Source organism: Capricornis sumatraensis, chromosome 3, assembly GCF_032405125.1.
Source record: "Capricornis sumatraensis isolate serow.1 chromosome 3, serow.2, whole genome shotgun sequence".
Classification (NCBI taxonomy): Eukaryota; Metazoa; Chordata; class Mammalia; order Artiodactyla; family Bovidae; genus Capricornis; species Capricornis sumatraensis.
The window spans coordinates 152,812,843-152,884,931 of NC_091071.1; the positions used below are offsets into that span (position 1 = coordinate 152,812,843).

At 38.9% G+C, this 72,089-nt stretch overlaps 1 pseudogene; it reads left to right on the top strand.

Moving 5' to 3' along the window:
* The first annotated feature begins 2,530 nt into the window (after positions 1–2,530).
* On the top strand, positions 2,531–48,102 carry LOC138076335 (large ribosomal subunit protein uL1-like; annotated as a pseudogene).
* The last annotated feature ends 23,987 nt before the right edge of the window (positions 48,103–72,089 follow it).

The window sequence follows — 72,089 nt, forward strand, 5'->3', positions numbered from 1 at the left end:
ATATTTTGCGTGGCCATGCCAGTTGGGAGAGCCAAACTCTCTCTCCTGACCAAAGATCATAAAAAGGCAAAGACAAGTGCTCAAGGCACTTTTCTGAGATGATGATTTAAATTATCATGCTCTCCTGGGGTCCTTGAGAAATAGGCCACTCTCTGATCATTTTTGAGCACTTGCCAGCATGCCTGAAATATGAGGAGAGGGAGAAGATGTGTCTGCTTTTCTAATTAGTTTTTTCCTTCACTAAGTCATATCCCCTTCCTTTTAAGTGACGGAAAACATTAGAGTTCTTAAGAGATGTCTATTTTCCACTGGGGTTTACATCATCGTTTTATCTAATTATTCCCCAATTATGAATAATAATTAAACCAAATGGTGATGCAAACTGGCATGGTAACAATCTATCTTTTTAGAAGAGCTTCCCAAAGGAGTTATAGAACACCAGGGTTGATCATTCTTTGTTCAGTCTCAAAAGTCAGCCTTGAAGAAAGCAAAAGTTACAAATCTTGATTTTTAAACCATGTTGGATGCCCCTTGTCCCTAATCTGAGAGAGAAGACTGATGAATTCGGTCTTCAACTCTTTTTGACACCTCAAGAGTAATAGTTGCAGTAAACATAGGCATGCTACAGAAGGAGAATTTGTTGGCTGAGTAACTATTAATTAACCTGGAGTCAGGAGACCTGGATCTAGAGTGACTGTGTGTCTGAGTCTGCCAGAAAGAACCTTGGTGAATGCCTCTTGTTTTGGTATTATTGTGTCTGGTGGCTCCTTCCACCATCAGAAGTGTCCTACTTCAAATTCTTCTATAACTTGCTAGATGGACAAGCAAAATGTCGACTTAGATATTGATATCTGATTGCAAGAATCTAAGACTTAAATCAAATTGTCTAAGTGGTATTTCTCAACCTCAAACATCCTACTTAATTAAGATCAAATAAGAAACTAATAGATGAAAATATACACTTTTCATGACAGCCCTACATATACAAGCTAAATTTACAAAATTTCTAGAAGAAAGAAGAAAATATCTTTAAGATCTTGTATAGACAAAGATTTTTTAAATGAGACTTCATAAAAATGCAAAACTTTCTGCTCTTCGGACACACAAAAAACTGAAAAGCCACAGACAGGGAGAAAATATTCACAATATAGCTAAGATAGCACTCTTATTTGAAATATATAAAACTAATGAAACAAAGACAAATCATCATTTTTTTAAAAAAAGTGAGCAAAAACTTGAACAAATACCCAAAAATATATTAGAATGGCAATTATGTACATGAAAAGATGTTTAACATCAAAGAAATGCAAATTAAAACCACAAGATATTTTAAGCCCATTAAAATTGTTAAAATTTAAAACTGACAGCACTAAATGCTAGTGAATGGCTGAAAGTTTCATACTTAACTAGTGGGAGTATAAAAGGGTAAATTGGTTGACAGTATATTGTAAAGTTAGACATGCACTTACACTCTAACCTATCTATTCTGCTCAAAGTATTTACCCAGGAGAAAAGAAAACAGATGACCACAAAGGGACTTGAACAGAAATATTGATAGCAGGTTTATTCACAGTAGCTTCAAAATGGAAATAGCTCCTTAGATTGTCAACATGTAAACTGACAAATTGTGACCTGTTTATAATGGAAACCTATGCAACAATGAAAAAAATAACTTCAGTTACATCTAGCAACATGAGTGAATCTCATAGATAATATGTTGTGAGGAAGAATGTGGGCACAAAAGAGTATATGCTAGGTGATTCCACTCATACAAAGCTCTAGAATAGGTGAAAGTGATCAATGGCGATAGAAATCCAATCAGCAGTTATCAGAGTGTCTCTGTGTGTATGAAAGGGGGAATGTTGAGTGGAAAGTAGATTGAAGAAACTTTCTGGATGAAGGAAATGCTAATTCTCTTTATCTAATTGATATACACATGGGTGTTTACACATATTAAAATCATCACTGAATGAACACGAGGTGTGTTCATTATAATACTGTAAAATAAGTCACACTATTTCTCAGTTTATCAAGTGCATTCTCACACAATAATGTTTTCCAAATATTTCTAAGCATCACAATTCTTTCTTTAGACAAAATGTTACATGGAATTTCAATATATAAAATAGCAAAAGCCAAATTTCTGGAGTTGAGATGAGGAAGGGGTTCTGATCAATGGAAAGCATTAATAAGTACAGATGAGAAACCACTACACATTAGCACACAAGTGACTTTCTGGTCATTTTAATGACTCAGGCAACCAGGTGGGTTGATTGCCCTTCTGATGGTTGATTTTCGTGGAGTTTTAGTAGTGGATGGAAATAGAGAACTGATCAAGGTTATCCTACATTTCTATTCACTGTCAGGTTTTAGGGAATCATCTACATGAAATTTTAAGTTTTCATTTTTATATGACCATCACTCTCACTGTTGCTTAAAAAATTCCTCTTTTCCCCAGAGGGGAAAGATGAAGGCCACATAAAAAACTTGGATGTTTTTGGCTTTTCCAGTTATCACAGCGTAAGGAACCATGAGCAGCAAAGTCTCCTGCAACACATGCTATGAAGCAGTGGGGAAAGTCCTGCCTGGGAACCAGCATAAGTGCCTGCAGTGTCTGGAGATGGTGGCGCTTCAGGTCAGCTTGTAGGCCTATGACTCTCAGAAGGACAAACACTTCTTGGGCACCATCAGGCTTAAGTCCACTCCCCGCCCCAAATACTCCATGTGTGTCCTGCGGGACCAGCAGCACTGTGAAGAAGCCAAGGTTGTGGATATCCCCCACATGGCGCTCAGGAAACTCAACAAGAATAAGGAACTGGTCAAGAAGCTGGCCAAGAAGTATGATGCCTTTTTGGCTTCCGAGTCTCTGATCAAGCAGATCCCATGAATCCTAGGCCCAGGCCTGAACAAGCCTGGCAAGTTCCCTTCCTTGCTGACCCACAGTGAGAACATGGTGGCCAAAGTTGATGAAGTGAAGTCCACCATCCAGTTCCAGATGAAGAAGGTGCTGTGTCTGGCAGTGACTGTTGGCCACCTGACGATGACAGATGATGAGGTTGTGTACAATATCGTCTCAGCTCTCAACTTCCTGGTGTCCTCGCTCAAGAAAAATTGCCAGAATGTCAGGGCCTTGTGCCTGAAGAGCACCTGTACTAAAGCACAGCTTAATAAACCATACTCCACTATCAAAAAAAAAAAAAAAAGGAAAAACTTGGATGTTTTTGGATCAGTTGATGCTGAGGTTTTCATTCTCAACAATGTCCTACTCACACATTTTTGGGTTTCCCATCCTATAGCAGCTGGTTTGATTCATTTATTTATTTTAAAATTCAATTTGTGATACAGTTAGAAGAGACTGTCAGCAAGGGAGAGTCAAATGGAAAGTTTATTTTTTTTTCTCCAAAGGGTAAATGGTGGACAAGTAGGGGACTGCTGGCATGGGGCTTATTGGATTTATTTGGTTTATTTTTTCCTAAAATCCTTCCCTCTAAGAGGACAAAGTTCTTCTTTTCTCTTTTAAGTGCAAAGCCCAAAGTGAGAAAAATTTGAAATTTGATTTAAATTTTTTTGATTCGGAACAGACTAAAGAAAACACTGAGGCTGACTGAATTTTCTTTAATTTAAATGAGAGAGATTGGAATTCCCACGAGAGGACTGATTGTTGAAATTCATATTTATTTTTTTAAATCTGTCATTGGGGATATGCTGATTTTGAAGGATAAAACAGAGAGTAAGGAGCTCCAGAAATATGTGTGAGACTGGGCCATGAAAGGATGAGAAAGAGCTGAAGCCAGTGATAGCCGATAGCCCCACCAACACACTGAGACTGGCTCGTGAAGCCACCTGCAAATCCCGTCTCAACTATTGCCCTGTTAGGCTTTATATTTCCTCCGTTAGAAATATTTCATGATTTGAGTATGAGTTATACAAAAACAAAAAAGAAACAGTAAGACCCCTAAACCAAAAAAACAATTAAGGAAAATTCTTGCAGTTGAAAATGCTTAGCAAACTGGAATAAACAAAGGAAAATGATGTCTTTGTTGTAGGATTTCCCTGGACCTGTAATATTCTCATGTGCATTTTGAATCTCCAAGAAGAGCTATAGGATTAGCCATGTAAGAAGTCTTAACTTCAAATGAGAGGAAAATTTTACCCATTTACCTCCCATTAACATCTTAGGAGGCTGACCTCAAAATAAAAAAAAAAATGCTTTGATGAAAGCATTGAAAAATTACTGTTAAAATGCAAATCATAACAGGGACATGATAATATTTGAAAGCATTATTAACCAACTTCACTCCTCAGTTTAGTTTGTCAAATTAACTGCAAGTGCCTTGTAAAACTCTTGTGGGAAGGACATTGGACTGAATTAAAGCGTGACAGGGGACAGATGATATCAATAATCTATCCAGAAGGCCAGGAAGACATAGTAGATAGACCAAAGTGACAACATTTCTGAATTTTAAATAATTATCAGCTTCAATCTCTGTAGCATACATCAGTAGAGAACCATATAAGAGAAAAGAGACATTCAATTTATTTAAACACAAGAACCACACACATCAGATTCTAGCATTTCTATATTAACTTAAAACATAAAACAAATAAATGATTGCCAGCAACAAATGGAATGTTTAAAGTTTTCTCTGGATGCAAATTTGTTTTTTGTTGTATGGAGAACTGACATTGAAACTCAACGTTTAGCTGGTTTATGTTGACACTACCAGTGGCACCAAACCTATTTCCTTTCATTTCCTTTTCATTTTTTTAAAAGGCTTTTTTTGTTTTTTGGCTGCATCATGAGGCATATCAGATCTTAGTCTCATGCCTCTTGAAGTGGAAGCATGGAGTCCTAACCACTAGACCATCACTGAATTCTCTCCTTTCCTTTCTTTATGTTCATTTAAGTGAGATTTCCGTCTCTCCTCCAAGTGAATCTACCTGATTGGATTCTGGCCAGTGCAATGTGGGCAGAAGTGATAAACTCTGCCTCTAGTCTTGGCATACACAGAAAGTCTTGCATGATCCTCATTTTCTGAACCCTCCTATCTGCTAGGTATGTGCTACCAAGGCAACAAGAAGGCAGAGTCATGTGATTATAGCAACCTGGGTTCCTGAATCACCATCTGGAGGACAGTCACACAAGCATTCATACTGGATTTTGTATAGGTTAGAATTAAAGTTTTATTTTGTTAGGTCACACAGATTGCTAGAGTCGGACATGATTGAGCATGCATGTACCCACTGAGATTTTGATTTTGTTTTGGTAGCACGTTTCACCTTAATTGCCCTGGCCAACACAAATTCAGGGAATAAGGGCATGTTTACTTGTGAAAGCTGAATCTAGAGTAAGTTACTGGTCATAGCTCATTCTTTTCATAGTGACTGTACCAACATGTACTTTGTGCTACTCCTGCCTCATTCCATGGAAATTGCTTTAAAATCAGATTATTATGTAAGATTAGCTTTAAAGTGTTCCAGTTTTTTAATATCCCCCACTGGTATCCTGCTCTTGTCTCCCATCTGCTGCATTAACAGTGACCACTCTGGACTAAAGTGCTCCAATTCCACCGTGGTGTGTTTTGGGTCATATACAGCATATGTGGCTGTAGAAGTCACTTTCCCCAGCCATGAAGTGTGAAACCACACCTCAGAGGATGCAGACCAACCCAGGCAGAGGACCCAACGAGGATCTGCTGACCTGGTAACCTTTCTCGTATTTACACACATTGGCCCTAACCCCAGCACAGCACAGCTGGCTGAAACAGTCCTCAAGACTTTAGGAACTCCTCCCAAGAGAATTTCATGAAAGTATGAACCAGTCAGAAAACGAAGATGAAATTAATGTAAACCTTGCTTAGGAATTAAATAAATTTTCTGGAACAGGAACTTCAACAAGTGTGATAGGAATCACTCTCTAAATAGTCAGAGTGAAGAGGTTAAGGAATATTTGTAATGCAGATTTACATCTGGTGAAAGTCTCATTTGATAAGAATATATGTATTTGCTCGAGTCTAAGTGTGAATGGCTCCTTTTGGAGAGTAGATACTATGGCTCTTACCCAGAGGAACTCATAAATCCATGTCCCTTTTTATAGCCAAAGACGAATTTCAATTGACAAGTCAGCTATTTTGAAGTCTGTAAGATGTCATCCTATAAACAGGGATAGATCTAGGTTTTGTGAGTCTGGAAGGTTATACAGATTTTAAGACCTTCTTTCAAAAGTGAACACAATTTAGATATGGAGGTAAATATTTATTTTGAGTGGGAAATGAAGTCTCAGTGAGTTACAGATTTTAAAGCTGACTGCCATAAAAGTCATGGTGTGATGCATGTGTACTTTGTCGTGTCTGACTCTTTGTGACCCCGTGGGCTCCTCTGTCCTTGGAATTTTCCTAGCAAGAATACTGGAGCAGGTTGCTGTTTCCTTCTCCAGGGGATCTTCCTTACTCAGGTATCAAACTCATATCTGGTGTCTCCTGCAGTGGTAGGCAGGTTCTTATCTGGTGAGCCACCAGATAAGCCCAGAGAAGTCACAAAATCCAGCAACATTATAGGTCTATTAGTAGACTTGCTAACTTACTTCTATAGCACTTTTTCTTACATTTTTAGTTGCATACTCTGGTCATCTTGTTTTGTGATAATGTATGTAATATTTTCTGTATAGAAAATAAAAAGATAACTCAGTCTTTTTTTTTAGCAAATTTAGTATGAATGGTTTAGAAGCTCCTTTGGCCTCACACTTTTTTTAATTAGCAATTTTATGTGAATTATTAAGATTATTAAATTTAGGAAAAATTCTCTATCAATATTCCTTTTATACATGATCTGTTATGATTGAAAAAACTTTTTCATAGACTAAGTTCTAGCCCCCTGATTTTGAAACTTGCTTCTTGCCACTGCACACTGTCCACATTTTTCTGGTACCAATGTCATATCATGACATGACCTCTGGTTCTACACCTTTGTATCATGTGCTGGGTAAGTTAACACAACAGATATTAGGAATATTCCTGAAAGCTGTTTCTGCATTGGGATGACTGGAATAATTTGATTACACATGGAAGTAATGGCAAACCAAATAAATATATTTCAACAAACCCTAACTACATGTATCTTGTAAGTCAACATTCTTTGAGCTACATATTAAAAATACCAAGAGTAGTATTGCCTTTTGACTTTAGTGAGCCAGGCTGCCACACACGATGCTGTGCCTCAGGGGACCCTGTGCTTTTCAGTGCCTTCCTCCAAATTGCCCAATTTCTCTGAGGACTAGCTGGGACCGGCAGTGTCAAATGGATGGTCTCTATGGGTCATATGGGTCATCTGTATGGACCTTGGCCCTCCTTTCAACTATTGGGATGCTCTCTGACCTTCTGCCTCATGAATGGGGTTGACCAGATGCCCTAATGATCTATGCACCTTAGATTTAGAGTGTCTTTGTGGATGAATTACACACATTAGTAAGGGCAGCATTTCCTTCATGAAAACTTGTGATACTGGGCCACCAAAATAGTGCTAAGAGACTGATTTGAAGTGACTTTCACTCACGTCTGAAGAGTTTGGCGCTCTGAGCTAATGACAGTCCACTCTCAACCCTTAAACCTCAGCTATGGAGGAAGATCTATATATTGGCTCTCAGCAGACCTTGTTATAACTTTCCTAAATATATCTGACATAGGACCTTGACTTTTCTATACATTTTAATAAATTGTTTATATAAATAGAGGCCCAACAGAAATATTTTGTCTGGGTCCCTGCATATCCAGTAAGAAGGCATGCTGCAGTCACTTCTGCACAACCTAACAAAAGAAAAGCAAAATGTGAAAGAGGGGACATTTGATGGAAAGAGATGACAGTCTAAACTGATTGAGGAAATAGTTTTTTTTTGTTTATTTTATAAAAACATATGGCCATTGAATATCATGTGATGTGTGGAGCCCATGCGAGTGAGGGGCTTGCAGTAGTAAATAATTCTACTTCTGCTAATGGACTTGATTTTGCAAAATGGTAGTATTCTCTTAGACTATTAATGATACCCCATAAAGACAATGAATTTAGAGTTTGTTTAAAGTGTAAATAATTTAAAGAACTGTTGCTTTTGCATAATCCTCTCTGCTGCGTCCTATTCCAAACCCTGCAGAAAGTGTCTTTTTTTTCCCCCACACAACTGACCTTAATAACAAATACAGTGGAATTTGATTAATTCATCTTATATGTCCATAATTAATGTAAAAGGGCCTACACTCTCTCAACTCATTTCTCAGAAAATATCTAATAATGAAGTTCAAATGCAGTTTAATATGACCTAAATTTAAGAAATATAATGGCTGGAGAATTACTTTGAAAAGTTAGAAGTGCTATGCAAATGCAAAGTATCCTCATTAGTACTACTATTATTAGTGAAGTATCTATAAGCTAACATTCAGTTATTTGCTGCGCTAGAAAATTTAAAAGTAAAATGGTCTCTTGACATCTATCTCTCTGGGCTCCTTGAGAGACCATATTGGTCTTTTTATCTTTAGTGTCTCTTGCACCTAACTGTGTTCTAGTACTTAGTGGGCACTTATAAGTATTTGTTGAATAAATGAATAAATAATTTCCAGTTGTATGTTTAGGTTACTTTATTTTTTTCAGATTTTATGTTAGAAATTAGCAGTTCTTTAAATACTAAATTTTACTCATACAAAGTATCTTTAAGGAAAAATTTCCAGAGGTTAAATTTCTAGATCATAGACTTCACACATTTTTTAAAAGCTTTTGATATATGTTGCCAAATGGCCTTCCAGGAATGTTTGTTCATTTAACAATTATTTATTAAGAGCTGATTAAGGTCCAGGAACTGTTATAAGTGTTGGGGATACAATAATAAATAAGACACCCAGTCTTCATTGAGCTTATAGATTAATCAAGAAGAAAGATGATAAAAGGTAACTGAATAAATAAATATATGATGTAATTTCAAGTAGTGATGAGAGCTATGAAGAAAAATAGAGACACGAGGCAAATTTTGGCAAATTTTTGTTACTGTTTTCAAACACTCACTTAACTCTTCAGTTTACTGGGATGACTATGAGAAAGGAGATGAGAAGAGGGAAGTGCTGGAGAAAGGGAAAATAAAGATAAAGTAAGGGGTTGACATATACTATCTTTGAATTGAAGGCTAATTCCTAGGGGACCCAAAAGAATTCTAAGGCCAGCCAGTCAACTGAGGGCCTGTGGTCTCAAGCAATAAATGAAATTTTGCCCAAGTATTTTTCACAGTTGGGTGCTGTAGGTCAATGACACCTCATGTGGTTATTTTTCAGCTGCCTAAAATATAACTGGACTAGATATACTCAGTCATGTGGGCCCAGTCACCTGTGAAGTAGGGACTATGATGGTAAGTTGTGAGATTGATAATAGCTTTGACATCAAATATATCACATACTCCACCACTCAGAAGCAACTAACCTGCTAGAATGGTATAATGACCAACCAAACATTTTAATTAAATTTTCAGTGAGGAGACAACACTCTGGGTTTCTATCTCACAGGGTAAAATCAGTGATGAGTATATGGTGCTCTTTGTCCCCAAGCCAAAAGGATAGAAGCAGGAATGGTTCTTCAATTTTTTTTTTTTTTTAATATATAAACTTCTTGCAGAATTTTTACTTTTTGTTTCCAGAATGTTTAGGTCTGCAGTCTTGATGGCCTTGGTCCTCAAGGGAAACATCCACAAGGGGATATGTTGGTTTCGCTGAATTGGAAGGTGAGATTGGTCATTTTGGTGAAAAATGGGGCATCCTATTGGCTGCGGAAATTGATCCCAACTACCAAGGGAAAGTGAGCTGCTTCTATATGATGGAGGCAGGGAGTAACAGACTCGAATCCAAAGTCTTGGGCACTTTTAGTCTTTCCATGTTCTCTAGTAAAAGTCAAGGGAAAACCATAGCAACCAAAACAAAAGTGAGACCACTGAGAATCAGGCCCCCTAGGAAGGAGGGTCTGGGTCACTCTACCAACTAAAGAACCCCAACCATCTGTGGTTCTGGCTAAGGGCAAAGGAGTGGGGAAAGGGTAATGAAAGGAGGAAGCAAGAGTAAAGTCAGTGTTTGAGAACAAGAAGACAAACTTACCAAACTCTCTTTAATTTTTCTTCATAGCTTTCATTACTACCTGAAATTATATATTTATTTGGTTACCTTTTATTATCTATCTTCTTGATTAATTTATAAGCTCCATGAGGACTGGATGTCTGATTTTATTATGCTATTGCCAATACCTGTATAATCTTGTGCTCAGTTTCAGAAATGAGGATTGTAGTATATCTTCCAGGTTCTTGGGGTACACACATCATTTGGGAAGTGTCCTGTCTTCTCTGAGAGAGCCTCTCCTCTCTCAAGCTTCTAACTCCTTCTAATCAACCTCTTCCCTTTTTTCCCAAACCTGGGGGTGGTGGCTGCTCTCTCTCTGGTTTCTTAGTCTTCAAGAATTATTTTAACATCATAATTCATTACGTTAAATCATCTTTTGTGAAAAATCTAGTGTGGTTTCTGTTTTCCACATGGGATCCTGACTGTTATATAAGCTGTACATCTCATCCATGGCCATGCGGTTTGCTTGGCCTCCCATGGGCAGGCATATTTCTCTGTCTGTCCATATGATTTGTGTTGGCCAATGGAGTGTGATTAGATGTGATATGTGCCACATCTGATAAGGCAGATACTTTTAAAATACTACACTTTTAATTTTGAGATGGGTGTAGGTTTATATGCATTTGTAAGAAATAATGCAGAGTGACCCCATGGTCTTTTTATCGTTTCCCCCCAATGGTAACATCTTGCAAAGTATCATATAATACACAACCAAGACATTGGCATTGATAAAATCCAGCACTCTTACTCAGATTTCTCTAGTTTGGAGTAGAAACTTTTACAATGAGCATGAGTTTTAGCTATTCTCCCCCTCTGTCATGTGAACGACGGTGGACCAGATCCACAGATCTGAGCAGAAGCACAGCTACTCTGCAGCCAGCCAGGAACAGGCACCCATACGAGCAAGGGAAATCTTTAGTTGTAAGAACTGGGAATTTGAGGTTTGTGTTATCTTAGCCTGACTGCTTAGTAAAGAGAGAGATGAAAGAGGGAATTTATTCTAGATAGAAGGGTTAGAAATACCTTCATAGCAGAAGGGACATTTGAACAGGGACCTGCCTGGAGTGAGGATGCCACTCAGGGAAATGGCTGGGGATGATCATTCACACCGAGGTGGCAGAGGTATGAAACCCCTCGATGGAATAAGTACACATATCAGAGAAAGAAGAGAGCTAGCATGATGGGCGGAGGATGCAATGAGCAAGGATAAGGATGGGCAGAGAGACAGAGGGGCTCATATCATCTAGTCCATGGTCAAATAATGGATTTTATTTTCAATGCCCTTTTGATAATTTTCAGAGCTTCATGTTAATATCATGGATAGTTCTATTAAGGATGTCTTCCTCACACAAAGTTGAAATCTGCCTCTTAGCCACATTTTCCCTTTTACACTATTTCTGTCTTTTGTTTTTTGTACAGAGTGCCTTCTCCTGTGACCAGCTTCACATATTTGAGAATGGTAATGATGCCTTCACAAGTCTCTTTACTTGAGTTAAACAGTTCTGTCTAGCTAAATTAGGTGACTTTGTGTTTCATGTAGTTTTTTTTAAACAGAACATTTTAGACTTAATTCTGTTAATTGATTATTCAGATAATAATTATTTCAGTGATTCATAAGGTGAGAATATCTAGAATCTTAGAGATACCCCATGTACCTATGGGAGTGTATCATTTATGTATGTCTCATTCACTGCATAATTCTGAAGATATATCTCCAAGACTGGTATTTGTCAGTGGTTGTTTGACTGACTTAATATGAATTTCCTATTTAATGAAGAAATGGAAGGGAGAAAAGTGTTATAAGCCAAAGAAGGCAGTCCTCTAACACAGTGACAGCTACGTACATGTTAGTGTATAGACAAAACACTTGGGGATCTCGTTAAAATTCAGATTCTTAATCAGTAGTTCTGTGGCAGGACCCCAGTTACTAGACTTTAGTGGATGCTGCTATTGTGTGGACCATTCTTCTGAGCAGCAAGGTTCTAAAGAACTCACCTCAGTAGAGAATTACTCTACCTGCCAAGGCAGGTGTAGTCACACCAGTCCATTGGCTGTTTAATATAAGCAGAGCTCTTCAATCATTTCATGGTGTTCCCAGATGTCAGCAGAACCATATAGGACATGTCAGAAAAATCATCTTTAAGCCATTTCTAGACTTCAAGGACAGAGACTTTAAAGAAAGCAATTGGTTCTCAAATTGCTGTTGCTCAATTTCCTGTGTAACTGCAGGAGTGTCTCCATGGGACAGTGATGTGACTGATGGTAAGAGACCAGTAGACAGAGTTATAGAATATAATGTATCTTTAATGGCAAAGGATAAGGAAACTGAAGCTTGTTACAAAAGCGGGAGACAATAAGGTACGTTCCCAGATGAAGGCATCTCAGGTCTCTTAGTCTCCATAGGAAAATAGATTAGCTGCTGATACCACCTGCATGGAGTTAGAGTTCTTGCATTGGTGACAACCTCCCATTTTCCATTGTTGGAGTGCAGGTGTATTCTCATGAACTTTGTTAATGGTATTGAAATAACCTACCTGTGTGCCAGCTCATGGTACAAACACAACGTGAGAAACTTTCTGAGGGTCCTCTGTAAGACCAGCGAAACCAAAGATAAGTTTCTCAGGTGTGGCATCTCTTAGCATACTCACACATTAGATCTGCCCAAGGTTCATTCCTGCCTTTAACATGAGGGAAAGTATGGGTAGCTCATAGGATATGGTGAAAAATATCTTCCCCTAAGATAGGAAAAGACAGCAAAGTCAGTGCCTTATGTTTCCCCTTTATTCCCTTATAAACAACCAATATGGCAACTGCTGTAAATTAATTATGATTTACCAGAAAAATTCTGGTATATAGAAATATTTCCTTAGGAATGGTTTTCCTCTGAATGTTAATTAAATTGAATGAATTCATAAGATCATAGATTGGCAGAACTAGAGGTTAACCTAGAGATGTTCTAATTCATAAAGTTTATGATGAAAAACATTATGGCTTATGATTATTCTGAAGAAAGAATATAAAAATTCATCTCTCTGTAGGCTTCACCTATAGCCATTTCTAAGCCAAAGAATATTCAAACTACTGCACAATTGCACTCATTTCACACACTAGTAAAGTAATGCTTAAAATTCGCCAAGCCAGGCTCCAGCAATACATGAACTGTGAACTTCCAGATGTTCAAACTGGTTTTAGAAAAGGCAGAGGAACCAGAGATCAAATTGCCAACATCCATTGGATCATGGAAAAAGCAAGAGAGTTCCAGAAAAACATCTATTTCTGCTTTATTGACTATGCCAAAGCCTTTGACTGTGTGGATCACAATAAACTGTGGACAATTCTGAAAGAGATGGGAATACCAGACCACCTGACTTGCCTCTTGAGAAACCTGTATGCAGGTCAGGAAGCAACAATTAGGACTAGACATAAAACAACAGACTGGTTCCAAATAGGACAAGGAGTATGTCAAGGCTGTATATTGTCACCCTGCTTATTTAACTTATATGCAGAGTACATCATGAGAAACGCTGGGCTGGAAGAAACACAAGCTGGAATCAAGATTGCTGGGAGAAATCTCAATAACCTCAGATATGCAGATGACACCACCCTTTTGGTAGAAAGTGAAGAACTAAAGAACCTCTTAATGAAAGTGAAAGAGGAGAGTGAAAAAGTTGGCTTAAAGCTCAACATTCAGAAAACGAAGATCATAGCATCCAGTCCCATCATTTCATGGCAAATAGATGGGGAAACAGTGGAAATAGTGGCTGACTTTATTTTTCTGGGCTCCAAAATCACTGCAGATGGTGATTGCAGCCATGAAATTAAAAGATGCTTACTCCTTGGAAGGAAAGTTATGACCAACCTAGATAGCATATTAAAAAGCAGAGACATTACTTTACCAACAAAGGTTCATCTAGTCAAGGCTATGGTTTTTATAGTAGTCATGTATGGATGTGAGAGTTGGACTATAAAGAAAGCTGAGCGCCGAAGAATTGATACTTTTGAACTGTGGTGTTGGAGAAAACTCTTGAGAGTCCCTTGGACTTCAAGGAGATCCAACAAGTCCGTCCTAAAGGAGAACAGTCCTGGGTGTTCATTGGAGGGACTGATGTTGAAGCTGAAACTCCAATACTTTGGCCACCTGATATGAAGAGGTGATTCATTTGAGAAGACCCTGATACTGGAAAGATTGAAGGCAGGAGGAGAAGGGGATGACAGAGAATGAGATGGTTGGATAGCATCACCAACTCAATGGACGGGGTTTGTGTGGACTCTGGGAGTTGGTGATGGACAGGGATGCCTGGCATGCTGCAGTTCACGTGGTCGCAAAGAGTCGGACACGACTGAGCAACTGAACTGAACTGAACTGAACTGAAGCCAACATACTGTAGTAGACTAACTGATTAACTCTTGAGATATTTTTCCATACCAGATGACTCTCAGTTTATGTCGCTATTTGGTGGTTGTTTCTGGTCTAGAATTGGATATGAGTCCTAAGTTGGTCTGGTTAGCCTGGAATGGAAGATCATATTATAATGAATGTTGAGAGCCAGGTTTTCTGCCTCTTCTCTTTTTACAAATACAAACTAGGACAACCTGTATCCACAAAGGAACCTGTCTTATGGTGAAACCAACAATGCGTATGGCAGAACAGATAGATCAAAAGAACTTAGGTCCTTTTGAATTAAAAACATTGATCACTGATTATCCCACCCTTAGCAAACATTCTGCTTCTGAACTTCCAGTGTTTTTCTTCATTATTTAGCCAAGTTGTAGTTAAGTTTTCAGAAACTATAGGGGTTATTGCAAGGCCTCTGGAACTAGACTCCGTTCAGTTTAGTCGCTCATGTGTATCTGACTGTTTGCAACCCCATGGACTGCAGCATACCAGGCTTCCCTGTTGATCATCAACTCCTGGAGCTTGTTCAAACTCATGTCCATTGAGTCAGTGATGCCATCCAACCATCTTTCATCCTCTGTCATCCCCTTCTCCTCCTGTCTTCATTCTTTCCCAACATCAAGGTCTTTTCTAATGAGTCAGTTCTTTTTGTCAGGTGGCCAAAGTATTGGAGTTTCAGCTTCAGCATCAGTCCTTCCAGTGAATATTCAGGACTGATTTCCTTTAGGATTGACTGGTTGGATCTCCCTGTAGTCCAAGGAACTGTCAAGAGTCTCCTTCAACACCACAGTTCAAAAACATCAGTTCTTCAGTGCTTAGCATTCTTTATGGTCCAACACTCACATCCATACATGACTACTGGAAAAATCATAGCTTTGGCTACACAGACTTTTGTCAGTAAAGTGAGGTCTCTACTTTTTAATATGCTGTCTACATTTGGCATAGCTTGTCTTCCAAGGAGTAAATATCTTTTGATTTCATGGCTGCAGTCACCATCTGCAGTGATTTTGGAGCCCAAGTAAATAAAGTCTCTCACTGTTTCTATTGTTTCCCCATCTATTTGCCATCAAGTGATGGAACCAGATACCATTATTTTAATTTTTTGAATGTTGAGTTTCAAGCCAGCTTTTTTCACTCTCCTCTTTCATTTTCATAAAGAGGCTCTTCAGGTTCTCTTCTCTTTCTGCCATAAGGGTGGTGTCATTTGCATATCTGAGATTATTGATATTCCTCCCAGCAATCTTGATTCCAGCTTGTGCTTCATCCAGTCTGGCATTTCTCATGATATACTCTGCATTTAAGTTAAAAAAGAAAGTTGACAATATACATCGGACATACTCCTTCCCCAATTTGGAACCAGTCTGTTGTTCCATGTTTGGTTCTAACTGTTGCTTCTTGACCTGGATACGGGTTTCTCAGGAGGCACTTAAGGTGGTCTGGTGTTCCCATCTGTTGAAGAATTTTCCACAGTTTGTAATGGTCTACACAGTCCAAGGCTTTAGCATAGCAAATGAAGCAGAAGTAGATATTTCTAGATGGGACTAGACTGCCTGGGTCTGAATCCTGACTTTGTAACCATATAGTCATGTAGTCTTGGGGAAGTTACTTAGAAAACTCATGCCTCAGTTTTCTTGTTTATAAAATGGAGGTGTAAACAGTACCCAGTGTCCTAGGGTTACTCTGAGATTAACTGAGTTAATACATGTAAAGTATTTGGAACAGGGCCTGGCTAATGCATAAACTCAAAAGTATTTATTATTAACACTATTACTGCTATTACTACTAATATTTGCTGATAACAATCTAAAACTTTTCATCTATTTACTCATTCATTGGTTAAGTATATATTGAGTGACCACAGTATACACAGTTTTGGATCGAGTTGAGATTTGGATACATGCTTATGGCCACAAGGTCAGCTTTTAAACGTCCTTCCTTCCCTTCTTCCTCCCTCCCTTCCATCCTTTCTTCTCCTCCTTCTCATTTTCTTCTTCTTCCTCTTCCTCTTCCTCCTTGTTTTCTTTTCTCTTTCTTCTCTCATTCTCTGTTCCTTCACTTTGGGATTATGAAGTTGAAATAATTTTTTTTTGGCAATCAATATATGAAAACATTGTAGGAAACTTATGGCTTATTTTAGCTTTTGTTTATTTTCCAGAAGTATGTTTTTTGTTTTTCTGGGCCAGATGGTGTTTTCCTAGTCTGGATTGATAAAGACTTAGCCAATGTGCGTGTGCTGTTCTGTGTGTTAAATCACTTCAGTCGTGTCCTACTCTTTGTGACCCTATGCACCGTAACCCGCCAGGCTCCTCTGTTCATGGGGTTCTTCAGGCAGTAATACTGGAGCGGGTTGCTGTGCCCTCCTCCAGGGGTATTCTCAACCCAGGGATCAAACTGGAGTCTCCTCCATCTCCTGCATTGGCAGATGGGTTCTTTACCACTAGCGCCAGCTGGGAAGCCCTTAGCTAATGTGATTCACTCCCAAATTGATCATTTGAAAATGCATTACTTACCATCTAGAACACTTTGGATATGAAATGAGTAGGTAAAACTTCAAGAATGAAAAGGCAGACAGCCTGGGAGCAGAGAACCTTTAAAGGCACAGCACAGGGAATTTTGCCTTTTGTGCTGATTTAATGTGGTACAAATGAAGATAAGCTCGCTGTCCTTTCTTCTCAGTCTATCGGTAGGTGTTCTTACTTCAAAATGTATTAGTGCATCCTAGTAGAGTCCCGCCAAGCATGGTGGTTTTGTGGATCTGTGGCATCATCAAAGGGTTTACTCTGGGAGTCTAGTGAATGACTCTCTTAGATGAAGCAGAGAAGCTCCATGAAGTGGGGCTCCTAGAATTTTGGACATAAAACTCATTCCTCCAGGAAATTAAAACATTTTAACAAAAGTGGTGCTAGGTAGCTTACCTTCAGTTCCTATCAGATGTCATGCCAAATTTCCCTAGATTTAGAGAAAATAATTTGAGTTTGTAAAGAAACTTCCTCTGGATTCCCATAGGAAATGTGGAAAGTCATTCTTGGACTGAGATCTTTTGGCTGTAGGTGTGTTTCTTTTTAAGGACTGTGGCGAAGCCATATGAGTCCAGCATACATGGCTTATACACCCTCTGCCTCCGTGAATAAGCTGTTTGAACTAAATTTTATCATACTGTAGCAGTACGAAAATGTTATTTTGAGTGTGGGAAAGTTCTGAGTTGGAATCTGGAAGTCACGAACTCCTAAATTCAGTATTATTCATTATTCCTAGATGTCTGCTTATAGGTACTAAAGTAGCCGTGGCAAAGGTAGGTGCTGCAGTGTTTGAATTTCTCCTTTATTTCTTGTGGTGCTGAAGCAACGGGAACAACTATTGGGAGTCTAAATGAGATACCGTATGTCACAGTGGCTGGTACTGTGGAACTTGAACTCGATAGTAAGAATCAACAAATCCTCACTTTTTGATTTTCATGTATCATGGAATTTCCTGTCTTGGAATATAAAAATCTCAGATGTAATTTTCTTGCATTTCGTGCCAGAGAAATCTTCTCAATGAAAATTCCTTTTTCTCTTTTGTCCTTGCTGGGGAACACATGTTATTGTTGTTCAATAGCTGAGTTATGCCTGACTCTTTGTGAACCTGTGGACTATATCCTACCAGCTTCTTCAGTCCATGGGGTTCTCCCAGAAAGAATACTGGAGTGGGTTGCCATTTCCTTCAGCCGGGGATCTTCCTGGACCAGGGATCAGATCCGCATCTCCTGCATTGGCAGGTGGATTCTTTACCCCTGAGCCACCAAGGAAGCCCACAAATTCTCCGTTTCTCACCTTACATGAAAATGACTGAAGTTGACTTCTGGGCTTCACAGGTGGCACTAGTGGTAAAGAACCTGCCTGTTAAGAGACATGAGCTCTGTACCTGGGTTGGGAAGATCCCCTGGAGAAGGGGAGAAGGCAATGGCACCCCAGTACAGTACTCTTGCCTGGAAAATCCCATGGATGGAGGGGCCTGGTGGGCTGCAGTCCATGGGGTCACTAAGTGTCGGACACAACTGAGCGACTTCACTTTCACTTTTCACTGTTATGCATTGGAGAAGGAAATGGCAATCCACTCCAGTGTACTTGCCTGGAGAATCCCAGAGATGGGGGAGCCTGATGGGCTGCCATCTATGGGGTCACATAGAGTCGCACATGACTGAAGCACCTTAGCAGCAGCAGCAGCCTGGAGAAGGAAACAGAACTGACTCCAGTATTCTTGCCTGGAGAATCCCAAGGACAGAGGAAACTGGCAGGCTACAGTCCATAGGGTCGCAGAGTTGGACATGGCCGAAGTGACTTAGCATGCTTGCACCCATAAAAATGAAGTTGACCTCCAGGAAAACATGTAACTGTTGTGGTTCTTTACTCCCTGATATTTTTTGGAAGCACAGATAATGTTTAGAACTACTAATATTTTTTGCTGCTGATGTTTCTTTGCCTGTGAATACCTTGAAGACTTTAAAAATGGCTTGGAGGAATCAGGGAACAATGCTGCAACTGATTAAATAATTCAGTTGAGAGGAGACCAAGTTTAGTATCTTTTATTCACATTCTGGAGATGAAAGAAAACATAAAATAATATTTTATGTGACTAGTGCTTCCTATTTCTCCCTCATTGTGCTAAGCTTATAATATATAATATTTCATTCATGCTTCAAATGACTAAATGAGTTTTACTATTATTAACTCTCATTACTACCATTATTATTAACATTTTAGAGATGAGGGAATTGAGATCTTGTGAGACTATGTGACTCACCCAACTCTCACAGCTAATAAATGCTAGAGCCAGAATTTTCAAAACCTATGATATTCTTAAGCAGTATGACATATTGCTCCCCATTGCAGACACAATTGGTAATTTCTCTACCCAGTGTAAAAATCACTAAGGAAATCCACACATATAGCACTTTTCCTTTGTTATATTACTTGAGGCTTGTTATTATTATTATTTTTCAGTAACTTAAACAAACAGAAAAAGGAATCTTTAGTACACCTGTCTCCAATGAGGATGTGAAAAATTAATAATGTTTACATTACTAGGTCAATCTGTTTTGAAATTTTCAGTCTGCCTGATAAGTGTTTTTGAGATATACTTGGTCTCACCCTGTTAAAAGTAACTCTAAGTCAAGTCAGTGTTTCAATCATATAATCAGCACATTTTATCTGCAGATAAAATGAACAGTTAAAACACAGCTGAAGCTGAAGCTCTAAAACTTTGGCTACCTGAGGCAAAGAGCCGAATAATTGGAAAAGACTGATGTTGGGAAAGATTGAGGGCAAGAGGAGAAGGGGAAGACAAAGGATGAGATGGCTGGATGGCATCACTGATTCAATGGACATGAGTTTGAGTGAACTCCAGGAGATGGTGAAGGTCAGGGAAGCTGGGAATGCTGCAGTTCATCAGTTTGCAAAGAGTCAGACACATCTTAGAAACTGGACAACAACAAAGCATAGCAGAGAAGAGTTGAAATGGAGTTGAGGAGAGTAGTTATATCTTTGAATTTGTTATAGGGATGTATATGTATGTAGGGGGGTGTAAGAAAGTATTACATAATGATGGAAAAGAAGAACATTTAAATCAGAACTGAGTTTGTATCATGACTACTACTGACTCACAAGGATGTGGGCATGTACCCTAACTTCCCTGCCTTCATGTCTCTGTTTAGAAAGACAATAACTAGTAATAACTAGATTGGATTATTCTGAGTGCTAGAGAAGATGCCAAAGGCATGGTGGCTAAGACTGGGCAATTGGGCTGAATCTATAATGATGAAATCTGTACTTAGACATTTTTAATAATATCATGGGGATATAAATGATAGCTCTTCTTCTTGAAAGACCCTGTCTAGTCATTGGATTAACTTTGTTTATTTCTGTACTGAGATAAATCAAATATAAAATAGGTAAAAGATGGCCTTGGTTGCTATTGTTGTTCAGTCACTTAGTCATGTCTGACTCTTTATGACCCCATGGACTGTAGCATGCCTGGCTTCTCTGTCTTTTATTATCTTCCAGAATTTGCTCATACTCATGCTCATTGAGTCCGTGATGCCATCCAACCATCTTGTCCTCTGTCTCCCCTCCTTCTGCTATCAGTCTTTCCCAGCTTCAGGATATTTTACAATCAGTCAGCTCCTTGCATCAGGTGGCCAAAGTATTGGAGCATTGACTTCAACATTAGTCCTTCCAAAGAATATTCGGGGTTGATTTATTTTAGGATTGATTGGTTTGATCTCCTTGCTGTCCAAGTTACTCTCAAGAGTTATCTCCAGCACCACAGTTTGAAAGAATCAATCCTTTGGCACTAAGACTTCTTTATGGTCCAACTCTCACATCCAAACATGACTGCTGGAAAAACCATAGATTTGACTAGATGGACCTTTGTTGGCAAAGTGATGTCTGTGCTTTATAGTGATCTGTCTAGTTTTTTCATAGCTTTTCTTCCAAGGAGCAAGCATCTTTAATTTCATGGCTGCAATCACCATCTACAGTGATTTTGGACCTTAAGAAAATGCAGTCTGCCATTGTTTCCATTTTTTTCCCATTTATTTGCCAAGAAGAGATAGGACTGGATGTCATGATCTTCAGTTCAATTCCGTTGCTCAGTTGTGTCCAACTCTTTGCAGCCCCATGGATTTTCCTGACCATCACCAACTCTCAGAGCTTGCTCAAATTCATGTTGGAGTCAGTGATGCCATCCAACCATCTCATCCTCTTCTGTCATCCCCTTCTCCTCTTGCCTTCATTCTTTCTCAGTATCAGGGTCTTTTCCAGAGTCAGTTCTTTGCATCAGGTGGCCCAAGTATTGGAGTTTCAGCTTCAGCATCAGTCCTTCCAAAGAATATTCAAGTTGATTTCCTATAGGATGGATTGGTTGGATCTCCCTGAAGTCCAACGGACTCAAGAGTCTCCTCCAATACCACAGTTCAAAAGCATAAATTCTTTGGTGCTCAGCTTTCTTTATAGTCCAACTCTCATATCCATACATAACAACTGGAAAAATCATAGCTTTGACTAGATGGACTTTTGCTGGCAAAGTAATGTCTCTGCTTTTTAATATGCTGTCTAGGTTGGTCATAGCTTTTCTTCCAAGGAGCAAGCATCCTTTAATTTCATGGCTGCAGTCTCCATCTGCAGTGATTTTGGAGCCCAGAAAAATAAAGTCTCTTACTGTTTCCATTGTTTCCCCATTTATTTGCCGTGAAGTGATGGAGCCAGATGCCATGATCTTAGTTTCCTGAATGTTGAGTTTTAAGCCAACTTTTTCACTCTCCTCTTTTACTTTCATCAGGAGGCTTTTTAGTTCTTCACTTTCTGCCATAAGGGTGGTGTCATCTGCATATCTGAGGTGATTGATATTTCTCCTGGCAATCTTGATTCCAGCTTATGCTTCATACAGCCTGGCATTTCGCATGATGTACTCTGCATATAAGTTAAATAAGCAGGGTGACAGTATACAGCCTTGATATACTCCTTTTCCTATTTGGAACCAGTCTGTTGTTCCATGTCCAGTTCTAACTGTTGCTTCCTGACCTGCATATAGGTTTCTCAAGAGGCAGGTCAGGTGGTCTGGTATGCCCATCTCTTTCAGAATTGTCCACAGTTTATTGTGATGCACACAGTCAAAGGCTTTGGCATAGGCAATAAAGCAGAAATAGATGCTTTTCTAGGACTTTCTTCATTTTTCGATGATCCATCAGATGTTGGCAATTTGATTTCTGGTTCCTCTGCCTTTTCTAAATCCAGCTTGAACATCTTGAAGTTCATGGTTCACGTACTTTTGAAACCTGGCTTGGAGGATTTGGAGCATTATTTTGTTAGCATGTGAGATGAGTGCAATTGTACCGTAGTTTGAACATTCTTTGGCATTGCCTTTCTTTGGGATTGAAATGAAAACTGACGTTTTCCATTCCTTGGGCCACTGCTGCGTTTTTAAAATTTGCTGGCATATTGAGTGCAGCACTTTCAGAACATCATCTTTTACAATTTGAAATAGCTCAACTGGAATTCCATCACTTCCACTAACTTTGTTTGTAGTGATGCTTTCTAAGGCCCACTTGACTTCACATTCCATGATGTCTGGCTCTAGGTGATTGATCACACCATCATGATTATCTGGGTCATGAAGATCCTTTTTGTATAGCTCTTCTGTGTATTCTTGCCACCTCTTCTTAATACCTTCTGCTTCTGTTAGGTAAATACAATTCTGTCCTTTATTGTGCCCATCTTTGCATGGAATGTTCCCTGGGTATCTCCAATTTTCTTGAAGAGATCTCTAGTCTTTCCCATTCTACTGTTTTCCTCTATTTCTTTGCACTGATCACTGAGTAAGGCTTTCTTATCTCTCCTTGCTAGTCTTTGGAACTCTGCATTCAAATGGGTATATTTTTCCTTTTCTCCTTTACCTTTAGCTTCTCTTCTTTTCTCAGCTATTTGTAAGGCCTCCTCAGACAACCATTTGGCCTTTTTTCATTTCTTTTTCTTGGGTAAGTTCTTAATCCCTGCCTCCTTACAATGTCACAAACCTGCATCCATAGTTCTTCAGGCACTCTGTCTGTCAGATCTAAACCCTTGAACCTATATGTCACTTCCACTGCATAATCATAAGGGATTTGATTTAGATCAGAAATAGATGGGGAAACAGTGGAAACAGTGTCAGACTTTATTTTTCAGGGCTGTAAAATCACTGTAGATGGTGACCGCAGCCATGAAATTAAAAGACGCTTACTGCTTGAAAGGAAAGTTATGACCAACCTAGATAGCATATTCAAAAGCAGAGACATTACTTTGCCAACAAAGGTCTGTCTAGTCAAGGCTATGGTTTTTCCCGTGGTCATGTATGGATGTGAGAGTTGGATTGTGAAGAAGGCTAAGTGCCAAAGAATTGATGCTTTGAACTGTGGTGTTGCAGAAAACTCTTGAGAGTCCCTTGGACTGCAAGGAGATCCAACCACTCCATTCTGAAGGAGATCAGCCCTGGGATTTCTTTGGAAGGAACGATGCTGAAGCTGAAGCTCCAGTACTTTGGCCACCTCATGCGAAGAGTTGACTCATTGGAAAAGATTCTGATGCTGGGAGGGGTTGGGGGCAGGAGGAGAAGGGGAGACAGAGGATGAGATAGCTGCATGGCATCACTGACTCGATGGACGTGAGTCTGAGTTAACTCTGGGAGTTGGGGATGGACAGGGAGGTCTGGCATGCTGCGATTCATGGGGTCTCAAAGAGTCGGACATGACTGAGCGACTTAACTGAACTGATATCCAAATGATCTAGTGGTTTTTCCTACTTTCTTCAATATAGGTCTGAATTTGGCAATAAGGAGTTCATGATCTGAGCCACAGTCAGCTCCTGGTCTTGTTTTTGCTGACTGTATAGAGCTTCCCCATCTTTGCCTGCAAAGAATATAATCAGTATTGACCATCTGCTGATGTCCATGTGTAGAGTCTTCTCTTGTGTTGTTGGAAGAGGTTGTTTGCTATGACCAGTGTGTTCTCTTGGCAAAACTCTGTCAGCTTTTGAGATGCTCCATTTTGTACTTCAAGACCAAATTTGGCTGTTACTCCAGCTATCTCTTGATTTCCTACTTTTGCATTCCAGTCCCCTATAATGAAATCGACAACTTTTTTGGTTGTTAGTTCTAGAAGGTCTTGTAGGTCTTCATAGCACTGTTCAGCTTCAGCTTCTTCTGCATTACTGGTTGGGGCATAGACTTGGATTACTGTGATACTGAGTGGTTTTAGTTAGCCATGATCTTAGTTTTATGAATTTTGAGTTTTAAGCCAGGCTTTTCACTCTCTTCTTTCACCATCATCAAGAGGCACTTTAGTTCCTCTTTGCTTTCTACCTTTAGTGTGATATCATCTGCATATCTGAGGTTGTTGTTATTTCTCTTAGGAATCTTGATTCTAGCTTGTGCTTCATCCAGCCTGGCATTTTGCATTATGTATTCTGTATACAAGTCAAATAAGCAGGGTGACAATATATAACCTTGGCATACTGCTTTCCCAGTCTTGAACCAGTCTGTTTTCCCATGCCCAGTTCTAACTGTTGCTTCTTGACCTGCATATAGGTTTCTCAGGAGGCAGTTAAGGTGGTCTGATATTCCCATCTCTTTAAAATTTTCAACAAGTTGTTGTGATCCACACAGTCAAAGGCTTTGGCATGGTCAGTGAAGCAGAGGTAGATTGTAGTTGGTTGTATTAAGTTCATATCCCAGAAAATAATTCTTGGCTAGGCAGAATGCTTAACAACAACAAATACAACAATAATAATAAAGCCTAGGGTAATAAATTTTGGAAAGTGATAGTTCCTTCTTCAGATTTTGACTGAACACAATTTTCTCTGAGTAAGAAAGAGAGCTAGCTTTGCATGAGTTAAGAAGACGAGGTCAGGGAACTATGACTATGAAATTCTGTTTGCGTAATTCTCCATTCTGTTAGATGCTTACTGGGTGCTTGGTCATGATGGTAGACAGCTCGTCCCTTTGTATGTGAGACATCAGTGGTGAGAGAGGAGCCCCATGTGTCAGGGTTGATCAGGACTGGTCTGTTTCCTTTTCAAAAGTGGGAGCTAATGTTATTTTCTAAACTTTTTTCCCCTTAAAAATTAAACCAGAAGGTTACACCTCAGGAAATTGAGTTTTATTCATTCCAGAATAAAGAAAATTAGAAAACAAATCCTGCTGGGCTAAAAATATTTCATTAATTCAACAAGAGGTGAATTCCCTTAACTCGGAGAACTTAAATTGTATTCCAGCATTGAGAGACCAGTTTGTCGTCAGCGCACTCATATCCTTCATTCACAACCCAGTGGATTACTTTTGAGTCCATAAATTGAAATTTCAAACTTTTTAAATTAAATGAGATGCATGTGAAAGCACTCAGCATGATCTTGGGATAGAGCAGAGCAGATGAACTCTTAGTCTCTTTTATTTTCATTTCCCCTCTTCTTTGCTTCTAATCATGATTTAAAACTTTGATGTTAATATATAACTGTTTTCCAAGATGATGTTTTACAACAATACTTTGAACAAGCATGGAAGCAAAAACAACAGTCTCTCTGTGAGCTATTTTTGTAAACCCACAAGATGCCTTGGGTCATTTATAGCTTCCTGGTGAGTTCTTCTTAATTGGATTACAATGAGGCTTCATTTTTTTCAATCAACACCTTAGAGAGAAAATTATTTGTATCAATTTGTGACTTATTTTTCCTGCTTGTTTTGATAATCATGAGCTATTTACAATTTAAAAAGCTAAAAATTAAGTATCAGTTCAGTTCAGTTCAGTTCAGTCGCTCAGTCGTGTACAACACAGCAAAACCTACTTTTATTTCTCTTCTTTGGGAAGAATTTTACAAGATGTGTTTCTTTCATATGCATATTGTCAGGATATTTTTAGAATGGTATAATAGAAAATACTACTTAAAATTGGTAAATTTGTTCAAATCTCTTTTTTTTCTTTCCTTTCTTCCCTTCTGTCATTTTTCCTTTCTTCCTTTCACCTGGCTCACTGTATGCTTAGAACCTAATATAAAAAATAAAAAAAACACACATTAACTACCCTTAATATATTGGCAAAAAGAAGACAAGTTCCCAACATAGCAATGATTAAAGGATGAATGTATTGAAGGCCATAATGAAGAAATAGAGGAACTAATTGCTAAAGATTTAATGAGTGCTATTGTGTGCCAGACACATTATCTTGGGCATTAAATACATACAAATTGTAATTTATTTCTTTCAACAACCCTATGATGCAAGCATCTTTCCCTATGTTTTCTAGATAAGAAAACTGAGGTACAAAAATATTACCAAAAACATGTTCAGTATCACATTGTTAGTCAGTGGCAGACCTGGGATATAAATTCAGGTAGTGTTTACTACAAATATGCTCTTTCTATCACAATATGATGCCTCCTGTATTAGTTTCTTACTGCTGCTATAACAAATTGCCATACACTTAATGTTATAGGATAACACAGATTTATTTTCTTTTTTATTGAAGTATAGTTGATTTATAATATTATATATTAAGGGTATATAGCATAAAGATTCACAGTTTTTAAGATTATACTCTGTTTATAGTTGCTATAAACTATTGGTTATATTCCCCATGCTATATGATATATCCCTATAGCTGATGTATTTTATACATAATAGTCTGTATCTCTTAATCCCCTGCAAATTTAATATCTTACGCTTCTAAAAATTTGAAGTCTGAAAGGGGTCTCACTGGGCTAAAATCAAGGTGTCAGCAAAGCTGTGCTCCTTTGTGAAGGCTCAAGGGGAGAATTTGTTTTCTTGTCTTTTCCATTTTCCAGAGGTTGCCTGCAGTCCTTGGCTTGTGGGCCCCTTTCAGCTTCAAAGCCATCAGTGTTAAAACGCTTTTCTCATTTCATTGATCTGAGACAGCCTTTTCTTCCTTCTTCTTCCTCATTTAAAGACTCTTTAAAAAAAATTGTTTTCTGGCCAAATTGTGAATCATGTGGGATATTACTTCCCTGATCAGGGACTGAACCCACCACCTCCCCTGCATTAGAAGCACAGAATTGAGCCACTGGACCACCAGGGAAGTCCCTTAAAGACTCTTATGATTACACTGGGCCCACCTGATAATCCAGGATAATCTCCTTATTTTAAGGTCAGCTGATTAGCAACCTGTAATTTTATCTTCAACCTTAATTCCTCCTTGCCATGTAACATAACACATTCCCAGAACCTGGGGATTAGACTGTGAGTGTCTTCATACGGAGAGCATTACTCTGCCTACCACATCTCCTTCCCCAAAATAAGGGTACAGGAGAATTTAGAGGAAAGGGAGATGTTGGGGCTAGAAGCATGGGAAAGTTTCATGGAGAAAATGATATTGAGCTGAATCTTAAAAAACAGATGAAAGAGGATTCCTAAGGGATCACATAGGTAAAGGAAGCCATAGAAGCAAATACAGTATATGCAGGTATATACTGAGTTTGAAATACCAGCCAGGTGGATATTAATAAGCAGAGGAATAACTGATTTTTTCATTATCATCATGAGGTTTAAGTGTAGATAGGTAGGGCTTTGGGGAGTGAATGACATGATTTAGAAACTTGTACACTGCTGGTGGGGCTGTAAGATGATTCAGATCTTCTAGGGGGTAGTTCAGCAATGCATATTAAGAGCTTTGGACTTTTACCAGTTCTGTGACCCTCTAATTCCACATGGCTATTTATCATAACTGGAAAGTTATAGACAACCTAAATATGCTATAGAAGGAATTGTTAAAAACTTGTCATCAGTGCAAATGATGGCATATTGTACAGATATTTAGAAGTTATGTTTTAGGATAACATTTATTAATATGGACAAATGATCACCATATGTAGCATCCAAAGAAAGAGACTACACACAGAGTAGCGGCTCTCATTTGGAGAATAAGAATTCATTGAGCCTCTTCTGTGTGGCAGGACTTATACTGGACATGTTTATGAATATTCATTTAATTCTCACAATAAGCTCATAAGATAGGCAATCTTATTAACTTTTTTAGTGATGAGAAAACAAACCACAATTTTGGTCAAGATCACACCAACATGATAGGGTTAGATTTGAACTCAGGAAATAAAACCTGGACTCACAGCCACTGTGCCAGATTTCCACTCACTATTTTACATTACTGTTGTGCCTCCGATTTGAGAAATGGATGCAGTTGTTATGGGAATTGTGAATAAACCAAAGGCTATTTTTTGCTTGTTGCAGATCAATTGTCAAGAATCTGGGAAAGCCCATGGGAATGTCTTACCTATAAAAATGTGGGTCACAGAAGGAAAGCATAAATGTCAAAATCATGGGCTAGATGAAATAAAAATGTAAATAGTGGATATCTTTGAGCGATAGATTTGGGGCAATTGTTATTTCATTTTTTTACTTATGTGAGTTTTCTAAACTCTAAGTGAAATTTCTAAACCCTTAGTAAACACATATTACCTTTTAAATAAGAGAATAGTTACTAGAAATAAACACCAGGAAAGGTTAAGAAGAGTATCTTAGAATGGAGTGCTGCCTATTTAATGAGGATAATCCACAAAGCCTAAAATGTCATAACTCTAGTACTTCAATTTAGGGCCCACCTTCTCATATATCAGGGCTTCCCTGGTGGCTCAGATGGTAAAGAATCTGCCTGCAATGCAGAAGACCTGAGTTTGATCCTGGATCAGGAAGATGCCCTGGAGAAGGAAATGGCAGTCCACTCCAGTATTCTTGCATGGAGAATTCCATGGACAGAGGAGCCTGGTGGGCTACAGTCCATAGGACACCAAGAGTTGGACATGACTGAGTAACTAATACTTTCACTTTCTCATATATCAGTTACAGCTTTAGGACCATATAGACAGTGACTGAGATAAACTGTAATTCAATAAGAAGATAAATGCCTATGAGTTGAACAAGTCCAAAAAGTGCTTACTCTTCTCCAGGTGATGGGTTAATTTCCAATTGAGAAATCTGAAAAACATTCATGAAGTGAAGAGCTTATAAACAGAATCCATTAGAAGGGATATGGAAGTCCGTGAACCATAGCCTTCTTTTAACAAGGGCCCAGCCAAAAGAGATTATTGAATTTTCAGTTTTACAAAGGAGATCCCCATGTTATCAACTCAAATTCTATTTTAACTTTGACTGTCCCAAGCATTGTCTTTACTTTACCATTGTGCAGTGCTTAGATACATTTAAAAGAATTTCCACTCTAAATAAATGGAAAATTGCTGGTCACCTCCATTAGGTTACCCTTAATGCTGAAACACCCCAGTTAATTTTTCAATGAGGTCTTACCTTTTAACTTTTGTTTTGTGCCCCTTCCTCAACAGTCTTCTGAAACTTTTACACTTCCTCCAAAACTAAGAAAAAAAATTACTGAGCTTTACTCCCTAGTAAAATATATTCCATTATTTAAAATGATCTGTTGGAAAGGCAGGATAGTGATGTCTACATTTACATATCTCAGCATCACATGGACTGGCCCAGAGTGGGTGCTTGATAAATATCATCAAATCAATAAATGAATGGTTTCTTTTAAAAACTGAAGCACAACTTTTGGACCAAGGTCATCATACCTTCAAATTGATTCTTATAGCACCTTTTGGGTGTTGTGCTGTTTTAAGAGAGGTAAGTCCTCTGTCTTTTTTTTTTTTTTTTCAGTTGGTTGCTCATGTTTTTTTCTCCCCAGTGACACCCTCCTTCATTTATCCTTTTCATGTTCAATTCTTTTTATTTCTGAACACTCTTCAAATATAAAAAGGCATTTAATCTTCCAATGAGAAATGTCAGCCACTCTAGATTTGTGTCACCTGCGAAGTTTAATGTTGTACTAACTATTCCATCATGCAGATCACTGGCAGAAACATGGAATACCAATATTCTCAAGTCAAAGTCAAGAAGAAATCCACTAGTGATGTTCCTCCCTGCTCCTCCGGTTGACACCGATCTATTGATTATCCTTCTGAGAACAGCCTCTGTAATAACACAGTGGATTACTCCTGCTATCTATCAAGACTTGTGGTCTCCCAAGGAGTCACAGATAATGTATTAAAATAGTTTATTGGCATAGAACATCTTTAGCGAAGGAGAACAAGACATTTTACACAGTAAGTGGGTGGTAAATCACATTTTTGAAAATGGAATTATTTTTAAATGCTCTCAGATACTGTTTAGAGGAGGCCTGTAATAAAGTCCATTGTCAAATGAAAAATCCCTAGGAAAAGTTAATAATTATCCCCTAAATGTATTTCTTTGAGATTGGCTATTTTATGGCAGATTTTCTCAGAGGAGATCGCCTGCCCTCATTCCCCACCCCTCAGCCCCTGCCCCCAATAAGCTTTATAAAATCTTTAAGGCCCAATCGCACTTGGAGCTGTATGTGACTTATCTGAGATTAATGACTCAACCTCCTTTGCCGGTGTCCTGGGCTCCCCTCTCAGACCTCACAGCCTCAAATGCCTTGAAGAAAAATGGCTCATCTACCCAAATCATCCATTACCAAACCTGGAGCTTTCCAGTTGGCTTACCTTTCTCATGTTGAGACTTTGTTTAAATATTAGCACTGCTGGAGAAGTTGCTAGTAGAATCTGTTCTAATTCTGTGCACAGCTACTGGAAAACAGAATCTGACTGGATATGTTCCAGTGAAGTAGGGTGGGAGCATGATGAATCTGCAATTTCTCATTTAACACTAATTTAAAGCAGACACCTCTGTGGACATTATGAAGCCCATAGATAAACCTTAGGCGATGTAGGAAATTATATGCAGCATCTTGTATGTCTGTGCTCTGACCAGCAGTTCTCATCAAACCCAGGGATTCACAACCCAAATAACATTTAAGAAGGACTACATGACAAGTAGCTTTACTCCTAGACTCTATTTAATAGATTAAAAAATAAAATATCTTTTAAAAGTTTAAACTTTATTATACTCAAAGAAATATGAATATATTTATGAGATACTACATTTTAAGTTACCTCACTGTGGAAAATCACAAGAATGAAACTTAGTATTGAAAAAGACGTAAGAAAACACACACCCTCAATTTCTGTTGGTGGGAGTTTATGTTCTGCGTGGCAATTTGGCAAAAGTCTTAAAACATATATACGATTGGATCGGCAATTCTTGTTTTAAGGAATTTGTCCTAAGGGAAAGAATTGGACAAGTATACAAAGATATTTATCTCAATGTTTATTACAGTATTGTTTACAATAGTGAAAAGTTTATAACTGTGCATTAAGGGGGTTAATTTAAGCTAGTTATGGTACACTCATTAAATGGATTTCCACAAAATAATATGGTTGTACATTTATCAGTATGGAGCCACACTTGTATTACATTAACTAAAAATGCTGGTTACAAAGTAATATGTATAGTACTGAATGGAAACTATATTTCTTAGGTACAAATAGAAAACATGTCAATATATACTGAAAAGATAGTGACAAAAATAATATTTGTGTTTACACTTAATTAGATTGTAGATGGTTTTTCTTCTGCATTTATTGTGTCAACAAAGATAAATAATATAAATTTTAAACCTATACGCAATAAAATAACAGAAGTTGAGAAGGGGATGACAGAGGATGAGATGGCTGGATGGCATCACTGATTCGATGGACATGAATCTAAGTAAACTCCGGGAGTTGGTGATGGACAGGGAGGCCGGGTGTGCTGCGATTCATGGGGTTGCAGAGTCGGACACGACTGAGCGACTGAACTGAACTGAACTGATAGAGTCCTCAGGGCAAAAAATGCTTTGGGAGCTGACAAGGATTTTCTATAATGATACAGTGGGTAAAATTTCATCATCTCATTATAGACACTAATCATCCGCTTATTTAGCTACTGATTTCTAGAAAGAAGGACACTGCTTTCTGAAGAAATTCTAAATATTTTGCATTTGAGTGTAGAGATATCACCTGATATGTGCTCTGTACAGGATCACTAAATTCCTCACTAAAGGAGAGAAAGATGACATGAGTTTCTTATCGTTTCTTATAAAAAATCCTTTTTACTGCCTTATAACCCCCAGCACAGGGCAGCTAACTGAATTGGTGTTTGGTTGGCTTGTGGCTCAGACGGTGAAGCGTCTGCCTGCAATGCAGGAGACCCGGGTTCAATTCCTGGGTCGGGAAAATCCCCTGGAGAAGGAAATGGCAATCCACTCCAGCACTCTTGGAAAATCCCATGGACGGAGGAGCCTGATAGGCTACAGTCCATGGGGTCGCAAAGAGTCGTACACCACTGAGTGATTCACTTCACTTTTGGCCTGTGCAAATAATAACTGAAAATTTACTTATTTATTCATCATGTTATTTAATAGGTTCCAGGCACTATTATAAGAAGTTTTCAAATACGAGCTTAACCCTCTAAGCCACTCTAGGAGTGAAAGGTTATTATTATTGCCATTTTATAGTTGGAGGAGCAGATGACTCTAAAGATAGTTAAACATCCCTTATATACAGAATCTAAAAAGAAATGACACAAATGGACTTATTTACAAAAAAGAAACATACTCACAGACTTAGAGAATGAGCTTATGGATGCCTGTGGGAAGGAGAGGGGAAAGGGATAGTTAGGGAGTGTGGGATCCACATGTACATACTTCTCTACGTTAAATGGATAAAAACAAGTTTCTACTGTGTTATCACAGGTAACTCTGCTCAATGTTATGCGGCAGCCTGGATGGGAGAGGGGTTTGGGGGAGAGTGGGTACATGTATATGTATGGCAGAGTCCTTTTGCTGTCCTCCTGAAACTAGCTGGAATTCTCTAGGCCAGAATACTGGAGTGGGTAGCCTTTTCCTTCTCCAGGAGATCTTCCCAACCCAGGGATCAAACCTAGGTCTCCCACATTGCAGGCGGATTCTTTACCATCTGAACCATGAGGGAAGCCCAGGAATACTGGAGTGGGTAGCTTATCCCTTCTCCAGCGACTCTTCCCTACCCAGGAAATGAACCTGGGTCTCCAGCATTGGAAGTAGATTTTTACCAAATCTATCAGGTAATACACTATAAAATAAAAAGAATAAAGGCAGTTCAACTATCTTGTCTGAGATCAAGCAGCTGATTGATGTGAATGATCATTTATCCTCAAGTTAGTAATTGCTTGAGGATGTATACAATGTAGGAATGGAAATAACTTGAGTGTCTCATGGTAGGGAAGGGTTATATTAATACAAATGATGACAAAGTTTTATGTTGAAATCTAACGTAGCCACCAAAATAATTTTGATAATTTTTATTAGGGTGGGAAAGTTTCTAATAAAATATATATTAAATAATTCAGATATATAATTGAAACAAAGCAATATCAAAAGTTTGTGCAAAAATGGCCAAATATATAAAATAGGGGGAATTAAAAAGAGTAGTAAATATAACCAGATGTTGATGACAACTACATCAGGAGGAGTGAGACTATGGGTGATTTTAATATTTTTAAATCATTTTCTAATTTTGCAAAATGAGTAGAGTGAATATTGTTGCTCTAACATGAAAGTTATTTCATTTTCTTTAAGTTACTAGCTAGCAAGAAAAGTAACACATGTAAGGAGAAATGGCAATAAGATTTAATATCTGCAAACATGATGCTTGATTTAATGGAGGCACCAATATGTGTGACCCTGAGCAGATATCTTAGGAACACTGACTGTCAATGAATTTATGAATGGTTACTGAGTCCTGCCAAAACTGCTCTCTGGGGAATATGGGTCATTTCTTTTCTCCGGTGCTGAAATTCTCTGTTAGTCTTCTCACTTAGTAGAAGTGCAAAAATTGAAAAGTGCAAAGTAAGAATGAAAAGGGCTGGAGTAAATAGCAATGCTCAGCTAAAAGTCGAGAGAGAGCTTTAAGATTTGCTGGGAAAATATCTATGAAAAATAGAATGTATGATTTGACTATTAAATAGTCATTGGTTTGGTTGCTATTTCTGATCGAGCTAAAGTTCAGATGCATGCAAGCAAATCAGAGCAGTATTTTGGTGGGAAAAATTCAACCTATTCCCAGTAAGGAACTGGATCTGTTTTTCTCTAGCCAGAAGGACAGAGAGCTGAAAATAGAAAAACTGAGAGTGAGTCATTTGCCTGAAAGAAAAAATCCATCTTTCCCAGACAAGAATGGAAATCACCTTAGGGACTAACATGCAAGGGACTCCCTCTGCTCTAGGGCTGGGTTGAAGAGGTTGGGAGAGGTCTTTTAGGCATATAGTGTAGCTGGAAGAGCCAGCTAAGAGTGTGGGTGTGTATGTATGAACATATGATTAGAACATAGTAACACCAGGAATACTGGGCCCAGGGCAAGAATGGAACTTAACAGTTAACTGTGACTCTGCAGAGAAGTCAGGTTACTTTTTCTTTCCTGGGTGAAGAGAACACTAACTGTAGGACTGTGGTATTGATCCTTGGACTATAAACACATCTCTTTTCTAGAGAGGACTGGACCAGCTTGGTGGGTTACTAGAAGGCTTCACTGACAACACATAAACACTCTAATAATTCATCAGCATGCAGAGGCCAGCCGCCACGTTCAATGGCAGCACTGTTAGGCACCTATCTCTGTCTGGAACGAGTCTTTTTTCAACCCCCAACTACATGGATTTGCCTTGCCTTCCTTCCTTCACTGTCAGGCAAACTGAATTAATCTTCACACATGAAACCTTTAATTCTGTCCTTTTGAAGTTCAGAGATAATTGGGCTTCTTGGATAGCTTAGCTGTTGTTTTGGGTTTTGTTTTGTTTTACATTCTCTTCCCAAAACATGAATACCTACAACTGACCCCTTGGGTGGAATAGACATTCCTCAAAGTCTTAGAGTCATCATGCAAGGAAGACTCCAGAGAAGAAGGAACAAGGACATTTCTAAAATCACTCGACATTAGAACTGTTAAAAGGAAGTGGTTTCGTTTTTTACTTTAGGTTCTTGAAAGGGTACCAGATGCCAAGGCAGAGAAGTTGTGGACCACCCTTCTAGACCCGTAATTCATACTTGATGACACTTAGTAACAATTCTGCTGTTGTTTCAAAAATCTATTCTCTCTTTCCCCTTCTTTTTCCTTGGAGAATCTACCCAAATTTATATAGCTTCAGCTAGGCTCTCTGGCCTTCATTTTGGTCCCCAAATTTAACACTCAGTCCCAATGCCCTGATATTTACTCACAGATGTTCTGCTAACTTCAAATTAATAATGCTCATATGTAGTCTGACAATTTCACCCCACCTCCATCAAATGTTTTCAACCTCATTTTGTGGTTTATTCTCCTAGACACCAGACACGAAAACTCAGAACTGCTTTAGGCTCCTCTCTTCTCTTCTTCCTATGATTAGACAGTCCCTAAGCCTCTTATGTTCTCCCTTTGATCTACTTCTTTGCTGAATTAATGGAACACTTTCTATCTAAAGCAATAGTTAGCGTACTTACAAGAGCCCTTGTTTCATTAACTTTCATTTAGAAGTAGTAGAATCTTGATATTGTGTGCCACTTAGATATGCCACATAATATCATATCTAATAGCATAATAGCATATTAGCATTAGATATAGCCGAAGCTGTACTATCTAAGCCCCATTTATTCAACTTTCTGGGCTAACTAATGTTTTTTTGTTCCTTCTTACAAACATTTGCAATGATTCCTGTGGTTTGCTAAAAGTTCAATAATTATTTCTGTTTTCCAAGAGTCAGTTGTTTTTCTTCAAAACACCTGTTTAACCCCTTAAACTTACTATTATAATTATGTGGATCAATGAGGTATAGTTCAGGTCAGTTCAGTTCAGTCGCTCAGTCGTGTCCGACTCTTTGCGACCCCATGAATCGCAGCATGCCAGGCCTCCCTGTCTATCACCAACTCCAGGGGTTCACTCAGACTCACATCCGTCGAATCAGTGATGCCATCCAGCCATCTCATCCTCTGTCGTCCCCTTCTCCTCCTGCCCCCAATCCCTCCCAGCATCAGAGTCTTTTCCAATGAGTCAACTCTTCGCATGAGGTGGCCAAAGTACTGGAGCTTCAGCTTTAGCATCATTCCTTCCAAAGAACACCCAGGGTTGATCTCCTTCAGAATGGACTGGTTGGATCTCCTTGCAGTCCAAGGGACTCTCAAGAGTCTTCTCCAACACCACAGTTCAAAAGCATCAATTCTTTGGCACTCAGCCTTCTTCACAGTCCAACTCTCACATCCATACATGACTACTGGAAAAACCATAGCATTGACTAGACGGACCTTAGTCAGCAAAGTAATGTCTCTGCTTTTGAATATGCTATCTAGCTTGGTCATAACTTTTCTTCCAAGGAGTAAGCGTCTTTTAATTTCATGGCTGCAATCACCATCTGCAGTGATTTTGGAGTCCCAAAAAATAAAGTCTGACACTGTTTCCACTGTTTCCCCATCTATTTACCATGAAGTGATGGGACCAGATGCCATGATCTTCATTTTCTGCATGTTGAGCTTTAAGTCAACTTTTTCAATCTCTTCTTTTACTTTCATCAAGAAGCTTTTTAGTTCCTCTTCACTTTCTGCTATAAGGGTGGTGTCACCTGCATATCTGAGGTGATTGATATTTCTCCTGGCAATCTTGATTCCAGCTTGTGTTTCTTCAAGTCCAGCGTTTCTCATGATGTACTCTGCATAGAAGTTAAATAAGCAGGGTGACAATATATAGCCTTGATGTACTTCTTTTCCTATTTGGAACAAGTCTGTTTTTCCATGTCCAGTTCTAACTGTTGCTTCCGGGCCTGCATACAGATTTCTCAAGAGGCAGGTCAGGTGGTCTGGTATTCCCATCTCTTTCAGAATTTTCCACAGTTTATTGTGATCCACACAGTCAAAGGCTTTGGCATAGTCAATAAAGCAGAAATAGATGTTTTTCTGGAACTCTCTTGCTTTTTCCATGATCCAGCGGATGTTGGCAAGTTGATCTCTGGTTCCTCTGCCTTTTCTAAAACCAGCTTGAACATCTGCAAGTTCATGGTTCACGTATTGTTGAATCCTGGCTTGGAGAATTTTGAGCATTAATTACTTCACTATCGTGTGAGATGAGTGCAATTGTTCGGTAGTTTGAGCATTCTTTGGCATTGCCTTTCTTTGGGATTGGAATGAAAAGTGACCTTTTCCAGTCCTGTGGCCACTGTTGAGTTTTCCAAATTTGCTGGCATATTGAGTGCAGCACTTTCACAGCATCATCTTCCAGGATTTGAAATAGCTCAACTGGAATTCCATCACCTCCACTAGCTTTTTTTGTAGTGATGCTTCCTAAGGCCCACTTGACTTCACATTCCAAGATGTCTGGCTCTAGAGGAGTGATCACACCATTGTGATTATCTGGGTCGTGAAGATCCTTTTTGTACAGTTCTTCTGTGTATTCTTGCCACCTCTTCTTAATATCTTCTGCTTCTGTTAGGTCCATACCATTTCTGTCCTTTATCAAGCCCATCTTTGCATGAAATGTTCCCTTGGTGTCTTTAATTTTCTTGAAGATATCTCTAGTCTTTCCCATTCTGTTGTTTTCCTCTATTTCTTTGCATTGATTGCTGAAGAAGGCTTTCTTATCTCTTCTTGCTATTCTTTGGAATTCTGCATTCAGATGCTTATATCTTTCCTTTTCTCCTTGGCTTTTTGCCTCTCTTCTTTTCATAGCTGTTTGTAAGGATTCCCCAGACAGCCATTTTGCTTTTTTGCATTTCTTTTCCATGGGGATGGTCTTGATCCCTGTCTGACCACTGGAAAAACCATAGCCTGACTAGACAGAACTTAGCTGGCAAAGTAATGTCTCTGCTTTTGAATATGCTATCTAGCTTGGTCATAACTTTTCTTTCAAGGAGTAAGCGTCTTTTAATTTCATGGCTGCAGTCACAATCTGCAGTGATTTTGGAGCCCCCCAAAATAAAGTCTGACACTGTTTCCACTGTTTCCCCATCTATTTCCCATGAAGTGGTGGGACCAGATGCCATGATCTTCATTTTCTGAATGTTGAGCTTTAAGCCAGCTTTTTCACTCTCCTCTTTCAGTTTCATCAAGATGCTTTTGTGTTCCTCTTCACTTTCTGCCATAAGGGTGGTGTCATCTGCATATCTGAGGTTATTGATATTTCTCCCGGCAATCTTGATTCCAGCTTGTGTTTCTTCCAGTCCAGTGTTTCTCATGATGTACTCTGCATAGAAGTTAAATAAGCAGGGTGACAATATACAGCCTTGATATACTTCTTTTCCTATTTGGAACCAGTCTGTTGTTCCATGTCCAGTTCTCACTGTTGCTTCCTGACCTGCATACAGATTTCTCAAGAGGCAGGTCAGGTGGTCTGGTAAGCCCCCATCAAGAAAATGACTTGGTGTTTGGAACTCTAAGTGGAATGGTTTTGAAAGACTTGAAAAAAGTGAATTGCTAAAAAATGTTCTTTTAACTTTTAATTCATAGAATAAATGTTGGTATGTATTTCTCCTTTTAATGACTGCTGGCTTTACCTGATTTTTTCAATTAATTATATATAGCTACTGAAGCTGACCCTATAGCTCTGAAGCTTTTGGTGGATGTCTTGAGGGATTACAGCACTGTGACCTGGCATGGGCTCTAGAACCTGTCTGGGTTTAAATCCTGTTTCTGTTTCTAACTAGCTGTACTTCATTTTCCTCATTTGTAAATAAGGGTAATACCAATTTCTACCTCCCATGAGGGTCAAATTAGTTAATTCACTTTAAATAGTGCATAGCATGTAACAAGTTCTCAGTAAATAGCATTTAGAGGTAAAAGGGGGGAATGAGAAAAGTCAAGGTGAAGAAATGATCTAGGATAAAAGCCAAGCAATGCCCCTGATATCAACATGATTCACAAAGTAAGGAGCTATTTCAGCCACTTGACTGAGAAAATATGATCCAGAAGATACTTCTACCTGCTGTAACTAGGAATGACACTAAAAAAAAAATGCAAATAATAACAGCATTTTCATGGCACATTAGTAATTCTTGAGTGTATTATTTTGATCTTTCAGGATAAATATGGAAATTAAAATCCGGTCCCCAGTTCTGATCCTAGTTTTGCCACAAACTACTTAAGTGGCTTCTGGCCAGCTACATTTCCTTTCTGGACTAACGGGCACTATTTGGGTAGTTGGAGATATCTGCCTGCCAACTTCATTAAGTATAAAATAGCAGGGATATAGAGAGGTGGATAGGAAAGAATGAATTAGAGGGTGACTGGGGGCTTAGAGTAAGAATTAAGTTATGACATGACAGCTGTAAAAGGGAGTGTTTCATCTGAGGGCTTTTGGGTGGCTGAAATTTAAAATTTGTTCAGTTGCTAAGTCGTGTCTGACTCTTTGTGACCCTGTGGGCTGCAGCACGCCAGGCTTGCGTGTCCTTTACAGCTCTCAGAGTTTGCTCACATATCCATTGTATTTTGTAGGCCATAAACCTGTTCATGGCTTTAAGTCTGTGTTCTGTGATTCACATTTATTATATGAAAGGGAATGATTTGGGATTTAAGTGACAAGATACAAAGCAGAAGAAAAACATAGTGGGGAGTGATCTGCATGGGATCTGGACTCACTCTGAATCTCTCTGTGGAAAAGTCTAAGCAGAGAATGGCCCTTCTGCCATCTTGGGTTGGAATTGCTTCAGATTTAAAGGTGTTGAGAAGCTTGGCTGCCCGTTGTTCAAATAAGGTATATGTCAGTGATGTCAACACAATGTGTTGAGGAAATGTTACATATGTCTGCAATTGGCTACCTCTTGATAGGAGAAACACTGTTGGAAGCCTGGAGACCAGATGTTGCTTTCAATCACACAGAGGTCAAACAGCTTTAGATGAAGAATGTCTGCACCTCCCCATCCCTGGCCCTAACAGAAATATGCAAGGTGATTTTGGTGGAATCATAATTATTTTAGCTCATGTTCCCATTTTTCTTAGTGTATGACATTGCAGCTACTAGAACAGAGCAATCAAATTGGTGGCCCTTAGTTCAAGGGCTATGAAGAAGACATCAGAGCCGAGAGATTCCTGTTCACAGGGTCACATGACCTACATTCCATCCTGGATTTTGCCATTACAGATGTTGAAGGAGTCTGAAAATATCCCTTGTTTTCTCTAGTTTTTCAAACTGAGCAAAAACGAGAGCATAATTCTAAATGGCCTATGTTATCCTTTCCAGTTTAATATTTTGCAATTATGCAGATATGAGGGAAGCCTGGTCTTGGCTAAGCCTTGAGACAACCACCTGGAAAATCAGTACAGTGGTGTTTCCAGAACGAAAACCTCCTCTGGTATTTCCTACTAGTCCATGTGGGAAAAAACAGTTAAAACAGCTGGTTGGAAACATATCCTGAGCCAGAGTGAGAAATGACTGATTGTGAACTTAATTTTAAAGAACCCTCTAATTAAACCTCTTACAGTCAATAAAATATCTCAGCCTTTGACTAAACCAGTGTGCTAGGGGGAGTTAGGAATGTATATTCATTTCAGGAGAGTTTGCTTCTTTCACATTTATGAAGGTTTTCTGTTCAGCCACAGTAAAAAAAGGAAAATATCCAGGCTTCTTTCCAATTTAGTTTCATGCCAATAACTGCTTATATATGGAGCATCCATTAAATGAGAAATTTCTTGCTTGATGCTGCTAGTGATGTATAGGACACTGTGAAGAAAGAAATGGTTTGTCCCCACTCCTGAGGTTTTCTTCCATGACTAAGTATATCTCCTGGCTTCTTTCCACTGTATACGTCACTCTCCATCAGTGAATGTGGGAGATTTATGGACTAGTAAATTTGGGAAGAATTCGAGCCTTGACTCTGTCCTTATTCCTAGAAGTCCATCCCCTTGCATAAAGCGTTTTCTTTGGGTTGCACTGTCTTGCACATGTCTTTTGCTACTAAGTGACAAATAGAATGAGTGATACTGCAGTTTTCAGGTAATAATTTAAAAATCCTCCAATCTGTTTTCCATTGATGAGTGGCACTAAGAAATTAAAATCAGAGTGGAATTTAGGGAAGCGAATTACACTTATGGCAAGCTTATGGTGGGTCAAGATGTATGGTTTCTGGCCACGGACTTCATGTAAGGGCAGGATCTTTTGATATTGGTGATTGGAGGGTCATATTAGACTAGATGAGTTTTTATAGTTATATAGTGAAAGTGAAGTCGCTCAGTCATGTCCGACTCTTTGTGACCCCCGTGGACTGTAGCCCACCAGGCTCCTCCGTCCATGGGGTTCTCCAGGCAAGAATACTGGAGTGGGTTGCCATTTCCTTCTCCAGGGGATCTTCCCGACCCAGGAATCGAACCCACGTCTCCCGCATTGCAGGCAGATGCTTTAACCTCTGAGCCACCAGGCATTTAATGGCTCTGATCTGAATGAGAGTCTTAAAGACAGGTACATGGTACTTTGACCTTAGTGAGTGATTGAAACTTTTGGAGGTTTTGTCCACAGGCAAAAAGCTATTTTTATATAGAAAGTTATATGTATGAGTTTGGAGAAGGCGATGGCAACCCACTCCAGTACTCTTGCCTGGAAAATCCCATGGGCGGAAGAGCCTGGTAGGCTGCAGTCCATGGGGGTCGCTAGGAGTTGGACATGACTGAGCAACTTTCACTTTTCACTTTCATGCATTGGAGAAGGAAATGGCAACCCACTCCAGTGTTCTTGCCTGGAGAATCCTAGAGATGGGGGAGCCTGGTGGGCTGCCGTCTGTGGGGTCGCACAGAGTCGGACACGAATGAAGCGACTTAGCAGTAGCAGCAGAAGTAGCAGCATATTTATGAGTTACTTCAACTAGCCCATGTGGGTACTAGAAAATTACATTTTGGGCTCATGCATGCTGTGGCTGAAGGAGACAAAACTGAAATAATTAAAGACAAAAGTGACTCTCTACCAGTCTTGGCACTGATGGGCAGAACAATACTAGCTGCATTTAAAGGATATGACAACTAAATTCCATGCATGCTATGAAGCACTGATGTGGTTCTAGCTTCAAACTGTTAATACCAGGCCAGAGAAATAGCGTTGAATTGGCTATTATGAATCCCTTTCTGCATTTAGAAGTCAGGAGGAAACTGTGGAGACATAAACTTTGAATTTATGTGAGTAGCCCATGGGTTCAAGAGTGGAAAATATTCAAAGAACTCCTGGGAGAGTTTCAAGGTGATTTGGATTTTTATAGGGGGACAGGCACCTTGAAAGATCATGCCAGAGCATGTATAGAGTTCAGGTCAGAGGAAACCATTGTTTTAAGGAACACTTGGAAAAAAGGATCTTGATTCCACTAGGTGCCTGAATGATTCCACTAGGTGCCTGAATGAGCACAGTGGTAAAGAATCCACCGGCCAATGCAGGGGATGTCAGACATGCAGGTTCAATCCCTGGGTCAGGAACATCCCCTGGAGTAGGAAATGGCAATCCACTCCAGTGTACCTGCATGAAAAATTCCATGGACAGAGGAGCCTGGTGGGCTGCGGTCCACAGGATCACAATGAGTTGAACACGACTGAGCATGCATGCAGACAGGTGCTTGAATACACAGGCATATAAGCAGCAATAGAGCTTTAGGAGTAAAGACAAAGATAGATGAGGAGGAAGTGGTCATGAAATAAAGGAAGGTAATGATCACAGCCACTTAAGTTTGAAGAATCAAGGCACACTTCATGGAGCAGTTGGTGTTTAAGATGGATCTTGACAAAATAGCAGAGAATTTTAGGCTTCTTGTTCCAGAAGGACCATGGCTAAGTCTAGTACAGAAAGAGGAGATTTGGAAGTCCTAACACCATCTCTGGTTACAAGCTTCCTTCTCAGCTAGTGTGGATTCATTTAAATGATACATTTGTGTCAGGTGGGCTTTTAAAACAATCTCTTTAAGGGTAAATAGCAGCCAGAAAAGGAAACATGGACATGTATATTCTTCTAGTTAGAATGGATAACCAACAAGGACCTACTGTATAGCACATGGGACTCTGCTCAGTTGTTACATAGCAGCCTGGATGGGAGAGGAGTTTGGGTAAGAATGCATACATATGTATGTATGGCTGGGTCCCTTCGCTGTTCACCTGAAACTCTCACAGCATTGTTAACTGGCTAGACCTCAATACAAAATAAAAAGTTTAAACAAATGAAAAAGGAAATACAGTAGAACTATTCTCTGTTCTTTTCTGGACTTGTTCTTTCCCTATCCTCTTGCTATAACCCTTAGGACTTTGGAAGCTTTCAGGTGTGAGTTCCACTAACATCAGAGATAAAATGTAATTACAGTGAACTCTTCTTGGTTAAATTGAGATTCTTGGATTATCTCCCTCATTATTTGTCAAAATAATTATTAGGTCTCAGCATATGTGTTTGAAATCAACAGAGAAATGCCCTTTTCCATGGCCCAATCATCTGGCATGGACAAATGTTTTATATCCTCCATGTTCTGATTTCTTATGCCAGATACGGGGACAGTGTAAATTTTGTGATGTTTTAAACCGTGGAATAATTTTGTTCTTGTCAGAATTATCTGAGAAATTGCCCTATTGCAATTTACCCCTAATATAAACCAATGAGCTTTTGCTATGCTTGCCCATAATAGGACTGGGACTTTGAACACATTGCTAAAGGTTAGTTTACAGACATGCTACCTTGGTGTGTTTAAATATGAAATATCTTAAATCCCATGAAAAATACATGCTAGTGGATATCTACCAATGGTAAGGGATAAAAGAGAAGTTCATCTTGCTCAGTTACATAGAGATTGAACAGATGATAGGAGGAAAAAGGGCTCCATCAGCAAAGGAAAGCATGTTTGGTAAACAATGGAAAGTCAACTTTGGCTAAAGGGTTGATTCTGAGTAGATGAGAAATAGAGATAAAACCATAAAGCTACCAAGAATAGAATTTTGAATTAGAAGAGTCCTTTGTGGTCATCTGCTGAGTCTGAAAGTGGAATCAGGATAACTTTATTCAGACCAAATCTATGGAATTAGTAGGTATGTAACTTTATTCAAGTCAACATCATTTGCCTAGAGTTTGCTCATTTTAAAATGAGGCTTAAATAAGGTGAATATTGTAATATGGGAAAATGCCAGGTGAAATTCAAATATATATTAGGTGTTCAATGAGTAATGTTTAAATATTCTGAATCCAAATATATTCCCTCTTCTAATTTAATACATGAGGTACCTGGGGCTCAAAGAAATTAACTTATCTATTTAAGTTTCCAGAGTTAATAGAGGCAGAGATGAGATTCAAATCTACTTTTCTCTTCCCTCCTTGTCTAGTGGGCTTTTGACTGCATCATGTTTAAAGTAGCATGATTATTTTAGTAATAGCCATAGAGATAGCAAGTTAGATTGTGATCACACCAGGGCCCTTGAAAGATAAGGAAAAGAATTGTGCTGTTTTTGTCTAATCACTGATGATTTTGGAGCTGAGGGAAAACATGAGTCTCGTGATCTGCAAGATGGATTAGGAAAAGGAAATTTTCTTGAAGACATTAATTTCTGTTCCATTTGTAGGCTCCAAGAATATGGGGGAGGGGAGAGAGGCTCTCTCGTTACCCAGAATGTGATCAGCTTCAAGCAATGTCTAGTTCATAGATGTAGTTAATAAATATGTGCAATTAAAAATTTTGAAAGAATTAATTAAAGTCAATTGAATAAATAAATAAATGAAATACCTGCATTAATGAATGAAACGGTATTTTGATTACAAACTGGCCTTTCACTTTCTTCTCCTAGAACAGTAGAGTGTTCAAATTGGGACCTGAAAGCTCATAAAGATATGGTCAACATCTTCTAGGTTACTATTGTTAGAAATGGACTAATTTGACCAAGACCCATTATTTCTTGGGAGAAGATTATGATCCAGTTGATCCAGTCTAGTTAGGAGAATTAGATTCACAGTCAGATAGAATTGGATTTGAGTCATGGCTTGGTTGTAACATTTGCTGGGTGTTCCCCAGTGGCTCAGACAGTAGAGAATCTGCCTGCAAAGCAGGAGATCCAGGTTTGATCCCTGGATCTTGGAAGATCCCCTGGAGAAGGGAATGGCTACTTACTCCGGTATTCTTGTCTGGACAAATCGATGGACAAAAGAGTCAGATAGAATTGGATTTGAATCATAGATTTGTTGTAATACTTATTAGCTCTATGATTTTGAGTGATGACTCAAGGGGAGGAAGCAGAGCAGAAGAGGGAAAAAATAGTCTACATAAGATGATTGGCAGGGATTAAAAAAAAAGAAAACATGCATTTCTAACCCATGGGGATTCCCAGAAATGCTTATAATCAAAGTTCTTTCCTCTGGGCTGGGCTCTATTTTAGCTGGTGAGAGAAGAACCAGTAACATATGAATTATTCATCGATATAGAGCTATTATCATGGGAACATCAAAATATATTTATGTGTCCACATACACTGAGAAGCAGGAATATGGTCAGTTTGCCACTTATTCATTTACTTTGCTTTTCCTTTGTACCTTCCATTTTTGGACATGAAGCAGAAACCGCATCCAAAGAGAGCTCAGTTGTCTATTTATTACAAAGTTCTGGGGAGAAAATGTTCAGCAAAGAGAGATGTTCTCTCATTTATCTACATTCTCGGAGTGCATTCCACCTCCCTGGTCATGCTGAAGTTTCTACCTGGTGGTTCAACTGTTTGTTTGTGTTTTATCCTTGTTTTAACCTCAGTTTTCCTTCCCTCTTGAGCTTCCCCGATGGCTCAGATGGTAAAGAATCTGCCTGCAATGTGGAGACCTGGGTTCAGTCTGAGTTTGGAAGATCCTTTAGAGAAGGGAATGGCTACCTACTCCAATATTCTTGCCTAGAGAATTCCATGGACAGAGGAGCGTGGCAGCTACAGTCCATGGTGTGACAAACAGTTGATGTCACAACTGAGTGACTAACATTTTCAGTTTCCTTCCTTCTTACTGCCCATATCAGAGGCATTCATGTCAATTCCATCACTGATTTAAGGAGAGCATTAAAAAGGCTTGATTTAGCTGAAAATCATTTTTATTTGTGTCTTTTTAATTTATTGTTATAAACTAAGGAGAATACAAGGTATTTGCTTTGTGTACCTAAATTTCTCCTATTGCTGGAGAATTTGAACATCTAAATATGCGACTAGGGGCCAGAGCCAACTGCAAGCATTCCACAATGGCAATTAATTAGCTAAGCAGGTAGAGAGCAGGAAAGGACTTGGGCAGAGGCACCCATCTCTTCTCTATGTCATAAATATTATAGGAAGAGAAAAGAAAAATTCTTCAAGTATTCTATGCTACTTAATGCATTTACTTTAAACTCTAGATGAGACTTTTCCTGATATGGTCCTTGTCTCATTTTCTTGACTTTTTCCCATAGGATTTCTCCCCTATTGCATCATAATCACATTTAACTACTGATCATTTCCCTAATTTTTCTTGCTTTTCATACACGCTGCCTTGCATGTGTTTTCCCTGTCTGACATTCCTTTGGACAACTTAGTTTTCTGAGCCCATTTCATCAGTTGTTAGATAAAGAAAAAATTATCTACCTCATTGGGGTTGTTGTGTGGATTAAATAAAATTATCCACATGATCTATGTTAATGGCTCAGCACAGTTTCTGGCACATATAAGTGTGGCAATTTTTCGTTTGTTTCTTCCTTTGTCTGTTTGATGAATTTCTACTCTTACCCCCAAGAACCATCTCAAATATACTTTTTGCTTTGAAACCTTCCCTGTTTCTGTTCAGGAAAATCATTGTTTATATTTTATGCTTCCATATGATTCTGTCCATATTTACCTTACACTCAGCTGGAATTTGGGGCTTTCTCCGGTGGCTCAGCGGTAAAGAATCTGCCTGCCAATGCAAGAGACACAAAAGACATGGGTTCACTCTCTGGGTTGGGAAGATCCATTGGAGGAGACAACGACAACCCACTCCAGTATCCTTGCCTGGAAAATTCCATGGCCAGAAGAGCCTAGTGGACTATAGTCCATGGGGTCTCAAAGAATCCTACACGACTTTGCAACTAAACAACAACTGTCTTCCCTAAAGGACTGTGACCTTCTGAAATGGGCACTATAACTTGGTCATTTTATTTTTTCAACATCTAACACAGTTTCTTTGCAAATAAAAACTTAACATTTAACAAATGATTTTTTTTTGAGCAGATGAGCAAGTGAGTCAGTGAGTGAATGAATAAATGAAAGGAAGATTGTAAAACGATGGACCATGGTGGAGTAATTTTCCTAAAAGTGTACCTGAGTGACTATAGGTTTTGCCTAACTAACTGGTACTTCATTCTTTTGAGAAAAGTCAGGCTGTTGTTTTTATGAGAATGTGAATAGAGTAAGTTAAGAGAGTTTACTGAGTTAAGCTCACTTTTTTAGATGTGAGATGGAGAAGATGCACTTGGAGAACCTAATCACCTTTGATGATGGGGACAAGAAGAGTAGAGAAAGTAAACAGAAAAAAAGCAGTTAATAAAGGGAGAGCTGGCGGAGTCTGGACAGAGGGAGAATTGTGACAGCTGCTGGAAGGAGAAGAGATTTGGGAGAAGGTGGGGGAAAATTCAAAAGGCATTTTGAAAACTTTAAGCCAGCTCTCCTACCTATTTTTTGAAAGGATAAGACAGGGAATTGCTAATGGCTCAGCGGTAAAGAATTTGCCTGCTATGCAGGAGACAGAGTTTGATCCCTGGATCTGGAAGATCCCATGAAGAAGGAAATGGCAACCCACTCCAGTACTCTTGCCTGGAAAATCCCATGGACAGAGGAGCCTGGTGGGCTATAGTCCATGGAGTCACAAGAATTGGCCATGACTTAGTGACTAAATTACCACCCTCATACTGAAGACAAACCCCAATTTACCTGTTCCTGAGACTAATAATATTTTCTGTCATTTTCTCTAGAAACCCCAGCTCAGAGACTGGGAATTCCTGAGAGTTGGCTCTTGTCTAACACTTGGAGAGGAATTATCTGAGGAGATGCACATGCTAACAAAGCAAAAGACTTTATTGGGAAGGGACACCTGGATGGAGAACAGGACAGTAAGGAAACCCAAGAGGACTGCTCTGCTACTTGGCTTGCAGTCTCAGGTTTTAGGGTAATGGGGTTAGTTTCTGGGTTTTCTCTCCCTAATTATTCTGACTCAAGGTACTTGCTGGTGGCCTGTGCATCACTTAGCCAAAACAAATTCTAGTGTGAGAGTTTCTGGGAGGTTGGCAGGACATATTGTATCCTCTCTCCTCCTTTGGACCCTTTTCAAATTCTTCTGGATTGGTTTTAAATAATATGGCCTGGCATGTACTCCCTCCTTTAAGTTCAGGTTTCCCTGTCCATCACCAACTTCTGGAGCTTGCTCAAACTCACGTCCATCGAGTCGGTGATGCGATTTAACCATCTCATCCTCTATTGTCCACTTATAATCCTGCCTTCAATCTTTCCCAGCATAAGGATCTTTTCCAATGAGTCAGTTCATCTCATCAGTTCAGTTCAGTGGCTCATTCATGTCCGACTCTTTGCGACCTCATGAACCACAGCACGCCAGGCCTCCCTGTCCATCATCAACTCCGGGAGTTTACCCAAACTCATGTCCATTGAGTGCATGATGCCATCTAACCATTTTATCCTCTGTTGTCCCCTTCTCCTCCTGCCTTGAATCTTTCTCAACATCAAGGTCTTTTGAAATGAGTCAGCTCTGCATCAGGTGGCCAAAATATTGGAGTTTCAGCTTCAATATCATTCCTTCCAATGAACACCCCAGGACTGATATCCTTTAAGATGGACTGGTTGGATCTCCTTGCAGTCCAAGGAACTCTCAAGAGTCTTCTCCAACACCGCAGTTCAAAAGCATCAATTCTTCTGTGCTCAGCTTTCTTTATAGTCCAATTCTCACATCATTACATGACTACTGGAAAAAAACCATAGCCTTGACTAGATGGACTTTTGTTGGTAAAGTAATGTCTCTGCTTTTTAATATGCTGTCTAGGTTGGTCATAATTTTCCTTCTAGGGAGTAAGCGTCTTTTAATTTCATGGCTGCAGTCACCATCTGCAATGATTTTGGAGCCCAGAAAAATAAAGTCAGCCACTGTTTCCACTGTTTCCCCATCTATTTCCCATGAAGTGATGGGACCAGATGCCATGATCTTCATTTTCTGAATGTTGAGATTCAAGCCAAATTTTTAACTCTACTCTTTCACTTTCATCAAGAGGCTCTTTAGTTCTTCTTCACTTTCTGTCATAAAAGTGGTGTCATCTGCATATCTGAGGTCATTGATATTTCTGCCAGCAATCTTGATTCCAGCTTGTGCTTCCTCCAGCCCAGCATTTCTTATGATGCATTCTGCATAGAAGTTAAATAAGCAGGTTGACAATATACAGCCTTGATGCACTCCTTTTCCTATCTGGAATCAGTTTGTTCTATGTCCAGTTCTAACTGTTGCTTCTTAACCTGCATACAGGTTTCTCAAGAGGCAAGTCAGGAGGTCTGGTATTCCCATCTCTTTCAGAATTTTCCACAGTTGATTGTGATGCACACAGTCAAAGGCTTTGGCATAGTCAATAAAGCAGAAATAGATGTTTTTCTGGAACTCTCTTGCTTTTTTGATGATCCAGTGGATGTTGGCAATTTGATCTCTGGTTCCTCTGCCTTTTCTAAAACCAACTTGAACATCTGGAAGTTTATGGTTCACATATTGCTGAAGCCTGTCTGGAGAACTTTGAGCATTACTTTATTAGTGTGTGAGATGAGTACAATTGTGCAGTAGTTTGAGGATTCTTTGGTGTTGCCTTTCTTTGGGATTGGAATGAAAACTGACCTTTTCCAATCCTGTGGCCACTGCTGAGTTTTCCAAATTTGCTGGCATATTGAGTGCAGGACTTTCACAGCATCATCTTTTATGATTTGAAATAGCTCAACTGGATTATTTTCCCATCAGGTAGCCAATAATTGGAACTTCAGCATCAGTCCTTCCAGTGAGTATTCTGGATTGATTTCCTTTAGGATGAACTGGTTGGATCTCCTTGAAGTCCAAGGGACTCTAAAGAATCTTCTCCAACACCACAATTCATAATCATCAATTATTTGGTGCTCAGCTTTCTTATGGTCCAACTTTACATCCATACATGACTACTGGGAAAACCATAGCTTTGACTAGATGGAGCTTTGTTGGCAAAGTAATGTCTCTGCTTTTTACTATGAGGTCTACATTTGTCATAGATTTTCTTCTAGGGAGCAAGCATCTTTTAATTTCATGGCTGCAGTCACCATCTGCAGTGATTTTGGAGCCCCCCCAAAATAAAGTCTGTCACTGTTTCCATTGTTTCCAAGTCTATTTGCCATGGAGTAGCCATCATGGTCAACAAAAGAGTCTGAAATGCAGTACTTGGATGCAATCTCAAAAACGACAGAATGATCTCTGTTCATTTCCAAGGCAAACCATTCAATATCACAGCAATCCAAGTCTATGCCCCAACCAGTAACACTGAAGAAGCTGAAGTTGAACAGTTCTATGAAGACCTACAAGACCTTTTAGAACTAACAGCCAAAAAAGATGTCCTTTTCATTATAGGGGACTGGAATGCAAAAGTAGGAAGTCAAGAAACACCTGGAGTAACAGGCAAATTTGGCCTTGGAATATGGAATGAAGCAGGGCAAAGATTAATAGAGTTTTGCCAAGAAAATGCACTGGTCATAGCAAACACCTTCTTCCAACAACACAAGGGAAGACTCTACACATGGACATCACCAGATGGTCAACACTGAAATCAGATTGATTATATTCTTTGCAACCGAAGAGGGAGAAACTCTATACAGTCAACAAAAACAAGACCAGGAGCTGACTATGGCTCAGATCAAGAAATCCTTATTGGCAAATTCAGACTGAAATTGAAGAAAGTAGGGAAAACTGCTAGACCATTCAGGTTTGACCTAAATCAAATCGCTTATGATTATACACTGGAAGTGAGAAACAGATTTAAGGGACTAGATCTGATAGATAGAGTGCCTGATTAACTATGGACTGAAGTTCGTGACATTGTACAGGAGACAGCGATCGAGATCATCCCCATGGAAAAGAAATGCAAAAAAGCAAAATGCCTGTTTGGGGAAGCCTTACAAATAGCTGTGAAAAGAAGAGAAGCAAAAAGCCAAGGAGAAAAGGAAAGATATAAGCATCTGAATGCAGAGTTCCAAAGAATAGCAAGAAGAGATAAGAAAGCCTTCCTCAGTGACCAGGGCAAAGAAATAGAGGAAAACAACAGAATGGGAAAGACTAGAGATCTTTTCAAGAAAATTAGATACCAAGGGAACATTTCATGCAAAGATGGGCTCGATAAAGGACAGAAATGGTATGGACCTAACAGAAGCAGAAGATATTAAGAAGAGGTGGCAAGAATGCACAGAGAGACTGTACAATAAAGATCTTCATGACCAAGATAATCGCGATGGTGTGATCACTCACCTAGAGCCAGACATCTTGGAATGTGAACTCAAGTGGGCCTTAGAAAGCATCACTGTGAACAAAGCTAGTGGAGGTGATGGAATTCCAGTTGAGCTATTTCAAATCCTGAAAGATGATGCTGTGAAAGTGTTGCACTCAATATGCCAGCAAATTTGGAAAACTCAGCAGTGGCCACAGGACTGGAAAGGGTCCGTTTTCATTCCAATCCCAAAGAAAGGCAATGCCAAAGAATGCTCAAACTACTGCAAAATTGCACTCATCTCACACGCTAGTAAAGTAATGCTCAAAATTCTCCAGACAGGCTTCAGCTATATGTGAACTGTGAATTTCCAGATGTTCAAGCTGGTTTTAGAAAAGGCAGAGGAACCAGAGATCAAATTGCCAACATCCGCTGGATCATGGAAAAAGCAAGAGAGTTCCAGGAAAACATCTATTTCTGCTTTATTGACTATGCCAAAGCCTTTGACTGTGTGCATCACAATCAACTGTGGAAAATTCTGAAAGAGATGGGAACACCAGACCACCTGACCTGCCTCTTGAGAACTCTGTATGCAAGTCGGGAAGCAACAGTTAGAACTGGACATGGAACAACAGACTGGTTCCAAATAGGAAAAGGAGTACTTTAAGACTGCATACTGTCACCCTGCTTATTTAACTTCTGTGCAGAGTACATCATGAGAAACGCTGGGCTGGAAGAAGCACAAGCTGGAATCAAGACTGCCGGGAGAAATATCAATAACCTCAGATATGCAGATGACACCACCCTTATGGCAGGAAGTGAAGAGGAACTAAAAAGCCTCTTGATGAAAGTGAAAGTGGAGAGTGAAAAAGTTGGCTTAAAGCTCAACATTCAGAAAACGAAGATCATGGCATCTTGTCCCTTCACTTCAGGCAAATACATGGGGAAACAGTGTCAGACTTTATTTCTGGGGGCTCCAAAATCACTCTGGATGGTGACTGCAGCCATGATATTAAAAGATGCTTACTCCTTGGAAGAAAAGTTATGACCAACCTAGACAGCATATTCAAAAGCAGAGACATTACTTTGCCAACAAAGGTCTGTCTAGTCAATGCTATGGTTTTTCCAGTAGTCATGTATGGATGTGAGAGTTGGATTGTGAAGAAAGCTGAGCACCGAAGAATTGATGCTTTTGAACTGTGGTGTTGGAGAAGACTCTTGAGAGTCCCTTGGACTGCAAGGAGATCCAACTAGTCCATTCTGAAGGAGATCAGCCCTGGGATTCCTTTGGAAGGACTGATACTAAAGCTGAAGCTCCAGTACTTTGGCCACCTCATGCGAAGAGTTGACTCATCGGAAAAGACTCTGATGCTGGGAGGGATTGGGGGCAGGAGGAGAAGGGGATGACCGAGGATGAGATGGCTGGATGGCATCACTGACTCGATGGACATGAGTCTGAGTGAACTCCGGGAGTTGGTGATGGACAGGGAGGCCTGGCATGCTGCGATTCATGGGGTCGCAAAGAGTCTGATATGACTGAGCGAGTAAACTGAACTGATGGGAATGGATGCCATGATCTTTGTTCTTTGAATGTTTTATTTCAGGCCAGCTTTTTCACTCCCTTCTTTCACTTTCATCTAGAAGCTCTTCAGTTCCTTTTCTCTTTCTGCCATAAGGGTGGTGTCATCTGCATATCTGAGGTTATTGATATTTCTCCCGGCAATCTTGATTCCAGCTTGTGCTTTCCTCACTTCAGCCCCTCCGAAATTTTACTGATTAGTTTTCAGCAGCATGGAGTTTTTTATAGGGTTCTCCAGTTGTGAAACTACTCAGGCAAGCTGTAATCATCCTGCCTGGCCAAGATGGGCAGTTTCGGTTCCCTAACACTTTTAGCCCTCTGCGTGGACTTCCCTGGTAACAGCTAAGTTTTCATCTGACCCTCCTAGATATCTCTGACCATGGCTTCTCAGGATGTGTCCTTCCCAAGTACCGCCTGAGTGGAAATGTTCACTGATGCAGGTCTGTGTTGAACTTAAGCTTAACCATGTGCCTTCAGAACTGATTTCTGCCTGAAAAGAGTTACTATCTCTGCTACTTTGCCTTTGCTATACTCCATATGATCCATCTTTAACCCCAGGTGGTGCTAATGATAAAGAACCTGCCTGCCAATGCAGGAGACATAAGAGAGTCAGGTTCCATCCCTGAGTCAGGAAGATCCCCTAGAGGAGGGCATGGCCAAAGAATTCCATGCACAGAGAAGCCTTAGCATGCAGTCCTTAGGGTGGCAACGAGTCGTTCATGACTAAAGCACTTAGCACGCATACACATACGATCCATCTCTAATCCAAGATGAGTATTCACTGAATGTGTGGGGTAGTTGGGAGCATGATGCACGATATTTGCCTTCTTGGAAAAATTTCAAAGCCTTAACATCAGCCAGTCCCTCTCATAAAGCAATAATGTAAATATCTTTTTATTACTACCCTATTTCTGCTTTCTGACAGGGGAAGTAAAAATAGAGGAAAAAAAGTTATTTTCTCCTATGTACCATCAAATTATGCTGAGAATAAGTGAGCTCTGAAGGAAATAACTAAAGTGTGATGTACTTGGTTAGTAACTGATTCTTTAAATTGATCATGTGGCAGTCAGCACAATAACATGGGTGATTTTCCCATCAGTAGAAGGAGAATCACTACAGAAATATTAGAGGGCAAAGAGAGACACAAGATTAACAGCCATAAGCTCTTTTGAGTTTATTAGAGAATGGATTTCTGCAGGGGTTTGGGACAGAATCACTGATTTAGTAAATTATAAAATTAAAAAATCAGACTAGTAACATGCTGAGCTGTTTACAAGCTAATGTTTATGAATGAAAAGTAGACAACAGGGATGAAAATGAATTTATATTGTTTCTGTACACTATTGTACGATTTCCCAAAGGCTATCTTGACACATGACATGTATTTTCACTAGAGGAATAATTGGGTGTGCTGGTGGATTTGTCTTATGCCAACTCCTGGTGGCCAGTAAATAGGGGTTTCCTGTCCTACCTAGTATGATTCCAGAGAAGTAAGATCCTTCTTGCGACAATTGAAACAGTAGTGATTTACCCCTCTGGAGTGCATTAATCTCTTTATGTGACCATCTCAAAACAGGCAGTAATTTCTTCCTTGGTTTAGTAAGAGATTTTTGTTTCTAATACTAGAGCTCGAAGGTTTTATGTGTGTGGTAGTGATGATGAAAAGGGCAGAACACTGAATAAATAAATTGTCATTTTATCCTAATATGAAGTTATTTGGGAAATTGATTCCTCAAACTGACAGGTGAACTGTCAGCCCCAGTCATTCAGGATATGTTTGATGAATTGATCTCATGAAACTGCTGGAGACATGCAAAATCAAAGATGGCTTCGAACTCAAAGCAAATGATGGACCCCACAATAAGACAGGACAGAGGAACTAGGTCCTTATTGTGTGATTTTAATAACTATTTGCCCTTGGGCAAGAGTTTTCTGTCTAAATGAAACTCTGAACTTTACCTGGAAATTGAAGTTGGGTAGGGAGAAAAAAGGGGGTTGGCTGAGGAGATCTTAGGTCATGTAAAATGACAGCTATTCCCACATGGCTGTCTCCAAGAGGCCGAATTTGATGCTCAGCTGAAACATCTGCAGAAAATATGAAGAAAACACACCCACATACAACTCAAAAGAGGATCCTTCACATGTGGCTGTTGGAATCGTTAACCAAAGAGTCAAAGCAAGTCATAGGCCAAAAGTTCATTGTAAACATAAGATCACAGAACCAACCCATTGCAATCCATGATTTGTGTCAGTGCTAAATAATCCCCATAAACAATACAAACAGAAACTTATTCTTTCTGGTACTTTAGAACTTACAAAGCACTCTTCCTTACAGGAGACTAAGGCTTTGAATTACTCTCCTCATTTTACACATGTGGTAGCTGAGGCTTCATGAAGCTAAATCCTTTTGTAAAGTCATACAGAGAGCCCAGGCTTATATGCAAACGTTCTGCTCACAAACCCTAGGTAATCACACTAATTTTTAGAACCCAATTAAACATTGCCATGATATATTACCTTTTAGAAAATTATATCCTAGAGTTATCTTCCAAAGGTTCTATTAGAGGAGATCAAAACTAATTAACTAATCTAAGGACTACTGAATCAGTTGATAAAATAAACCAGCCTTGCCCTCTCCATTTGTCAGTTCTAAACAGAGAGACTGGAATGAATGGGACTGGGGCTTCAATGTCCATCTGGAAGATATCTTCTTTGCAACATTGCTGTATATCACCATATGGGTCAGAGAACCAGACTCATCATCTATATAAATATTGTTGTTAAATTCTCATTGTGAAAGTTTGAGCCTCATTAGATCTAGAGTAGAAAGAACACATTAGCTCTGTGTTTACAGCTAACTACTGTTTTCCATTTTAGATTTAGTGCAATAAATTTAGCAAACGACACTGAAAACAGCCCTTACTTGCTTGAAAGATATAATTGAAACGTATTATAGCATTAAAATATTACAACTGGATACAAACTTTATCTATTAGCAGTTCATTTTCATTAAAAGCTTCTAGTTTGGAGGACCCAATGGATACCACTTGGAAAGCAGAAAGAGTGAAATCATTACGGATGCCAGTGACAGTGTTTTTTTTATTTTCTTTTGTAGTTGCTTGTTTTCCCTTTGTAAAAGAGAATTGTAAAGGGCTGAAGAATTTGAGAAAATTGCAAGTGAATTTGTGAAGTCAGTTTTAAAAGGCTAGGCTCTGCCACTTGTAATATTTATGCTGTGACTGGGCACCACGTTTAATATGCTGGGGGTCTGCTGATTGCACGAGCAATGGACCACTTGCATTTGCAATTAGCCACTCACACCCTTGTTTTTCCTCACAACCCAAGAGGTTGATTATGTGAGTGTTGGTATAACAATTAGTGCACGTGAAGAGAAAAACTCCCCAGAAGCCTCCTAAGAGTGTTTTTTCATTGAAAGCCTCAAACATGAACTAATTAGGTCAGAAAGCACAGGAGATGGTTCACAACATATACACTTATTGTGCGATAGAAATTGTCCCCTCCAACCAGTTCTGCATAGGGATGGTTCTCTGCTCCAGCCCAGAGTGGCAGTGGTGGTGATGGTGGGGGTGGTGTAATATGAAGGGAGTTGGAAGCCATCCTATTCTTAGATACGTCTTCCTCACTATAAGCTGACACTGAAATTTTTAAAACACCTAGACAAAGGATAACCTAGAGGAGCATACAGAAAATCAACCATCTCTCAGAATGACTTTTTCTCTTCCTCCCCCGCTTCCTTTCTTCCTTCTTCCTCCTTCTCCCTTCCTTCCTTCCCTTCAATTACACTCTGCTTCGAGAAGAACAGCAAATTAATAAAAAAATAAACAAATAAACCACGAACAGCTTTTCAGTATAAACTCTTAGAAAAGTAGATAAAATATTTTAAAATATTACAAATATATGGTTGAGGTCACAAGAAAGAAAGGGCAGTTTTCATATACTTACCAGCAGTAATAAATTGTTAACTATAGGAACCAATTTAGATGCTTGAGGTTGGTATATTGATGGAAAGTCAGCAGAATTATAAGTAGAATTTGACAAATGCTTTAACACATAAGATTTTAATCCATTTCAAAAATCTAGGATTAATATGTTTAGCAAGTACCATTTAGGAAAAATATATAGAGTTTTCAAGCAGTGCAATTAAAAGTTTGATGTAATGGGCAATGGGCAATGCACATGGAACTTGCCATTCTGCATTTAAGAATCTGCATTCTTCAAACCTCGGGGAATCACATCATTCTGACTCTTCCATATCACCTTATGGTGCCTCAGCCACTTCTCTTTGTCTCTAGCCACAAGCCTAATAAAGGAATTAACGAAGGGAGGAAAAAAAGAGATCTGCGTCCTTCAGAAGTATATATGGAACTTTTATGAAAAATGACCACATTCTAGGCTACAAATATATAGAAAATAATTTTATAGACTATTTTCTCTGACAACATGAAATAAAAATACAGCTAAAGAGAGGAAAAATCTATCCTCTTTCTTCTATATTTGGAAACAAAAGAAAAACAGTAGAGTTCTAAATTATTTGTGAACAAAAAATAAACTTAGGTGTGAGAAAAAATGAAAACATTGAGAACTGAATGGCAGTGAAAGACTCACTTAAAAGCTGGAGGGAGGCAGCTAAAGCAGCACTCAGAGGTGAGTGTACAGCATTAAATGCCCTTATTAGAGGAGAAGAAAGACAAGAAAACTAATGATCCGATTCCAAATGAAAGAGTTAGAAGAAAAGCAAAGCAAGAATAAGCACAATAGAATGAAGTGAGTTTAATGTAAGAATAAGAAATAATGCATCAGAGCAAAGTTATGTAAAAGAACGCCAATAGAACCAAAAGTTGGTTCCGTGAATGATGAATAATAGATAGGAATAACAGTAAGTGAAACTAATGAGAAATATAGCATGCATATTATTATTAACAAATATTATTAACAATAAATATAAATACATAATTAGAGATCAAAGAAATCATAAGAATATAATATAGAATGACTTTAGGATTAGAAAATATAGACCAAATGGAGAATTCCTTAGGAGAATAAATTTTCCATAATTAACTAAAGAAAAAAACAGGAAGCTTAAATAAATCTGTAAGTATTAAAAATATCAAATTGGTACTAAAACTTCTAGGCCCCAGTTTCATTAGGTTCAGATGGTTTTAGATGATTTTTACCAAAATGTCAATAAAAGTAATAATTACATAAACTCTTTCAGAAAACAGAAAAATTTCACAACTAATATAAGAGGCTAGTATTACTAATACTTTATTACAAACCAATCAAAAACAATACAAGAAAAAATATAGACCAAATCTTACTTAAAAATATAAATACAAAAATATGAAACAAAATCTGGTGAATTAAATTCAGCCGTGTATGTCAATGGAGAAGGAAATGGCAACCCACTCCAGTATTAATGCCTAGAGAATCCCGTGGACAGAGGGGCCTAGTGGGCTGCTGTCTGTGGGGTCGCACAGAGTTGGACACGACTGAAGCAACTTAGCATTCATGCGTGCATTGGAGAAGGAAGTGGCAACCCAGTCTGCTATTGTTGCCTGGAGAATCCCAGGGACAGAGGAGCCTGGTGGACTGCTTTTTATGGGGTTGGACAGAGTTGGACACGACTGAAGTGACTTAGCAGCAGCAGCAGCAGCAGTGTATGTCAAAAATTAATCACCATAAAAAAGGAAGGTTTTATTCAAGGAATATAATAAAGTTTTAACCTCAACAAATCTATCATTATAATATAATACAGTAGAAGAAAAAGTTTATGAACATTCTAATGAATTAATAAAAAAAGCATTTGATAAAATTCAGCCTATGTTTATTAGTAAATCCTCTTAGTATACCATGAACAGGCATAAAACTTTGTAATTTATAAAACACACCTATGAAAAATTTAGCAAATATCCTTGTTAATAATGAATCTTTGGTTGTAGCCTATTAAAGTCAAGGAAGAAAAGTATGGTTATTATTATTAGTTTTACTCTGCATTGACCAGTAAGTCTTAGGTAGTATGGTAAGATATGAAAAGTAAAACATAAATATTGGAAAGGAATAAACACTTACTCTTATATTCTTGTATAGGAGAAAAAATGATTCTACAAACTACTTGAACTAATAAGAGAGCTTAATGAGGTTGTTGGTAAGATGATCAATACATAAAAAGTGATGGTACTCTATATATGAACAACAAATAAGTAGAAAATGTAAATTAAAAAGAAGATGCCATAAAAACAGCAACAACAGCATACAAAAATGTGTGCCTATAAATAAACCTAGCAAAAGATGGAAAATCTTAGGAACCCAAACTCTTAAAGCTGAAAATAGTAAAAGAAAAATTGAGTGAATAGAAAAAAGTACACCTTGTTTTTTAGAGATAGAATCAATACACTGCTTTGCATGTCTCCCACATTGATCTATAATTACAATGAAACTCCAACCAAATTGATAATACAGTTTCACAAACTCATCATAAAATGTTTCATTGGAAAAACATAGAGCCAAAATAGCCATCAGAATCTTAAGAAGAAAAGTAGGGGAAAATTTGACTTTTTTGACAAAAAACTAACACTGAAGTGTTGATGGTAATGACATAGCAATAGACAAAGAGATTAGAAATAGAAAAAGAAGACTCAGACTTAATTATACATGGGATAAGGTATACAACACAAGTGGCATTACAGATCACTGCAGGAAGGAGAGACTATTAAAAAAAGTTGCCTCCCATCTAGAAAAAGTAAAGTTAGATCGCTTCCTAACATACAAAAATAAATTCCAGATGGAAACAACACAAAAATGTGAGAAGAAAAACTGTTAAGTGTTTAGAAGGAAATACAGGAAAGTATTTTTATAATATTTTGATAGGGAAGGATATTTTAAGTTTCAGAAAACATGAACCATTGGGAAAAAGATTACATTCTAACCAGTATTTCTAGTAAGTAACAATATACACAGAGACCAAGATACTGGTTTGGTAGTGATGGCAGATGCCTAGGAATCTGTTACTTAATGTTCTGTACACTTCAAATATTTGAAAAGACTCATAGTTAAAAATTAAAGACAGTAAGGACTAAAAATACTTTAGAAAATGTGGAATAGAGTATAGGGCAGTAGAGGTGGAAATGATAGCTTGTTTTTCAACCCTCTTTCTTCTTTCTTTCCTCCACCCTGAGGAAGTATCATTTATTCTACTTATAAGCACTTGCCTTTAGTCTCTTTCCAGTTCAGTTCAGGACACGATGCTTTAATGATGCTGAGATTATCTGAGGCTGACTATTGACAGAATTATGACAAAGAGATTCTGCTCCAAGTCCCTGGAGGCATTTTTTCTCTGACATACCAAAAAGTGTTTATTGGGTTTATGACAAAATATTTCTTAGGGGGTAGATGTATACTCATTTCCATAAACTGGCACCCAGTCACAGCAGGCCAATCCATTTATGAATGTTGAAAATGCCCATTCAGTGATAATTCAGGTTGTGAATTTGCACAGACAATTCCCAGAAGGCTTTGTTTGCAATTTATTTGCTGTGATCCTCCTACTTGGCCTCACCCTATGTTGCAATTGCCCCAAGCTGCCAGCCCACACAGCCCCACATGGGTGAGGATGGTACGTGGTGAGGATTTCATTCCACCATTTGTTTTTATTATCTGAAGTCCTTTTCCTAGGACATCAGATTTCATAGGGAGGGTTTATTTTTTACACAGATTGAGCCTGCATTTTACTAGGTTCTTGGGCTCCCTATGCCATGAAAATGCTGAGTTTATGGTAACGTGAAGACTGTTGAAGCCAGTCTGACCGGAGCTGCCCTGTTGACATGTGTGCATCCATGGAAGCGTGATGGGGCTGTCAGTCTATTGCTCTATCACCGGGAAGTAGTCCCAAAGTACGAAAACAATGTAACATCAAGGTTAGTTCAGGATATAGTTGGGCAAATACTGGCTTGACAAATGAAATCACATGCAGTTATATGCACTAAAGAGCCAACTAAACTTAACTAAACTATTTGGCTCATGATGATTTTCCAGGAACACTAGATGAGTTCAGTGGCCATTTAAAGTTTATTTTCATAGTTGAATTATGGAGCTTTAGGTAAGTACAGATATTAAAAGAACTCTAAAAGCTAATTTCTGAAATTCTAAACTGATGCCATCAACTCGAGGTTTTGATCACTACTGCAACACAGTGATCCATCAACTCTGCCCGGTCTGTATGATGGGCACTGCTGGCACTCTGCCCTGACCACCTATGGTCACTCTAACCCTTCAAGTGCTTCCTTCCTCTGGGTTTGATTTGTCTTTGTTGCAATGGCCCAAACCTGCAGAGAGATGGAACTGTTGGGCCTTTAGGACTTATTCCCACCACACTTCCAGGTGGCCCTTAGTAGATGACAGCTGGGATTTTGACTTTCTGAGGCCAAGCCCCAGCTTCAAGTAGGATCACAATGGTTCTGAGCAATATCTTACTCTTCAGAGTTCCTCCAAGGGATCAGACTTCTTGCTTGTTTGTAGCCTGCATCCCATACTCTTTCAGTGACTTCTCCTGAGCAATAGGCAAGAGATTGGGAATATAAAAAGAAAACCCGGTAGCACACTTACTTATACCTGTCCTTAATGGGACACATACATAGGCTTCCCAGGTGGCTCAGGGATAAAGAATACACAGCCATTAAAAAGAATACATTTGAATCAGTTCTAATGAGGTGGATGAAACTGGAGCCTATTATACAGAGTGAAGTAAGCCAGAAAGAAAAACACCAATACAGTATACTGACACATATATATGGAATTTAGAAAGATGGTAATGATGACCCTGTATGAGAGACAGAAAAAGAGACACAGATGTATAGAACAGAATTTTGGACTCTGAGGGAGAGGGAGAGGGTGGGATGATTTGGGAGAATGACATTGAAACACGTATACTATCATGTAAGAAACGAATCGCCAGTCTATGTTTGATACAGGATACAGGATGCTTGGGGCTGGTGCACAGGGATGATCCAGAGAGATGATATGGGGTGGGAGGTTGGAGAGGGGTTCAGGATTGGGAACTCATGTACACCTGTGGCGGATTCATGTCAATGTATGGCAAAACCAATACAGTATTGTAAAGCAAAATAAAATTAAAATTAAAATTAAAAAAAAAGAATACATCTGCCAATGCAGGAAACTCAGGAGATGTTTGATCTCTGGGTTGGGAAACCCCCCTGGAGGAGGAAATGGCAACCTACTCCAGTATTTCTGTCTGAAAATCTCATAGACAGAAGAGTATGGTGAACTGCAGTCCATGGCGTTGCAAAGAGTCAGACATGGCTGAGCCACTGAGCACACAGGCAGGACACATACCTGGATGCATTTATCTCAGCCTTGGTCACTAGGGAACCCAGTAGAATACACAGATGGTTTATTAGAGCTTTTCTTAGATGGGGAAGAAAACTGAGGGGCTCCAAACTATTGAGGTGGCTGAGATTGAATCTATGTGTTGCGGGGAGCCAGATGGGAGACTGAGGATGATCCTCATTAGAGAATCTGAATGTTCAAAGAAAACATTAAGCAGCTTCACAGGTTTGCCTCTGGACAACATTTATCTAAGTCATTGGATGATCACCTCAGTTATTTGGAGTTATTTTGCTGGTGAAGATAATTGTAGAGCTCCTTGCTTGATACTATGCCCCTCCATGACTCTGCCCTACTTCAGAATGATCTTCATATGTGAGTTTAAATAAATACAAGCTTGCTGTTTCCTCCAGAGACAGACTTTGCAATCTCCAGCTTGGTAGGCTACTTGGAAACATGTCTCAGAAATCATCTGGTTTGGGGAAACATCCATGTTTTATAAGGATGTAAATTCTCTTCCAGTTAGGGATCTAGTCATCTGAAGGGCACATTATGGGCTTTGGCCCATTTGAAGATTTCTGTCTTTGTTTATGGATACACATATAGTAAAAGTTAAAAGCATGACTGGAAATGATAAACACCAAGCTAAGATGGTGGTTACTTCTTGGTGGGAAGGAGGGAGAGGAATGTGGCTGGAGAAAGGTTCACAGAGATTCAGTTTTACATGTATATTTAATTTAATCTGGCTGACAGGAATATAAAATTTTTTAAAAAAAATAATAGAAGTTTCCTCCAAATATTTTATTTCTTTTTAGAAAAATTTACTACATTAAAATTGATTTACAGTGTTGTATTAGTTTCAGATATATAGCAAAGTGATTCAGCTATACATATACACATATTCATTCTTTTATGAGATTATTTTCTCATATAAGTTATCACAGAATATTGAGTAGGGTTTCCTGTTCTATACAGTAGGTCCTTGTTGGTTATCTGTCCTATATATAGTAATGTGTATATGCTAATCCCATGTTCCTTCTGTGTTCCTTCCCTTCTCATATTCCCTTTAGTTACTCTAACTTTGTTTTCTATGTCTGCAAGTCTGTTTCTATTCTGTAAATAAGTTCAGTGATTGCTTTTCTGTTTCTGAATGAGAAAGACTCCAGGCGGAAGGGGTATATCCCCTTTGCCCTTTAGGTACTCGGCCTACCTTTCTCTATCAACAGACCCCCTTGTCCTCTGGCTTCTGGTTGGGTTTATGGGGAACCCACTGACAGAATTTGGGTTTAAAGGAGGAGCATAAGAGCGGGGAATGTGTTTTCTCACTTCCTTCTCTGAGGGCCTCTGGAGACCTAATTCCTGTAGGTCCAACATCTCTATGTCATCCTTCTTGAAGCAGGCAGGGCTCCACAGAAGACACTAAGTACTCTCCAACTAGGTGATTTGAAGAGAGTTTAATAAGGAGCTATTTATAAGTGACAGTAGAGATCTTATAGTATCTGGTTCCAGAAGGGAGAGGTAAGAGAGAGGTTTTGCAACAGAGTAAGAATTCTATTTTCCTCTCCTCTGCTTCTAAGATACATATGTGTTTTTTTCAGTGACAAGTAAATTCTTCCTGAGTCAGAGATCGAGGAGAGGGTTTATACTTTCCTCCAGCCTCCAAATTTGTCTTTCTACATGTGCAGCTACTGAGACCTAAATCAGTTATTACTGGGCATCTACAATTGACAAGGTGGTATGGTAGCCATCTTTGGGATACAGCATAGAAGAAGGATTTATCTCTGCTTTGAGGCCCTTGCTATCTATCTGAATATGTAAGACATACATGCATGAAATCATCTGACTATAAACGAATCTCAGAAGAAATGTATAACTCATACATATAATATGTATTTTCATACTATATATATATATATAACAGTCATGTATGGATATGAGAGTTGGACCATAAAGAAGGCTGAGCACAGAACTGATACTTTTGAACTGTGGTGTTGGAGAAGACTCTTGAGAGTCCCTCAGACTACAAGGAGATCCAACCAGTCAGTCCTAAAGGACATCAATTCTGAATATTCATTGATGCCGAAACTGAAACTCAAATACTTTGGCCACCTGATGCGAAGAGCCGATTCTTTAGAAAAGACCCTGATGCTGGGAAAGATTGAATGCAGGAGGAGAAGGGGACGACAGAGGACAGGACAGTTGTATGGCCTCACCAAACTGATGGACATGAGTCTGAGCAAGGTCCGGGAGATGGTGACAGACAGGGAGCCTCGCGTGCTGCAGTCCACATGGGCAAAGACCTGGACATGACCAAGTGACTGAACGGCATATATGGAATATCTGACGCTTTCTAGCTACATTGTCTTTGGCCAGGTTGTTTTATTCTCCTGAGCTTTTGTTCACCTGCAAAAAAGTAGGGTTACTTTTAGGGTCAATATGATTAAAATGATAATTTTGTAAAGTTTATACACTTGCCTAGTGTACACCTCTACGTAGATGGACATCTCTACCAGACAGCTTAACTTTTACATTTAGCATTCTTCAAGTGACTTCCTAATTTGCTCTGCACTTCCAAATATCCACTTCCATGATAGAGTTCCCATTTGAGTTAATGATGACTTTATTATGTCAAAAGCCTCGTCTTCCTATTTTCTGTTACATCTCACAATCCAGCCAGTGGAAATTATTCTGGGATTTCCCTTCCAGTATATCTCAAGTCCACTCACTTCTTACCATATCACTATGGTCAGTGTGGTCTAAGCAACCATCATCTCTAGTCTGGATCATTGGAAAGTTTTCTAACTAATCTACAGGTTTCTGTCTAAATCCCTTAGCATATGGCATGGTTGTCTCTTTTCCTAGTTTTGTTTAGATGGCTTAGAACTGTTGAAATTTAGATTCCAGAACTTTAACAATAATTTTCTTGTGGCGATCATTTCTTACTGGGAACCCTTTTTTGACCATTTTTCCTAATGTGTGACTTTTATAGTTTTTGGTAAGGAAAACATACACCTTTGCTGGATATCATGAAGAACTCATATAGAGTCAGCCAATGAGCTCTAAAAATTTAAAATAACATTGAATGATTATGTTAATCTGGGTAGCTAGATGCTCTATCCCCATTTACTGAAAAATTTCTAAGGAGTGTTTCCCAATAAAATTCAGAAATTTGCTTAATAGTCTCTGGCTTGAGGCATTCTTTTTCCTTCCAAATACAGATGATTTAAAGTTTTCTGTCACTAAAAGATTCTGAACCAAAACTCAGTCATGATATATCAATCAAACAAATCCTTATTCACCTTTGGACTGTGTGCAATGTGTTTGATAAGCATTCGTAGAAGACAATCTTTATTCAAGGTGCACAGATGCACGCAGATCTAATTCGGAGAAAAGTATATTTGACCTTATCCTCGGAAAACTTATGTTTCAGTGGCAGAGACAGAAATGTACACAACTTACTTTAATATACTGCATATGGATATGATCCATGTGTGTGTAGGTCATATCAGAAGACTAAGCAGCTATTAATGTCCACAGTATGGAAATATAATTAGCAAGATGATTCTCAATCAGAGTTCATTTACACTTTCATTGTGCAACAGAGTCATTTGCCAGTTTAACTAAAATGTTGTGATTTGATAACAGGTGTTGAAACAGAAAACTGTTAATAGAATCTGGGTCCTTGCCATAAAATGTAGAGGTTATGGAAATCCAAACACAGTTTACATTTTCTCTATGACACTAAAACATTTTTGAAGGCAGGAAAATTCTTTCCCTTAAAACAACTAGTCATTTGCCTAAAGAAATGACATGAAAGCAAAATCCTTATTCTAAGCTCATCTTCTCTGTGTGGATATGAGCGTGGACAGACATATCTAAGCTGTGACACATGTATCTCTCTCCTGCAGATTGACATCCCCTTTCCTTTCTTTTTTAAGATATGAAATTGAAAGTGCTGGTCACTCAGTCTTGTCTGACTCTGCAACCCCTTGAACTGTAGCACACAAGGTTCCTCTATCTATGGAGTTCTCCAGGCAAGAATACTGGCATGGGTAGCTATTCCCTTCTCCAGGGGATTTTCCCAACCCAGGGATCAAACTCAGGTCTCCAGCATTGCAGAGTTTCTTTACCATCTGAGCCATCAGAGAAGCCCGTTTTAACATATGCTCTCTCATTAATCCCATGTTTTATTTTTCCTGCTTAAGGAACTTGAGCCCAAGCTAATACCTTCTGTTATACTGGTCCAATTCTCATGTCCCTTCCATAGGTGCATTTCAGACAGTCAGATGCTCTTTCCCTTCATCCCATTTCAGTTAAGAATTCCTCAAGTCTTCCCTGGAGCACAAATCTTTCCTAAGATCAATATGTAGTAAATTTGCCTTTGGGTTTGTTGATCCATTCCCAGCAAACCAGTGATAAATGCTGCTTTAAAACTTGCTTTCAGCTCTAGATAGAGAATGAGTTCAATTAGTTATTTCCAAAGTGAGAGTTGATATTGATGCATGTATAATTTCACGTTATGAGATGATTCATAATAAATCCTGCATCTTTGGAAGCCATTCACAGGAATTATCACTGTTTTCATTAATTTTATGATTTGTTTCTCTCCACCAAAAAGTTCACTGACTACATATTTAGAAAGAACTTGAAAAAAAATATAAAGCACAAAATCCAAGAGAAGTATCCATCAAAAAATAATTTTTTTATGAATAATATGTAAATTCACATCAGAGTTTCTCATAAATGGCAATGGTTTCATGGTAAATTAAAAAGTAGATTTAATAGATGCACAACATTTGGTAATGTTTAAAGAGATGACATGGATTCCCAATACAGTACATCCTGTTGGAGGAGATAATGGATTGGAGCATTTTAACCCTCTCATTACAGATGAGAAGAGTTCTACAGTAGTGACAATAATGTTCACCCAATATCTGACTGCTCCCCTTCATTTCCTAGCCTTTCTTGTAGTTGATGTGGCACCATATGGCCAGTTCTGGACAATGTCCTGTGAATAAATGTGATCCTTGCAGATCTGAGGGACTGAGGGTGGCCATGAGTTTTCAGGATGTGGCAATCCTGAATGTCATGTGTTGGCATCACCATAAATAAGATGGGGGGTATCATCAAATCAGTGCTCTTGTTGACAGTGGAACAATGCCTTCTGCTGACTTTTATTGGATGCGGAGTGTGAGCAGCTGTTTTAGCTTGAGCTGCTATAACTAATACCACGGACTGGGGGACTTAAACAACAGACATCTATTTCTGATAGTTCCGGAGGCTGGCATGTTTAAGATCAAGATGCCAGCAGATTCAGCGTCTGGTGGAGAATCTATTCTTGGTCTACAGATGATCATCTTCCTGCTATAAGCTCACCTAGTTGAGAGAGAGATTGCCTCTCTTGCGTCTCTTCTTGTACGGGCAGTAATTCCATTCATGAGAGCTCCACCCTCCTGACACAATTTCCTCCCAAAGACCTCACACCACACTGGGGAATAAGGGGGCTTCAATATAGGCCTTTTGGAGAAACACAAACATTTACAGCAGCAACATATAAACCTTCACAGTGTGCTGTCACTGAGATTTGGGGTCAGTTTGTTACTAAGCATTACTTGGCCTAATAAAAATACCTTCTGCAGAGAAATAATGCTTCCTGCCTGGATTTTTTCAACACAGTGTGCTGTGCTGGGCAGTGCCTAGTCATTCAGTCATGTCCAACTCTTTGTGACCCCATGGACTGTAGCCCACCAGGCTCTTCTATCCATGACGATTCACCAGGCAAGAATACTAGAGTGGGTTGCCATGCCCTCCTCCAGGGGATCTTCCCAAGCCAGGGATCGAACCCAGGTCTCCCACATTGTAGTCAGATTCTTTACTGTCTGAGCCACCAGGGAAGCCCAAGAATACTAGAGTGGGTAGCCGATCCCATCTCTAGGGGATCTTCCCAACCCAGGAATTGAACCGAAGTCTCCTGCATTGCAGGCAGATTCTTTACCAGCTCAGCTGCCGGGGAAGCCCTTTCAATGTACTATCTGAATTTAATGTGGATATTTACCACAGAATAAGGGTTTCATGTCCTTTTGTATGGAAAAAGAAGGGAACCATGACATCTAAACTTACAAATAATGCCATTGCCAAAAAAGCTGCCTACATCTACATGGCTTATCATGATAATGAAATTAATAAGAAAAAGCTTAAAATAAGGAATACAAAGAATATAACATATTTTCTGTCTGATTTTCCTTCCTTTCTAAATATACTACACAGATGTAAAGGCACCTGGATATGCTAGGACTCAAAATTGTGACTGTCTAATGTGGAAATTCAGCATATTAACATGTACAAATGCAATGAGATTCATTTCCCTGCAGCTGTTTCTAATGCACAGTTCATTGTCTATCTCAATTAGAAGCTCATCTTTTGCAATACCATTTCCTTCTCTGTGGTTGATTTGATCAAACATCCTATTGTTTAAGCCAAAAACATAGCTTTACCAAATCAGCCATAGTATTGTTCAAAACTCATCATTCATTGTATTATTCTTCATCAATGCTTGTGATACTAATATCTGCAAAAAAGGAACTGAATCTTAAATGAAGCTTTTAAAATCCACTTGAAGTAGTTTGTGAACAGAGTTTCTTTACTTCTTTTTTTTTTTTAAAGGAAAGTAAAATGATTCAGTCTTGGATGGATCATGACAATACCAAACAGATGCAAATAAATATTAAAGTAATATATTTTAGGGTTGGCTCACAGCCCAAATTCTTTGCCCCAGAAAATTACATAAATGCTCTAGTGTGCATGTGGTTTATATTTAAGGTGTAATGAGCTGTTCAAATAGAGAAGGGCAGGCAACCATATTAAAAATAAACATCAAATTTTAACAAAGACACATCCACTTAGTTTGCAAATAGTCCTAATGGTTTCAGTGTACTGCAACTAGTCCAGCCTACAACATCTTTGGTTGAAACCAATTTCCAGTTTCAGAGTCTTCCAGTTAAATTGTGATCACATTGTCAGAGAGAGAACAGTCTGTGATGAGAGGGTAGAAATAAGAGTAAAAAAGGGTAGCAGGGGTAGGAGTACTTAAGACTGTCTAACCAAAGCTAGTGGATCAAAAGTCAGCCTCAATCTATGTGTGATGTTCATCATAGTGGTATCTTCCTGACTGGTCCTGGGCACCTCCCTCTGGGTTTTGACACCAATTTCTTACACAGTACTATTTACGAAACCTTAGGGGAAACAATAAATACACTCCTCTCTGCTTATTTTAGGTTTAAAACACATGCAGGATAGATTTCAAGTGCTTAAAGCACACACACACACACACACACATCCCTCATATTCATCATCTTCTCTATTTATAATGGCAAATCTGCCCTGATATTTGCCTCAATAAGTGGTCTTTGTAACCAGGGAACTAGCCTTGATTCTCAGCCCAAAGAAATGCTGGGATTCCGTCTTTGAAAAGATCAAAAGTGAGATCTATGGTTCCAATAACACCCTATGTTCTAGTTTATAGTTTATAGACTATAAAATGTTAACTCTCCTTGGAGTCTTCCAAGTTTCAACCGAAAAAATGCCAACCGATCTTGAAATAAAACAGCTAATCTCAGAGTTTTACGTTGCTGAGGGTTGACAACTTATCTCTCTTTTTGCTTGCTAGAGACTAGGAGTTGGAAAGCAGTTATATCACCCACTTGGACTTGCCTTATAAATAAGTAGCCAAAGATATTTTGAGTGGCAGGTTTCCAAGTTTGCAGAAACAAGATGATGAGCCTAAACAAAACAAAACCTAGTTGGAACTAAACACTCTAGGTCATCTAACACCAGTCAGTGCATTAACTAGATTCTCAGATGGTTGATGATGCCAGTATTTCTGTCAGTATGATCATTAAGGTAAGCCCTGTTTCCTATAATATCAAAATGACTTCAAATCCCGTCTTTGGTTCTTATGTTTCTTGCAGATTTTTCTTTCTAAAAATCAGATGGTACTTTTCACCTACCCATCGAGCGAAACTTTCCCTAACTATCTGAAACGTCTCTGGTTTCCAAAAACTACAATGAAAAACTTGTAAAAACATTTCAAGAAAAAGATAACATGGAAACATGGGCTAAAGTTTAGTCTGTCACAAAGATGAATTTCACATCTGGAATTTGCATGGACCCACTTTCTGCAGGCTAGGTCATGGAAGGATTTTGCAGAAAAATAAAGTTGACTATCCCAGGGTTATTTCATGGCATATCTGACTCTCCGATGTCTTGAAAGTGGTTGCATTATCTCAGACAGGAAATTCCACTACTTACCCTCTGACAAGGAGGAATCACAAACTTCTAAGCTTTTTGCATTTTACAAAGAGTTGGAGGCAGTGGGGGCTTTATAAGGCATTTGGCTGAATGAGTTGAGTTGTTAGGCAGATAATTGGAAAACAAATCTGAAAGAGGTCAGTTTAAAGTAAGGTGGGAAAAATGTAAAAATAAGAATCTCTCTAAAAATTTTACAGTTTTATTGGAAAACATTTGAGAATGGGAGAAAACTACATGGCTATTATTAGGAAGAAGAAAAAATGTTTCATCCTCTGGCTAATCACTAAAATTGCCTTGTTGCTTGTTCTGTTAAATGCCTTTTTTCATTGTTAAAGTAATATATACCTTAAAAATTCCAAAGATATAGAAGTGTATGGAGTTAATGATATAGTTTTTCTTTTGCCCTCTACTTTTCACTTTTAACCTTTACTTTTTTTCCTCATTTTAATAATGGTCAAAATTAAAGAAAGTACATATCCTGTAAACTTGCTACTCAATGCCTTGTCCACAAACCAGCAACATTGACATCCTGATAACTAGGTAGAAATGCAGAATTTTAGGTCACGTTTTGGACTTATTGAATCAGAATCTGCATTTTAATAAGGTCCCTAGTGATCTGTATGTCTATGTATTAAAGTTAGCATGCATTGTCCTACAACCCTGAACTCTCACTTGTTGGAATCTATTATACAGAAATACAATACATACATAAAGCTACAAATATATATATACATATGTACACACACACGAATATACATATGTATATATACATATACATATATATATATAGGCTTCCCTGGTGCTCAGCAGTAAAGAATCTGCCTGCAATACAGGGCACACAGATTCAATCACTGGGTCAAGAAGATCCTCTGAAGGAGGGCATGACAACCCATTCCAGTATTCTTGCTGGGAAAATCCCGTGGAGAGAGGAGCCAGGCAGTCTACAGTCCATGGGGTCACACAGAGTTGGACATGACTGAAGCAACTGAGCACACACACACACACACACACACGCATGTATATATGCTTGTATTAGATATATATTATAATATTTATATTTGGGCTTCCCTTATGGCTCAGCTGGTAAAGAATTTACCTGTAATGTGGGAGACCTGGGTTCAATCCCTGGGTTGGGAACACCCCCTGGAGAAGGGAAAGGCTACCCACTCCACTCCAGTATTCTGGCCTAGAGAATTCCATGGACTGTACAGTCCAAGACATCGCAAAGAGTCAGACACAACAGAGCAACTTTCACTCACTCACTCATATTTATATTTAAAGTGAACAAAATATTATATAGCCATTTGTAAGAGCAAAATCTGATTGATTATATTCTTTGCAACCAGAGATGGAAAAGCTCTATACAGTCAGCAAAAACAAGACTGGGAGCTGACTGTGGCTCAGATCATGAACTCATTATTGCCAA